Raw genomic sequence first — 72,089 nt, forward strand, 5'->3', positions numbered from 1 at the left:
TCCTTTTTTTTTTTAGTGAGGCAATTGGGGTTAAGTGACTTGCCCAGGGTCACACAGCTAGTAAGTGTTAAGTGTCTGAGGCCGGATTTGAACTCAGGTACTCCTGACTCCAGGGCTGGTGCTCCATCCACTGTGCCATCTAGCTGCCCCAACATTTTCCTTTTTTAATACCTGAAAGTTAAATGAAAATGAATGTGACTCTTGGACTATTCATGGGATTCATTGAATTTCACAATATAGGTGCATCTTTGTAGTGAATTCTTTTTTTTTTTTTTTTTTTTTGGTTCTTGGTTTTTTTTAGTGAGGCATTTGGGGTTAAGTGACTTGCCCAGGGTCACACAGCTAGTAAGTGTCAAGTGTCTGAGGCCGCATTTGAACTCAGGTCCTCCTGAATCCAGGGCCGGTGCTTTATCCTCTATGCCACCTAGCTGCCCCTGTAGTATATTCTTATAAAAATAATTTTCTTCTCTTATGTTTTATTTTATTTTAAAAAGCTGATACGAAAGAAAAAACATATTAATAACCAATAAAGGGAAGGTAGAGATTTTTATAATTCCCTTCCATCCCCTAATTTGTATATGTGATTTTTCAGTTGATTTTCAAATAGTAACAGGAATATCAAGTTTTTAGAAAGTTGCTAATAACAGGATGGAAGGAACAAAAACATGCCACTCTTGTCCTCTTGTCCCTTTTTCAACATCACTATATGACTGTGTCAGTTTCCTGGTCATAGAAGCAATGGAATTGGGGCCAAAAGGCCTTGATTCAAACCCTGTTCTTTTAGTTATGATCTCAGTGAAGCCATTAATAAATTCATTCATCAAATATTTAGCAATTGCTTGCTATGGGCAGGGTGCTGTGCCTCAGTTTCCTTATCTGTAAAATGAGAGGGATGGACTAGAATTGCTGAAATTCCTTCTACCTGTACAGCCTCTATTCCTATAAGATCATACAAAACAATCTCCTCTTTATTTAGACATGGACACCTTGAGGCTCCTGCAGGGAAAATTGGGTCAGCTAAGTGGCACAGTGGATAGAATGCCTGGCCTGGCCTAGAGTCAGGAAGACTCATCTTCCTGAGTTCAAATCTGGTGCCAGACACTTACTACCTGTGTAACCCTGGGCAAGTCACTTAATACTATTTGCCTCAGTTTCCTTATGTATAAAATGAGCTGGCAAAGGAAATGGCAAACCATTCCAGTATCTTTGTTTAAAAAATCACAATTTCATGAAGAGTCAGACACAACTGAAATGACAGAACAGCAACAAAAGAAGGAAAATGACTTATCCAGGATCACACAGTGACACATAGTTGTCGGTGTTTGTGTCTGGCACATCTCACTGGAACCTAGAGGAGTCTTATCTGTTCTATGTGGGCATGGGGAGTAATGTTTTTGTGCTGGTCAGGGGAATTTACTCTGTTCTCTTTGGGATCCTGAGGCACCATTTATAGAAATGATTTTATGCCAAGGGTATTAGTGTCCTGAAAAGTTTATGCCTGCCTCCAAGTGAGCAAGTCATTTCCAGTGGGCAATTTCCTTCCAATGACCACTTATTTATAATGGCTTCATATGGATTTCAGAAGATTTAGGACTAGGAGATGTCTTAGACCATTTAGTTCAACTCCCTATTCCCCATCCCTCACTAGAACGTAAGCTCCTTGAGGGGTGAGGGGGGATGGCTTTGATTTTGTCTTTTGATCCCTAACATAGAACCTTGTACATAACTGATGCTCTAATACATGCAGTGAGGCATGTTCCCTATTTTATGAAATGTGGTCTAAAGTGGTCATCAGACCTAAAGAAGACCCCTTCAGGGGAGCAGGGATGGGAGATCACAGGTCAATTCCTAAATTATTAACTCCTACAATTAAGCAAACACAAAACCAAAGCAGGGATATGAATAAAGCTGAACTTTTCACAATATCAAAAAAATTGACTCAGCAGGGCCATTTATCTATCCATCATTGAGTCCCTAGAACAGGAACCTCCAGATGAAATGTACCTCCTGACATTGTCTCCAATTCAGGCAGATGCTTTCTATTATCATGAGAAAGCAACTTTTCCACAGAATCATTCACAGTCTTCTTTTCAAGTCGTTTTGGGAGGATGTTTTTACATGTTGCTTTTCTGTAGCAGAGTTGGGGAGGGAAGATCAAAACAAACAAAAAACGACAGCACACACACAAACAACAACAGGATGAGACTTAGTTAGTTTGAAAGAGTCAAAAAGAATAACAAATCCCCAGCTACCTCCACCCCTACAGAACAGTCCCCAAGCATAGACTTCTGGTTATTTAGTGGAATTGCTCAGTCCTGCTTTATTGATGTGTCCCTAAAGAGACTTCATTTTCATGAATGTTTTGGTAAACTATAAATCACCCTGAACTGGACACACCAACCCAAGTCAATATGGCAACTTGATACTCGATTAATTGATGGACAAAGAATAAGGAAGTATCAGTCATTTAGATCTAGAATAGAACCCATATGTCTGATATTGTATCCATGAAGATAAATACCAGCCCACAAAACCAAGGCAAATCTGGAAATGCCAAATAAAGATAAAAAAGGCAGCTAGGTGGCACAGCAGATAGAGTACCCGGGCTGGAGACAGGAAGACTCATCTTTTTTATTTCAAATCTGGTCTCAGATACTTGCTAGCAGTGTGACCCTGGGCAAGTCACTTAACCCCCTTTGCCTCATCTGTAAAATGAACTGTAGAAGAAAATGGCAAGCCACTACATTATCTTTGCCAAGAAAAACCCAATAGGGTCATGAAGAGTTGGGAAAATGACCGAATGAGAACAATAACAAATAAGAATCAAACTGTGAGATTAATGAAAACAATGCAGTTTGCATCTTTGGGCATACTTCCTTGTCTTTATGCCTCCTCTCTTTGGGTCTGATTTTCATAACACTCTGTGTCTAGTGGCAGAAGGGGCATGTGTATTTCTTGGGAACTGATGTTTTCTTAAATATGTAATATGTAATGAATAATGTAATGGAGCAGCCACAGAAGGAAGTGGAAATGGCCAGAAAGAGAGGGTGATGCTGAAATTCTAGCCAGCACCACCACCTGTTGTGCAGATCTGATAGAATTCTTTGGCCGAATGCTTCTCAGACTCTGGTTGGGGTGGTCCTAGATCTCACTAAACCTAAAGCCAACCGATCTTAAAAGCATAGGACAGAGATGGAGACAAAGGATACTTTCTACAGGCATCATCTCAGTTTTTATGTCTGCCATCAAGATCTGAAAAGGACATTTCCTGGCCATCAAAAATCAACTGGAAGCCAAACCACACATTTATTTATTGCCCTTTCAGGAGAGCACAAGGTAAATAAAGGGGGCTATGCTCAACCTGCTTTTTCTGTCTCAAAAGAACTTTAAGGGGGTACTCGTGTCCTTGTTCTTCAGGTTGAATGATTTTTTCTGTAAATGAAAACAGAAAAATATTAATGCTATGACTCTTCAGAAGCCCCAGGGAAGAAAATGGAAAAAAAAAACATTAAATGAGGCTTGGGGAGTAGATTTTTCTCCCCCTTGATCTTATGTCATTAAATTTGTAGACTTCTTTTGATGAAGTTCTTCCCTACTCAACAAATGTCTCTAGTGGTGATCACTGCTGGGCTGCCTTTGCTACATACAGCATTGGCACCATATAATTTTTGTTGGTACTTGGATGTTCAAGGGGCACTTGGTATTGGAATAGATGAAATATTGCCCCTCTTCTCCCCCTCAGCTCACACACACTCCCAATTAACTCTTGACAGCTTTTCCTTTCTCTGAAATAGAAAGGGAAGTACAAGAATTACCTCTCAGGGTGAGAGGTCTATTATTATTATTATTATTATTAATAAGAGAACTTCCAGATACAAAAAAACTCTACTCTTAATTCTGCTGACCTAGTCCTTTACTGGTAATTGTGAGGCTGGAAAAATTCTCTTAGTATCCAGATCAATAAGTATCTATTGAATTGGGTGCTCAGAACTACATATGGGAGATAACCCATTTGGGAAAGCCTGGTATGTACCAAGGATCATAGAATATTGCCTAGGTTCATCTTAAAGAGGCCCATATTCTAGGGAATATAATATTTGCATGGTCTTGTTATGAGGAAAGTGCTTTTTTAGATCTCAAAGCTCTTGGGGGGGGCAGGATAATTGCTATTAAACTATTGTATTAATTTTACACTCATTATGAAAGGATTCTGAGCTGGCAAAGTTGACAGATTCCCTGAAAATGAAGCCCTAGACACTAAGCTTTGAACAAATGTTCTCTGTTGATAGACTTGGCAGCATGAGGGGTAGCACACTGGATCAGGATTCAAAGGATCTAGGTTTGAGTACTTGTGTGACCTCGAGTAAGTAATTTTCCTTGTGTAAGCCTTAATTTTCTTATCTATATATATAAAAAAGAATTGGACTAACTGACCAAAGGCAAAGAGCCTTCTAGCTCTAAATATAAGATTCTATCTTTCAAAAATCTGATTTAGTTTCTGAAATTTAAAATAGCAAAATAATTGAAAAGAAAGAAAATTTGGGAAGGAAGGTATTTGTGTGTGTGTGTGTGTGTGTGTGTGTAAAATCATAGATTGAGGATGGAAAGGACCTCTGAGACCATCAATTCTGACTGCCTAATTTTTATTCCAGATGAGAAAACTGAAGGTCAAGGGGGTCAAGTGACCTTTTCAGGGTCTCACAGATAATAAGTGTCTTAGGTAGAATTCGAACCCAGGTACTTCTAAGTCCAGATCTCCTACAGTATGCAAGCCTATCTCTATGAGATACTTCAGCTCACCTAATCATATAAACAGGGGAGAAAAACACATTTTATGTACATTTTGTTCCAACTATAATTTCATATATGTTCAAAAGTTTCAGTTTTACCCTTGTCAGCCGGCGAACCAACAATGATGTTAAGAGGATGACTCCAACGATACCAGCTATTACACTAAAAACTATCACGACCACCACTTGGAAAAAAAGAGAGAACAATTAGTGGCAAAGGAGTGAAATAAACAACTATGGAACAAATATCTAGAAAATGGGTTTAATCCTTGTAACGATACAGGTAAATTGCTTTGTAAACCTGAATTCAAATAGGTGAATGATCTCCATTCCATTAGTTTTGGGGATTTTTTTTTTCATGTGGAAAACTCATTCCATTATCATCTATAGTATCCTAGAGGGATCTTAGGGAGTTTCTAGAGATTCAATGACCTGCCTCTGGTCATGCAGATAGTAAATGACAGAGACAGATCCTTCTGATCCCAAGCCCTACACTTTAACCACTATTTCATGCTGTGTCTCTAAATCTTAAAGCATTGGGCAAATGTAGTTTATTATTATTATCATTGTTATTAATGACCATATGAGGTAGATATTATCACCCCCATTTTACAGATGTGGAAAGTGAGATTCAGAGACATTAAAGGATTTGCTTATAGTCACAGGGCTGGGATTTGAACCCAGGTCTCTTATGATTCCAGTTCCATCAATCCTGTTAGTATACTAAGAGGGGCAGCTAGGTGGCACGGTGGATAGAGCAATGCCCCTGATGATGGGAGAACCTGAGTTAAAATATCACTTCAGACACCAGCTGTGTGACTCTGTGTAAGTCGCTTAAACCCAATTGCCTTAAAGATCTGGGGTCATCTCTTGACCTCCTGATTTATATCTTGACACTGGACCTAGATGTCTCTGGAGGAGGGAGTGATGTTGGTCACTTTGCACAGCCCTCCTTCACTTAAATCCAATTCACTGCAAGTTGTGATATTACCCGGATGTCATGGTCCTCTTCGAGAAGGAAGTACAAAGAAAGAAAGAAAGAAAGAGAATAGTATACCATGCTGCCTCATCATCAAGTATCAGAGAAGGAAGAGATGTCATACAGCATCTCACTTTATAGATGAAAAAACTTAGGTCCCAAGTCAATTACATAACTTCCCCAAGGTCGCATTGCTATTAAGTGGCAGACCTGGAGCTTAAAACCTAGTTCATTGTTCTTTGTTCTGTTCTGTTCTGCCTTTCCATGAGAAGAGTATAAAAGATATGTGAGAAAAGAATGTGGAAAAATCTTCATTTTCCATAAACGAGACAGAAAACTGGAAATCATGAAGCCAATCAGCTAGCATTTTAGTACATACTCTGTGTTAGGCACTGTGCTAAGCACTAGGGATATAAAGAGAGGCAACCCCTAAAAAACAACAAAACAAAAACACCCAGTCCCTGCTTTTAAGGAGCTCACTGTCTAAAAGGGAAGACAGCAGGCAAACAACTATTTATAACTATGCTCAAAGAAGATATATGTATATGTGTATGTGTGTATATATCTATATGTCTATGTATGTGTGTATATATACAGACACAGATATGTACATATGTGTATAACTATATGTCTATGTATGTGTGTGTGTGTGTATATGTATATGTATATATATATATATATATATGAAAAGAAGATATATATAGCATAAGCTAGGTGAAGGCCATCTTAGAGGAAGGACACTAAGATTGAGGAGTGGCAAAAGGTTTCTTGTAGAAGGTGAGACTTGAGCTCAGGAAGTCAGGGAAGCTAGATGTGAGATATGATGATGATGAAGAGCATCCCAAGCATGGGGGATGGCTATTGAAAATGCTCATATGGGAGATGGAATGTGCTTGACAAACATCATGGAGGACAGTATCACTGGATGGCAGAGTACAAGGGGTGGAGTAAAATGTGTGGTACTTCCAGTGAAATAAAATAGAAACAGAGGCAGTCTGTACTTAGTCTGTTCAGTGAGCAATCATCCAATTAAATGAATAGTTGAAACAAGGCAGCATTTTACAATAAAACTTGTTTTATTATCCTGATTGTAGGTTCATGTGAACAAATGTACTAGGTAAGAAAAAAAAGCTTAAGCTCTCTATTTCACCTTCTTAGTAGAGACTTGGGCTATGTCCATATGAGGCAAACCTGTGAAAACATATATACAGGTATAACCTCAAAAGAAATGAATAATTGGCAATTGTCCAGTGAAAGCAGATTGTAAAGACAATGGAACTGGACCATGCAGTAAAGTAAATTAGCAGTGGGACTTTCAAAATTGAGATCCATTATCTGAATAGGACATTATAGGCAGGACTCAACTTTATATTGCTGAGACCTAGGCACTTAAAAGATCTCACTTGTTTCCTAAGTTTATAGAGTCTCTTCCAAAATGGCAGGAGGAGCTATAAGCAGTCCTAGTTCTTATGCCCAACCCAGGAATGCAAAGCAGACTGTCACAAAAGAATGTTTTCTTTGGTCTCCAGATTACTTAATAGATGAGTAAGGCAGGGATTCCCAAAGGGAATCAGGAACATTTTAAATCTATGGATTGTGGAGTGTTAGTTCCATGTCATCAGGGATGGATATATGAATTTAAATAGAATAATCACATTTCTCTGTAACTTTCCTCTAAAATATATTAGGTTTTGATAATTTCTCACTTCCTTTTTTAAAAACCCAGGGTCCATTTTTAGCAATTTTCCTTTTTAAAAAACTACAAAACAATAAAGTTTTAAAAAAATAAACACCATAAATTTACCCAGTTGCACAATGAAAAACACATGAATTCAATAAATACTACTTGCTTGAAAGAATTAATGACCGACATCAGTTATTTCCATAGCTGTAACTCATACCCAGACATTCCCTCCCTCAAAATAACTTACATTTATTTTGTATGGATCTGCACCTGTAATTTCATTATTGTAAGGAAACACTTAGGTAGATCCACTCCTTCCGTCCACACTGCTAGGCAACTCCTCCATAGTCTATAACCCTTAAAGATGCCTGGGGGCTTTGCGTCCTTAAGAGACTTGTTCTTGGTCACATAGTGAGTATTTGTCAAGAGGTCCTCCTAAGTTAAAGCTCACACCTTTATTCACTTTATCCATGCTGCTGCTCACCTTTTTTGTTGTTGAATTTAAAAAAATATTAAATTTATTTTATTCTGAATTTAAGACATAAAATCAGCATTTCCGTAACGGTAGGATAGAAAAAAGATGATTGCACATGAAATTGCAAAATTTGCTATTCTTTTAAAATATATAATAGTTATGTAACTTTCCTTTTATTCTTCCCCCCACCCTAGAGATGGCTCTCATTAGATACAAATATGTGTGTGTGTGTGTGTGTGTGTGTATAAAATAATTCTATACATAATTATCAGGGTTTTTTTTCTGAATGCAGACAGCATCATCCTTCATAGGTTCTTTGTAGTTAATTTGGGTATTTATAAATATAGTCAAAATGACTTAGTTGCTCATTTATGGAAACACAGATATTATCACTATTTTATAAAGGAGGTTATATAAAAGAGCTCAGAGAGGCTAAATGTCTTACTTGAGGTCAAACAATAGAATGAATAGAGCTGGAAATGAAGCTTCAGTTCTCTTCCCTCCAGTGGTGTAAGAATGACCCAACATTTGTTTTTTTTTTTAAAACCAAATTTGGAATTTGCCCCATTCAGTATTTATTGACAGTTTCAAAGATAATGGAGGTAAAGTGATTTAGGGGGGAGTGAGGTTTGGACTTGTGATGGGATTGGTGAGAACTCCAGACTTGCAATCTTGTTCTCCTAATACAGATAAGTGACATATCTTCCTAGGATTTTTTTTTTTTTTTACATTTTAGAATTCTTCAACACATAAAACTTGCTAACGAATTAGGGTAAGAATGTTTATTGATCATGTAACCTATAGCTATTTTCTGATGATTCAGAAAAGAGGCACCTCCCTCATCAGAAGAAAAATAGGGACCTCTGTTGGCAAATAAGGAGAGTCACATGCAATTTTTGTCCATGTATAAGTTTTCAACGTACCTGTTCCAGAGAAAGGATGGGTTATGAAATCTTTTGCTTCTGCTAGAAATAAAACACAGAGAGATCTATATAGGATTTAAAGTTCTAAAAGATGTTCCCAAATGTAGCAACTATTTTCATACCAGATTCTATGTTTTTTCCTTTCACTCATCTGTGATTCTCTCAGCATAGGGGAACTGATATGATTGCAGATTGTCCTCCATCTGTGACTTGGTAGATAGTTCCTAAGGTGTCACTTAAGGTATTAAGAAGTTAAGGAATTTGTCCAAAGTCACACATCTATTAAGTGTCAAAGGTGAGAATGAAACCCGTCTCCCTGCCCCCATGCTTAGCTGTTCTGTCAGTCAAGGCTCTCATATTTCTTGTAATTGTGTTTCCTTGCCCAATTTCATGGTGAATATGGATTGAACAAGTTTCACAAGTTAGTTGAGTTTCTAAGAGAGAAGGCCAAAGCATCAAAGATTTACAGCTGAGAGGGACCTTAGAAGATGTCTAAACCCTCTCTCCTAATCCCTTCATTTTATTGAGAAGGAAACTGAGGCCCAGAGAGTTTAAGTGACCTGCTTGAAGAAGACATACAAGCTGTAAGTAGCAGAGGTGAGATAGAAGTGTCAGTATTTATAGCCTCACCTTCTGCTCTCAAATACCCCTGAGAATATATGGAATTGATATGGGCAGGTAACAATCTTGTTAACTAAGAGCAGGATGGGATTTAATTCAATAAGTTTACTGTGCATGGCAAGGCTATATAGTTGAGCTGAGGAGACCAATTTTTACAGTGGCAGAGTCCCTCTCTTTGGGGAAATGACAGTTAAATAGGAGGGATATGCCACACCCACAGAAAAGTAGGACCTAAGGCAAGTGATGGACAAGGGCAAAGGAAAGATCCAGACAAAGGGTTCTAAGAAAATCTGAGGAGGGAAGGAACATTATCGTCTGGGGTGGGACTGGGCAGGGAATCAGGAACAGCTTCCTGGAGCTGATGGCATCCTAGCTGAGCCTTGTGGGGAAAGAAAGATTTTAACAAGGAGAGTAATGGGACAATGACCAGTGCAAATGCATGGAAGCAGGAGAGCAAAAGACTGGGAACAGCGAGTAAGTCAAGTTCAGTAATAGCAGTCCTTGCTTACATAGCACTTTAAGATTCACAAGTCCCTTTCCCCACAAAATTCCTGTGAGATGTCATGTACATACTATTATTCCATTTTAATTCCAAGATGAGGAAATTGAGATTCACTAATTTGTTTAAAGTCCTTAAACTCAAACATAGGCTTTCTCTGGACAATTCTAGATCTTTTTCTATTATACCATGATCCTTTTCTATTTGGTTAGCATATATATGAAGAAAAGAATCTGAAATTAACCTGGAATGATACATTGTCACCATTTGTGGTGGGCCAGGATAAGGAATTTGCATTTTATCATAGAAGCAGTAGGGAGCCATAGAACGCTTTTGAGCAGAAGAGTTCTTGTTCAGTGTTGATACAGGAGTTACCTTTCCTATAACCATGACCTATGAGTGTCAAACTAGAAAAAGCAGGGGCTGGTTTTGCCTTCCTTAACTCTGTACATTCTCAGCACAGAGTCATTTCTATTCTATTCTACATTTCCATGGTTACAAGGGCACGAGAGTGAGTAATAAAGGGGAAGTCAAACCATCACGTGCTGGTTGTTGTGTTACGATGGCAGGACCATATGATATTGAACTTTCCCCCAGGCTATCATTATGGTTGCTTTGGATCGTTGTTACTAGTTGTTCCTCCTTTGTTGAATTTTCATGGGTTGAAACATAACCTGTAGAAAACAGAAGTTCGGAAGATTATCTGCAAGTGCCTCTCAGGTGGTACACTAACACAGCATATTTCTACACTGTTTCTGAGTCTCACCCTCAAGTCCTTCAGTTCTTGTCTACCCTAGGGGGTTCTGCTAAGTTCAGATCAGCATTTCTCTGGTCTAAACCTCATTTCACAACAAATTTGTGGAATTTCTTGGACTCAGGAATCAGAAAATTAGCTTGGCTTACTGAACTTAGAGGAAGAAAAGATAAGAAACAGTCAGGGATCATTGGACTGCAGATCATTGGAGAAGGAAAAAAAATTGCTTCTTTTCCCTTAGGCCCTCTAGCTGATTTAAAAAAAAAAAGAAGGGGGGCACTGAAGGTTTATAAAATACTTTTCCCACATTCTCTCATTTGATCCTTGTAACAACCCTGTGAGATGGTTATTATTATACTTTATTATCCCCATTTTATGGACATGAAAACTGAGTCTCAAAGGAACTCCTTGATAGAGTGACTTTCCTAGAGTCAAATAATTAATAAGTGATCCTGAAAAAGAAGTCAAGCCTAGTATTTCCTCATTGCAGGTTGAGAGTTCTATCTATTAGGATGTACTGCCTTTTAAGACAAATGATTCCTTAGAGTATTGAAAGGAAACATTTATATAATTATGGAACCACAGGATGTAGAGGTGGATGGGATCTTTGCGATATATAGTCACCCCATCATTTTACAAACAAAGACAAGATCCAGAGTGTTTTCAGTGACTTGCCCATTGTGAGAAAATAATTATTAATAATGAATTCCTTGGGGGCGGGATCCAGAGATCACTTTGACTTTTCTTTGCCCCATTCCACAAAGTTCAGCTCTTGTCAGGGACAAGCCCAAGGGAGTAAGGGAAATGGATATTGATTTAGCTAAGTGAAGAACCACATCCAGGCACTGGAATTTGCCATTTTGCATACTCTCCAGACCACCCTCAAGTCATGTCAATCAATGGAATTGAATGATGCTATAACCAAATGGCTTAGATCAAAGTGTGGTGACCCACCTCTATCTAAGCAGGATAAAACCCTTGGCCACACTAGAATCAGTCTCTTTTTGCCCTCTCCTGCCCCTCTCTCTGGTCTCCCTATCACTTGGTGTCCTCTTTTTCCTAGGACTATGCAGGTATAAAGGCCTGAGACTATGAGAAGTTAGAGAGACATGCAGTCAATTCTTTACCGGTAAATGTGATATTAATTAATAATAAATGCTTACTGCCAAAATGAGTACAATAGCCATTTATATGTAAATAGCAATTAATTTCCAAAGTACAGTAGCCACAATAATTTTTGAAAACACGCCATGTTGAAAAGAGAAAAGTACCCACATGTACAAAAATATTTATAGCTGCTCTTTTTGTGGTGGCAAGGAATTGGAAATTGAGGGGCTGTCCATCAATTGGGGAATGGCTGAACAAGTTGTGGTATATGAATGTAATGGAATTCTATTGTGCTGTAAGAAACAATGAGCAGGTGGATTTCAGAGAAACTTGCAAGGACTTGCACGAACTGATTGATGCTGAGTGAGATGAGCAGAACCTGGAGAACATTGTTGATCAACTGTGATAGACTTGATTCTTCTCAGCAATACAATGGTCCAAGATAGTTCCAAAGGATTCATGATGGAAAATGTTCTCCAAACTGAGAAAAAAAAGAACTCTGGAATCTAGATGCAGATCAAACCATACTATTTCTATTGTTTTTTTGTTGTTGTTTTTCTTTTTTGAGGTTTTTCCTTTTTGCTCTGATTCTTCTCTCATAACATGACTAATGCAGAAATATGTTTAATGTGATTGTACATATATAACCTATATCAGATTACTTGCTGTCTTGGGGAGGGGGGAGAGAGGGGAGGGAGGGAGAAAAATTTGAAACTAGAAATCTTATAAAAACAAATGTTGAAAACTATCTCTAAATGTAACTGGAAAATAATAAAATATTTATATGGAAAAACCAAAACAAACCATGTTCACATAGGTATTAAGTAGCACAGGTAAGATTTGAACCCTTTTCCTTTGATTCTAAATCCAGGCCTCTACCTACTACATCATGGTGTCTTTTACTGTTGGTTTCACTTGAGCAACCATTGATAACAGTGGAGTTTCCAGAGACCTAAAAGTAGGCAACTCTTAACTGATTTTTAAAAAATGTTTAGTTGATATATTTTGTATTGTTTTTATATCACAAACATTTATAGAAATAACTTTCCCTTTCTCTCATATTCCTTTATTTGTGATCTATTCATTTTTCTTATATTCATTTTAACATTACTTCTTTGGTTCTACTTATTTCACTATGAATCAGTTCATCTAAGTCTTCCCATGGGTTTTTGAATTGCTCTTTGATAAACTTTTACTTAGTCAATATTATATCATTATATTTCTTTTTCTTTCTTCCTTCCTTCCTTTCTTTCTTTCTTTTTCAGGGCAATGAGGGTTAAGTGACTTGCCCAGGGCCACACAGCTAGTGTCAAGTATCTGAGGCCGGATTTGAGCTCAGGTCCTCCTGAATCCAAGGCCAGTGCTTTATCCACTGCGCCACCTAGCTGCCCCCTATCATTACATTTCAATACAATTTTTTCTAGCCATTTCCTAAGTGATGGGTACCCACCTCAAAGTGATCTTTCTTTCCTTTTCCCATCCCCTTTCTCAATCCCATTTATCTTATCTTTCAACTTTTCCATGAAGTGGTCTTATTGGAACATATTCTCATAGACTATAGCTCAAGGATCATCTGTCAAGAACTTCAAAGGACCTCAGTCCAGCTCCCTTGTTTTTTTTTTAATTATAAAAGTATTTTATTATTTTCCAGTTACATATAGAGATAGTTTTCAACATTTGTTTTTATAAGATTTCTAGTTTCAAATTTTTCTCCTTCCCTCCCCTCCCTTCCCCCACCCCAAGACAGCAAGTAATCTGATATTGGTTATATATGTATGATAACATTAAACATATTTCTGTATTAGTCATGTTATGAGAGAAGAATCAGAGCAAAAAGGAAAAACCTCAAAAAAGAAAAACAACAGCACCAAAAACAAGAGAAATAGTATGGTTCAATCTGCATCCATATTCCACAGTTGTTTTTTTTCTTTCTGGATTTGGAGAGCATTTTCCATCATGAGTCCTTTGGAACTATCTTGGACCATTGTATTGCTGAGAAGAATCAAGTCTGTCACAGTTGATCAACACATTGATGATACTGTGTACAATGTTCTCCTGGTTCTACTCACTCATCATCAGTTCATGCAAGTCCTTGCAAGTTTCTCTGAAATCCACCTGCTCATCGTTTCTTACAGCACAATAGTATTCCATTACATTCATATACCACAACTTGTTCAGCCTTTCCCCAATTGATAGGCATCCCCTCAATTTCCAATTCCTTGCCACCACAAAAAGAGCAGCTATGGATATTTTTGTACATGTGAGTCCTTTTCTCTTTTTTATGATCTCTTTGGAAAAAAAAGACCCAATAGTAGTATTGCTGGGTTAAAGGGTATGCACAGCTTTAAAGTCCTTTGGGCATAATTCCAAATTCCAGCTGCCTTGTTTACAGATGGGGAGAGCAAGACCCAGAGAAGTTGGGTGACTTTCCAAAGGTTACATTGGTAGTAAGAGTCAGAGACAGGATTTGAATTCATGTACCTTGACCCTAAAAGAAATGTCCATTCCATATCATCTCCAGGACACTTTATTTGACACACTCTAGCATCAATTAACCTACGTAAGGGTGTCATGACCCAGTGGAAAGAGGAGAAGACTGAGGCCCTGGAGACTTAAAGATATCTAGAACTGGGAATGAGGAGGGATTTAAAAAGTCTCCTAGTCCTCAGCTTCTAGTTCTGACTCTATATCTTATCTATCTCTGTGTCCTTGGGGAAACTACTTTACCTTTATAGCCCTCAGTTTCTTCATTTATAAAATATTTCTGTATTCTGGAGATGGCCCACTGTATAGCATTTTACATAGTAAATTCCCAGTTTTTATATTTATAGGTTGTAACCATGTCCAAATCACTTTATCTCACTTCTCATCTGTAAAATGGAAATGATGTTTGTACTGCCTGTCTTATGGGGCCACAGTGAGGAAAATATTTTGTAAATTTCGAAGCACTATATAAATATGGAATGGTCTTTTTCTTCATTGATATTCTTCTCGAAAGTCTCATTAAGGCCTATAGGTGAAACTGTGTTATTTAAAGGTTGTGCCCACAAGGTGCGAAATCTGGTAGTTCTTGCCAAAGTGAAAACGCTTTGAATTTGAGCCTGGGAAAAGACTGTTTGTCATCTAAGGATTAGCCTCCCTAAATTTAGAGAGAAGAGCAGCTAGGTGGCATGGTAGATAGAGCACTGGGCTTGAAACCAAGAAAACTTCATCTTTATCAGTTCAAATCTGGCTTCAACAGTTACTAACTGGGCAAGTAACTTCACCCTGTTTGCCTCCGGTTCTCCTCTGCAAAATGAGCTGGAGAAAGAAATGGCAAACCACTCCAGTATCTTTGCCAAGAAAACCTCATATGGGGTCATAAGGAGTCAGACATGACTGAGAGGAGTCAGATATGACTGAGACGACTCAACAGTATCAACAAGTCTGTAGAGAGAGTCTTATTCCCACAGGCCAGCTTGTCAAGTAATAAAGACTTTTTTTTTTAATTTTTGGCCAAAGCACCTGTTTAGTTTTGTGGGGAAAACCTAAAGAAACCACACACTGACAAACTCTTCCTCCTCAATCATTTAAAGGCAATGAAAGTCCTTTCTTCATAGGGCCTGGAGCTGGAATGGAAGGGCAGGAGCTTAGAAGTTACTAGTCTCACCTCTTCATTTTATAAATAAAGGAATTGAAATTGAGAGAGGGAAATTGACTTTCCTGAGGTCATTTTGGTAATAAACAGAAAAGACAGGATTCAAAACCACATATTCTGATTCCTTGGCCAAGACACTTTCTACTATCGTACATTTCCATCTTTGTTGACACAGGCCTTATATTATAATATAATGTATGGAAGCAGGAGAGCAAGTAAGTCAAATTCAGTAATAACAGTACTTGTTTACATAGCACTTTAAGATTCACAAGTCCCTTTCCCCACAAAATTACTGTGAGATGTCTGTACGTACTATTATTCCATTTGGAAATGATTAAATTAAGTTTTTAAAAGCAGAAGTCCCTTTAACTCTGTACCCACCATTCAGCTGTGACCAATATTCATAAATATCTTATCCCTATTTAAATCGAATTGATTCGATATGGACTGCCTTTTGATTATAAGTCTTAATGACAAAGATTTAGGGAAAGAAAAGACAGTTCAGTTAACATAAATTTACTTTTTATATCATCTCATTCCATTAAAGTAGTAATTGGCCTTCAATAAAACTATAGGGCAAAGTTTAATATTCTAGCAGTAACATTATATCAAACACTCCAGATCAAGTTTGAAGAAAAAATACCCTAAGACTTCACTTACCTAAAAATAGTAACAGAAGCACTACCCCATTATACATCTTCATCTGGTGATTTTGGTCTTCAAAATCCAATACAAGAAATCCCTGAGCCCACAATGTGTGCTCCAAACAGCACTGGCACTGTCAGTCTCCAGTATCAGTTTACCCTTCTATCTGTCTGGTCCAGCCTTCAGAGGTTATAATCAGCTATGAGGCATCAGCAAGAACGTCCCATCATTTTGAATTTCAATTCCACCAATGAGAAATGGCACTTTCTTGTTCAGTGAACCGGGAAAGGACATCTTACCCACATGGGCTGGCCCTGAGCATCAAACCTTATTTATATAAACTTCCCTGGGGAATTGAGTAGTGAAATGAACTCTGTACCTCTGGTTTTCAATTTTCTTCTTATCAGGATGATCTACCCAGCCTATCAATATTTTTCCTAAAAGTAACATCATGGTCTTAGCCTAAGACCACTGATTTCTCTTCAGAAAGAACCAGGAGAAGTCCCCAGGATAGTCTCATAGACTTAGAACTGGAAGGGAGGCTCTTAGTTCAACTTCCCCATTTTACAGATGAGGAAATGGAGGCATCAGAGGTTCAGTGACTTGCTCAAGGTCACCCATTAAGGGTTACTGGGGGCTTTGAACTTAGCCCCCTGACTACAGCAGTGGTGTCCTGCCTCCCTAAAATAAATTAGTCTGTTTTTTTCTTTCTTTCTTTCTTTTTTTTTTAGTGAGGCAATTGGGGTTAAGTGACTTGCCCAGGGTCACACAGCTAGTAAGTGTTAAGTGTCTGAGGGTGGATTTGAACTCAGGTCCTCCTGAATCCAAGGCCAGTGCTCTATCCACTGTGCCACCTAGCTGTCCCAGTCTGTTTTTTTCTAATCATATCTGATTATTAGAACAGATCATCCTCTTTATCCAATCACTTCCTTTTGCAGATGAGAAAAATGAGGGCCATTGAAGAGAAGGGTAACTTGCTAGTTAGTGGAAAAGCAGGGACCTGAATCCAGGTCTGGTAATTCTTAAGCTGGCATACTTGCTTCTTCCTCAAATTGTCATTCCTGCTGCAATGAAACAACAACATAGTTTGGGATTTTCTTGTTTTTGTCTTTCTAGAAGCCCAGAGTGAAAATCAGGTGCACATCTTTTGAGAGAGAGAGAGAGAGAGAGAGAGAGAGAGAGAGAGAGAGAGAGAGAGAGAGAGAGAGAGAGAGAGAGAGAGAGAGGAAACCAATTTGCCTGAAGCTATTAGGCATTTTAACAGCTGGATTTTTATACAGCAGTCTGTGTCTGGTTCCTAATTCTGAGCCTGCCTTCCTGTACTACTTGGCCTTTCTCTCCAGTCTTAGTGGAGCCCAGATGTTAGCCCAGAAGATCAATTGTCTGAGAATAAGTCCGGGTTTGTGAATCATGCCTCTAATTGAGCTACAAGTATTTCATGGGAGTAATAGAGTTTTTTAGGTGTTTCTTAAAATCCTAAGACTGGAGGGGACTTTGAAACTTCTATTTAGGTCCACACCTAGACCACATGTGACCCTATCTTGTTTTTACAGACCTTCTAAGAAATGAGTTATCACCTTGATGCAGAGTTAGGCCAAAGGCTGTCTGGAGGGGTGGGTGAGGGGCAGGAGAAGAAGGGTAAGAGGGATTATGAGACATGGTTTTAAAAATGTTACTTTTAATAAGTGGACATGTTTTTTTTTTGAAATGCAAGTCCATACACATTTACTAAGCACTTTGGCTTTCTGTAGTATATAAGGATTTATTTTTTGGTTAATCAAGTAGCATGTGTAGCTTCCAGTGGACTCAAAGCCTACATTGGATAGCAACAGAGGGTACTTTGAAGCCATCCAGTCCAACCCCTTCCTTTTATAGGTGAAGAAATTGAAATCCAGAGAGCAGAGCCTGTATTTAGGGGGGAGAGCCTTGCAGTTTTCAGACCTAGGTTGTCTGGGCTTTGCTTTGAGGAAAGACCAGTAAACTAGCTTCATTTAAACATATCTTCAAATACCTTGTTTCAAAAAATTTTGAAATAACCATTTATCATGGGAAGTGTTTTTTTTCAACTTGGCTTGAGAGATTTCAGGTTCTCAAGCCTAGAAGTCTGACATCGAATTTCCTAGAACCTGCATTTTTAGAAATCATATAGGACTCTGGTATTGGTGGAAACAGTTTTAGAAAAAGATTCTCACTCAGAGGAAAATGCGGATAAATGAGACACCTTGCTTTGTAATTTATGGAGACTCACGGCTTCATGTACAATCAAATATATATGTGTGTGTGTGTGTAGGTGTGTGCACGTGTGTGTATGTATACAACACACACACATATAGCATATGGAAATGCTCATAGTTGTTGGCAATTGTCAAGTTCAGAATAATAAGAAAAATAGATATAAAAGGAAAAGGCCTGCAGGCAACATCTTGCAATCTCTTCATATTCTAACCATATTGAGAAGTTTGTTCTGGGGGTGAGAGTAGCAAAATGCAATAGAAAAAACTCCCTTTTAGAGTCAAGAAATGGAAGTTAAAATTCTGACTCTGCTACTTACAATTGTGTGACCTGGGGCAAGTCCCTTTCCCTGGAGTTCCTCATCTCTAAAGTGAGGAGATTAGAGCAGATAGTTTCTAAAATCTCATCTAGTTCTACATCCTGTGATCGTTACAGAAGAAAGGAAGTTAATTCCCTCAGGAGGATCATTTGGTATAATCTGCATTTTGTAATCTTTTCTTGGGTACTGAAAGGCTAGAATTTGCCAAGGGTCATTGCCATCTATATGAGTGGGGAGAATTTTCTCAAAAGTCGTTTTGCACACCAATGAAATCATGTTTGCTCACACAACACACATGTGTATGTGTATATATAGGAATGCATCATGTGCATTGTTTGCACACATTTATGCACTAAATATATCATATGTGTACATATGTACCACATATATCATGTATATATTATATTAGATGCTATGCATATATGTGTGTAGTAAAGATATTATATACATATGCACCACACATATTATGTGTCTATATTTTACATACTATGTATATATATGTATGCACCGCATATACGTATATATGACACATATTATGCACATATGTAATATATTATAGGTATATGTGTATTGTATATATTACATGTGTGGTAAAAAGTTTTAACAGTCGGTTAGATAATGGAGAGACGCCAGTTTTTTTTTAGGACCACCCTTTTGGGGAGGAGATCAACAGCATGAGCTACGCACACCAGTCCGCCTGTGACACACGCCAGATTGCCTGCTGAGCACTCGACTTCCGGGGTGCGAGCTTAAAAGGCAAGGAGAGAACGGAAGTGGGGCCTTTTTTCCTGCTCCGCTGGTCTCCTGGCTGCGCTGCACAGACAGACGCGGACTGGAGTTTGACTCGGCCCGGCTCTTGGTTAACAGCACGCGCTTGACTCGGTCTTTCTCCCCAAAGGTAGCCTTCTGCTTTTGGTGAGTTTTATACGGAATATAGACTAAGCCTAGACTTAAGACGATTTGTATTGTATTTCTACTTTCCTATCCTTCTAATCAACATCACCTTGTGACTACCATACAATAAAAGCTCTAACTAGAAAAGCAGAAGCTTCTTCCATTTACTAGTCTGGGAGATAAATTAAGGGAAAGGTTAAGTAGGGGAGATTTATGATCTAATATCCAATTTTAATCTCACACATTTATAATATACATGTTGCATTATATATATGTATGTGTTATATTATATGTATATACATGCATATTTTGTATTCCCAGTGCTTGGACTTGCAATATTGAACATGGGATTATAGACTGAATTAAAATTTCAGCTTTCCCTTTTATTTTCTATTTGATCTTGGACAAATCACTTCATCTTTCTAGGTCTCAGTTTCCTTGTCTCTAAAATGATGGGATTGGAATGAATAAGCTCTAAGATCCTTTTCCAATCTAGCTCTTTGATCCTATCACCTAGGATCCAGGCCTAGAATTTAAGATGGGCCTTGGTAGGACTCTTTCAAGTGTCAGTTCTGCTGCTGAGGGCCAGGGCTATGATCTGATGCATTTACATACATGGAGAGCCTGCTCTCTCTCTCACTGATATCAGAAAAAACCATGGCTGGGGTCAATGCCCATGCCAGAGCCAGTGAGCAGATCACCCTTCTCTAGGTTGACAGAATACTTATCTCCCCATAAGGAGTGCTATGGTCTGGGAAGTCCATTAGATAATCAACAGAGAATGAGAAGCAGCTTTCTCTGCCTGGCTTTGGATCATTGCTCTCTGTTCCAACCAAACACTGAGAAGGGCAGGGATAGAGAGAGAAAGTAATCCATTGCCTGAATCCATCTACATACCTTGACTTGGAGAAAGAGAAATAGAAGGGCTGAAGGTTGTCTCATCTTCTTCCCCTCCTGAAAGTTTTACCAATCCAGTTCATTCTCAACACCACCATCATAATCATAGGGCAAGAAGTAGAGACTTCGAGTCAGCCAAAAGACAGGTTCTAGTCCCAGGTCTCTCCTCATTACCTAGCTATATAATCTTGAGCAAGTGACTTTATTTCTCTGATCCTCTGTTGACTCACTTGTATAATGGGTGGGGATGCATAGCAGAGCCATCAAACATGGAAGTGCTGAGTAACTGAATAAAATGTAATTGGTAAATATTTGACAAAATAAATAACAATACAACAGAACATAGATCATTCTGGTGCAGTGGATAGAGTGGTGGGCCTGGAGTCAGGAAGACTTATCTTCCTGAGTTCAAATCTATCTCCTAACACTTATTGGCTGTTTGACCATGGCAAGTCACTTCAACTCTGTTTGCCTCAGTTTCCTCATCTGTAAAATGAGCTGGAGCAGGAAATGGCAAACCACTCGAGTATATCTACAAAGAAAAACCCAAATGTGGCCATAAAGAATTGGATGACTGAAACAACCAAACCACAACAATAATTATATTAATATCTGGTTTTCTAAGTCAATATGCATCCTGTAGGGATCCTAATGTTTGATTTAGTGTTCTGTGTTTCTATCTGAGTCTGACACCACCGGTCCAGAGGACTCTACAAGCTCAAAACCTACGATCCTATAAATTCAAGGTTATTTCTTACTTTAAAAATTCTATTACATGTACATGTTATATGATGCATAGAAGCAATCAACAAGGTCTATCAAGGTATAACCAAAATTAATTTTGTCCTGTATCAAGTAGGCTCGTAAATGAGGTGGATGAAATGGGGTATGAAAACACACATGTATTCATCCACATGAGCCATCATTTCAGCCTATAGAGTACATCTTATCCAGAGTTTTAGAGTGACCTCTAGTGTCATATTTGTATCATGAACATTTGAAAATGGCAGTTTTAAAGTTCTTCTGATTGTTTGGCAGTTTGGACTCTATATTTCATCCAGGCTGGAAGGGCAGTGGCCACTCACTGGCCTACAACAGTGCTAATTGGCATGGGAGATTTGAACTGCTCCATTTTTGATCCTCGTCACTTTGTTTTTCCTTAGGCAGCCTGGTGGCCTCCTGCTCCTGACGGCATGACATAGTGGGGTTGGACTTGGTATAGACACTGGATTGGTTTTATCCCTAATACAGCTCAAAATGTCCAAGTTCAAACAATACACCAGTTTCGGCCTATCCAGTGGAAGGAATTACGGGCTAATGCTATCATGCTAGGCAGTTTTGAAGTTTAACAACTCATTAAAAAAAAAAAACACATCAAAAGAGTATAACCTTATCTGAATCACTTCTATTTGCTTTTAGTATTTCATTCTTTAGTTTCCCATTTAGGATAACTTCCCCTATAAATTTTTAGCCTTCTGAATGCTTCTTTCTCTTACAAAATTGCTTTTTTTTTGGATGGGGCAATGATGGTTAAGTGATTTGCCCAGGGTCACACAGCTAGTGAGTGTCAAGTGTCTGAGGCTGGATTTGAACTGAGGTCCTCCTGTATCCAGGACCAGTGCTTTATCCACTGTGCCACCTAACTGCCCACTTCTTGATGACTTCTTTTTTTTTTGTTTGTTTTTTAGTGAGGCAATTGGGGTTAAGTGACTTGCCCAGGGTCACACAGCTAGTAAGCGTTAAGTCTGAGGCCAGATTTGAACTCAGGTACTCCTGACTCCAGGGCTGGTGCTCTATCCACTGCGCCACCTAGCTGCCCCCCACTTCTTTCTCTTAACTCTTAGAAATCCATTTTGCTCAATTCCAGGGTGCATGTTCATTTCTGCTCAACATCTCTCTGCTTTCTCTATCAAAGAATCTGTAACAGGACAGTCCCTTGCTTCCCATCAGTTCTACATCAGCTGATAATGCCTTCATGAAAAGAGGATCAGGTCCACAATGATTTGTTCTTATCATGCCAACTCTTAATTAATTTCTCTTATTATTTCCTCTATATTTTAAGGAATGCAATTATAATTGAGATTTCAAGAACTTCTTAGCCACTCTGAATTTGACAAAGAAAGATCCAGTAGAGGTATAGATACCTGAAATTCCCCCATCACTAATGTGTTAAGTGTATGTTCCAGATTTAGGTCTGTTTCCCGATCCCATTGTCTAATTCTTCCTTCTGTCCAGGTGGTTTGTAGAAAGTTGCTTCTATAATATTTGTTCTTTATGTAGCACCTATTTCATTTGTTGGTATCTGGCCTAGAAGATTCACATGGGTAGTTTTTGTTCATCACTCTCCATAGCCTATATGAAATGGAAGTCAGGAAAATAAAAAGCCTGCTGCCATTGTAGATCCACAAACATTTAACAGAATGTTAAAGATGGAGTGGCACAATGTATAAATTGCTGGGCCTGGAGTCAGGAAGATTTATCTTCCTGAGTTCAACTCTGGCTTCAGACACTTACTAGGTGTATCACCCTGGGCAAGTCACTTAACCATGTTTGCCTCAGTTTCCCCATCTGTCAAATGAGCTAGAGAAGGAAATGGCAAAGCACTCCAGTATCTCTGCCAAGAAAACCCCATATCGGATCACAAAAAGTTGGGCATGACGAATCGACCAAGCAGCAACGACCCTAAGAAGAGTAAACATGTATGTACCAGTTTAAGAAGCACTGCTAAGGCTTCCCTTTTAAGTGGTTTTTGTTTTTCTGAGTTTTCTCCAATTCTGTGTTCCTCTCACAAATCTTTCAATTGCTCCAGAAAGCTAACTCCTTGTCATGGACAGATACATACTTAAAACTGTGTCTGCATGTTAACTATGGATAAAAGGTAATATAATGATAACATAAGTCAAACCTTTTCTTGGTTCCAAAGGAGAAATGGGTTCAGTAACAGGCTCTTCCCTTTTTCTGGCAGAAGGGCTGGAGTCCTCTGTTCCCAATGAAGTAAATTGAACTGAGTCATGGTTCGCTGTAGAGGGATCCTCTGCAGAAACATGCCCTGTACAAAATTCAAGAAGGGAGAATCAAGAACAGGGCACTTTGATAAATCTGCCAGACATGCAACTCAATTTCAGAAAACTTTGAAGAAGAGGGTCTATTCTGAAGCCTCGCTTTTTTCTTTCCCTTACATTCCTATCCTTCTTAGAGGATTCTCTTTTGTCAAGCAGGTACTGGGTGTGATATAATTTTTTTTTTGAAAAAACAAATCCATGTTCATGACAAAGATGAAGAGATAAATGGGCTTGGAGAGAAGCATCCTGATCTTGGAGGATGGAACCATCAGAAGGAAGTTGTGGGATATGAATATAATGGAATATTATTGTTCTGTAAGAAATAATGGACTTGATGATTTTAGAAAAAATATGGATAGACTTGCAGGAAATAATGAAGAGTAAAATGAGAAGAACCAAGAAGATGTTTTATACAGTAACAAGAGTATTGTTTTAAGAACAACTTTGAGTGACCAAATAATTCTGACTTTTACAAATACCCAAATTAACAACAAAGGACATATGAAGGAAGATGCTATCTGCCCCCAGAGAAAGAACAGAGAAATAGAAGTATGGATAAAATGATTTTACATATATATGTATATACACACACACACACACACATGCACACATTTGTGTCAAAGGGTAGCCATCTCTAGAGTGGGAATGGGGAGGAGAAAAGAAAAAAAAGAAATTTACATGATAACTTTATTATAGATTTTAAAGGAATAGCAAGTTGTACATAATAGATTTGCAGTTTCATGTGTAATAATCTTTTTGTTATTCTACTATGTTATGGAAATGCTTGTTTTATTTCATAAATTAAAAATAAAATGACACATTTTTAAAAGCACATTTTCATTTGATGATTGTTGTTTACTCATTTCTAGTTGTGACTGACCCTTTTTAATCCCATTTGGGTTTTGTTGGGGTTTTTTTTTGGACAAAGATACTGGAGTGTTTTGACATTTCCTTCTTTAGCTCATTTTATAAATGGAGAAACTGAGGGTTAAGTGATTTGCCCCAGGTCACACAGCTAGTAAGTGTCTGAGGCGAGATTTGAGCTCAGGAAGATGAATCACCTAGCTGCCCTATTCAATGATAGCTCCTTAATAAAAGAACAATAGTGATAGGCTTGCAAAGCACTTAAAACCCCCTATATATTTATATATACACACACACACATATATATATACATATATCAATATTTATGCCTATGTGTATGTCCACGCCCATGTCCATGTCCCTATCGATCTTATCTATCTATCTATCTATCTATCTATCTATCTATCTATCTATCTATCTATCTATCTATCTATCCTATTTGATCTCCATAGAATTCTTCTGATATATTATTTCAGGCATTATTTTTTGGTTTTTGTTTTTTTTTTTTGCTGGGAAATGGGAGTTAAGTGACTTGCCCAGGGTCACACAGCTAGTAAGTGTCAAGTGTCTGAGGCCGGATTTGAACTCAGGTACTACTGAATCCAGGGCCAGTGCTTTATCCACTGAGCCACCTAGCTGCCCCTATTTCAGGCATTATTAACCTCATTTTATGGTTGAGGATGCAGACCTCTGAGAGGTCAAGTGCTATTGTTCTCATGGTCACATAGCTATTAAGCATCAGAGGCCAGATATGAATGCAGGTATCTTCTGTCTACACTACTCCTTCCACCAAATATTCACCAAATAATCCTCCTCAGAGTCCTTTTTCTAGGATCTCTTTCAAGCTAAAGCTTACAAACCTGCATTTCTCCCCCTTTGGAAAATCTACATATTTGTCAAACTCTAGAAAAGACATTGATTCTTACATCATAAATATCCCAAACCAGAATGACTATCCATTGTATATGCTTAAAAAAGAATAAAAACAAAGAAAGAAACTGAGGTTTGCAAGCTTGAGGCAAATAAAATTGCCTGATTCATGACAAAATTCTTGGATAATTTATTAGAGGAACAATTAGTGAAGATCTAGACAAGTAAGCAGTGATTACAAAGGATCTGTAAAGTTTCATTTAGAACTGGTTATACTAGATGTTACAACCTCATTTATGTTTTTAGACAAAGTTACTGAATTAGTAGAGCAGGAGAAAAATTGATATTGATATAGTACTCCTAGGGGCAGTTAGGTGGCAGCTAGGATAGAGCACTGGGTTTGGAGTCAGGAAAACTCATCTTCATAAGTTCAAATCTGGCCTCAGACATTTTTAGCTGTGTGATCCTGGGAAAGTCACTTGACCCTGTTCACCCCAGTTTCTTCATTTGTAAAACAAGTTCTAGAAGGGAATGGCAAGCCACTCCAGTATCTTTACCAAGAAAACCCCAAATGGGGTCACAGAGAGTGGGACCTGACTGAAATGACTCTCCAACAGTTGGAGTTTTCTTGGCAGAGATACTGGAGTGGTTTGCCATTTTCTTTTCCAGTACATTTGACAGTGAGTTGAAGAATTGAGGCAAATAGTATTAAATTACTTGCCTAGTGTCACACATATAGTAAGTGTCTGAGGCCAAATTTGAACTCAGGAATATGAGTCTTCCTGACTAGAGGCCCAACACTGCACTATTTCACTGCTGTCAGATTACAGAGGGTTTAGAAGAGAAGAAGAAGAAGAGAGAAAGTAGAGGACTTTAGTGTAGACAGCTTTCTCAAGGGGTTTAGCTATGATGGATATGAGAAATATAAGACAATAAGCTAGCAGGGATAGTAGCATCAAGTACGTTTTCCTTCCTTCTTTCTTTCCTTCCTTCTTTTCAACATGGAAATATTTTTAGGCAGCAAAGATAGGGCTAATTGAGAGGGAGAGGTTTTAGATGAAAGAGTGAGGAAAATAATGGCGTCAATATGGTGGAGGAGTTTCAAGGTAAAAGATCAAGAAGAGGGATTTGCCTTGATAAAAGCAGGGTCGTTTCTTTACATGAAATGGAGGCTAAGGAGGAGAAAGGGGGCGGGAATTGTCTGAATGATCTGAGAAGTGTGTGTGGGAGAATTGGGAGCGTGCAATAAATGTCCTCTTAAAAAATGTTTGTAAAGTATGAAGTAAGGCCTTCGGATCTTAATGTGAGAGGAGGGGGTATAGGAGGCTTGAGGAGAGATCACAACATTTGGAATGGTAGGTCTTGTGAGTGGTTTAGTGAATTTATTAGGGAAGTATAAAGGATTATCTTGCTGAAGTGATGCCCAGTTGAGATATGTAGCATAAATCTGTAGTGGTCTCAATCTGCACAGTTCTATGATTTTCCATTCACCATATGAATATCAGTGAAGGAAGCTGAGGAGTTGGGATTCAGCGAGATGTGATCCGTAATAGGACAAGGGGATCCAAGAACTGAATTTTTTTTTAAGGGGCAATGAGGGTTAAGTGACTTGCCCAGGGTCACACTGCTAGTAAGTGTCAAGTGTCCGAGGCTGGATTTGAACTCAGATCCTCCTGAATCCAGGGCCAGTGCTTTATCTTCTGCACCACCTAGTTGCCCCCTCAAGAACTGAATTTAGAATTGAACTGATTCACCAAAGGGTCAAGTTGGGGGAAGGCAGGAGAGTGTAGCCAGTGTATAGATGACAGCCTGGAAAGGCACTGAGCGGTGGAGAGGAGGTCTCAGTGAGGACAAAGAACACAGATATGGGTTGTAAGGAAAAGGGGAAGATAGAATGATGAAAGACTATTGTTAGATAAAAGAGGTTAGGAGTTTATAAATAAGGAAGTGGAGGGGGCAGCTAGGTGGCATGGTGGATAAAGCACCAGCCCTGGATTCAAGAGGACCTGAGTTCAAATCCAGTCTCAAACACTTGATACTTACTAGCTATGTGACTCTGGGCAAGTCACTTAACCCTCATTGCCCTGGAAAAAACAAAAACAAAAAAACAAATAAGGAAGTGGAATACTTGGTGATGGTAAGATCAAGGTTATGACTACCTCTGTAAGTAGCTAAGGAGGAGTTATGGAGGAATAGATCATGGTGAATATGTAGACTGAAGAACTGGGAAGTTATTGCATTTGAAGGAACATCAATATGTATGTTGAAATCCTTCACTTGAGGAAACCCAAGGCTATTAGAAAGGGCTTTTAAAAGTTATTTTGGCATGGAAGGGGGAAAGGGACCCACATGTACAAAAATATTTATAGCTGCTCTTTACGTGGTAGCAAGGAATTGGAAGTTGAGGGGGTGCCCATCAATTGGGGAATGGCTGGACAAGTTGTGCTATATGAATACAATGGAATACTATTGTGCTGTAAGAAATGATGAGCAGGAAGAGTTCAGAGAAACCTGGAGGGTCTTACGTGAGCTGATGATGAGTGAGATGAGCAGAACCAGAAGAACATTGTACACAGTATCATCAACATTGAGTGTTGACCTACTGTGACGGACTATATTCTTCTCACCAATGCAATGGTACAGAAGAGTTCCAGGGAACTCATGATAGAAGAGGATCTCCAAATCCAAGAAAAAAAAAGAAAGAAAGAACTGTGGAGTATAGATGCTGATTGAACCATATTATTTCTTTTGTTTTGGGTGCTGTTGTTTGTTTTTTTTTTTCTATTTTGAGGTTTTGCATCACTGCTCTGATTCTTTCTCTTGTAACAGGATTAATGCAGAAATAGGATTAATGTTATTATGTGTATATATATGTGTTTGTATATATATATATATGTATATGTATATGTATAGAGATATATAGATATAACCTATATCAGATTACCGGCTGTCTAGGGGAGGGGGGAGGGAGGGGAGGGAGGGAGAAAAATCTGAAATTGTAAAGCATGTATAAACAAAAGTTGAGAACTATCTTTACATGTAACGGAAAAAATAAAATACCTCATACATTAAAAAAAAAAGTTATTTTGGGGAAAAGAGGGGGATCAATGAAGAATGCTGCTAAAATAATAACTTAAGGCAGAGAAGAGGCAAGATGCTTACTTTTTGTTTTTACTTTTTCTTTTGCTTCTACCAAGAATGAGTTTTCTATTGGAAAGGGCAGGAAAAATGGCTAATAGTGAGTCAATACCCACAAGAATTTGGAAATGAATTGCTAAAGGGAAAAGGATACTGGTCGACTCTCTAATCTTTACATGCCTTCGACAATTCTGTTCTCTGTTGAATGGCTTAAAGAAGGAATGTGAAGCCCTAAGGGAGACATGAGACAAGTTCTGTTTATAGGCTTTAGCCCTTGTTTGGGCATGAGCCAAAGAGACGACTATGAGAAAGAAGCCCCTGAGATGTTGGTCTGGTTTCTTTAAGCCAAGAGCCATGGTTCTGGGCCATTATTCTAGTAAAAGACCTTAGAGTTGTGTAACAACTATCTATAGAATTCAGACCAGGATTGAAGGTGGCCCTGTGCCCCAGGTTAGACATTCACTATCTTCCTGAAATATCATCAAATGCACAGTTGGGCACAAGAAACCCAGAGCCCAGGACTTTGTTCTCACTCATATCAGGGAACAGCATGGATAGGGCAGGTGCCAGCCAGCAGATGGCTCAAATGTCACCCTTCCCTTCCTTGGTTGGCAGAATAGTGCCTTTAATAGGCTATTATGGTCTAGGATTCAAGAGCTTCCATTAGACAGCTCATTGAGAGTGAAGAGGATTCTGTACTGCCTGGCTTTAGGTCTCCCTTACTGTTCCAAACCAACGTGTTGAGAATACTCTTTTTAGCTTGGCCGGAATGAGGAATGGAAAATCATTTTCCTCCATCTTGAGGCATCTTCTTTCCCTTATGAATAGGATCTAGGATCCAGAGAAACAAGGCAACCTAGAAGGCATCTGTTTCAAGTAATTCATATTTACTAGTGGGGAAACTGAGGCCTAGAAAGGTGACACCCAAATTTATTTCAGAAGTGAGTTGAAGAGCCTAGATCTAACTCAGATGATTTGAGTCCAAATCCAGTATTCTTTCCTCCACAGTGTGCTGATTCTTTGACTCAGTTTTCCTCTTTAAGCTCTTGGCAGATGCTGGTTTTTTTTCTATGTCTATTTTTTCCATCTGCCTAATTAGATTATCTAACATATCATTATCCAGGGAACTGGGCCGTCTAATCCCTAAATTTGCCTCTCTCTTGTCTGATTTTGCTTTCTTCAGATTTTCCCCAGTTCCTTCCAAACTCTTTTATTCTCAGGCTGGGCATGCCTATCTTTTCTCTTCCCCTTCTCTGACATCAGAAGGTAGATTCTAGAAGTTTCCTCATTGTTCTCCCCATATCCTCACAGGGAGCAGCCTAGATTTAGGATGGATCCAGCTAAAACCCAGGCAGAATTAGCTTAGGTCTCATAGGGTCTTCTAGAGTTACAAATCTCCATATTAACCAGATTTCTCCTTCAAGGGGAGTATCTATTTCCCATATTCTTCATCAGCAGCCTCCTAGGAACCTCATGCTGATCCAATGGGTCGTCAGAGGAAGCCTCACCTCCTACTGCTCCAAGATAGAGCTTAATCTTTGGTCAGTCATGAGTCATAATTACCACAAACTGGTGATAATAGAACAAAGGGAAGAGAATTTGAGGTTCCTCAAAAAGGAGATTTGTGCTTCAAACACAGCCTTCTGGATAGTAGATACCTTAGCCTTTATAGGAGTTAGGTTTAGTCTTGCTATTTCTACCTTCACAGAGTATCCCTCATCCAAACCCATCTCTTCTACTCACATGGCTACCATCTTAGTGAAGGCACTCATCATCTTTTGCCTACATTACCACAACAGCCTTCTAGTTGGTTTCCCTGCCTCAAGTTTATCACTGCTGAAGTCCACTGTATACACTGCTCCCAAAATAATTTCCCTAAAGTGAAAATCTGACCTTGTGACTCCCCAACCTAACCCTGTTACCTTTAGGATAAAATAGAAATGCTTCTTTTTAGCTTTGAAAGTCCTATGAAACCTGGCCCCAACTTGTCTTTCTAGAATCATTGAACATTCTTCTTCCTCCTCCACACTGTGATCCTACCAAATTAGCCTTCAATTTATTCCTGACATGTGATGCTTCATATTCCATCCCTATACCTTTGCATTGGCTATCAGACATGTCTGGAATGCTGAGGAAAGGAATCTCTCCTTCCCCCTGCCTCAGAATGTCCAACTCTTCCTTTAAGACAATGGATCTCAAATTTTGATCTTAGGACCCTTTTATACTCAAATATTGTTGAGGACCCCAAAGAGCTTTTGTTTATAGAGGTTATCTACTGATATTTAAAAATCAAATATTTCATATTAGAAATTAAAACTGATAAAATTAGCAATATTTTAATTCACTTAAAATAATAAGTCAATGTAAGCCATTACATAACATATTTTTTCAATACAAAAAAATGAGAATAGTGGCCTTGTTTGCCTTTTTTTTCCCCTTTTTTGCAAATCTCTTTAATATCTGGCTTAATAGGAGGCAGCTGGGTTGTCACATCTGCTTTTTCATTCAGTCTTTTGCAATATGTTGTTTTGGTCAAAGGATATGAAGAAAATCTGACCTCACACAGATATGTAATTGAAAAATGGAGGAAATATTTTATTGGCAAATAATGACTTAGCATTATCATGAACATAGTTTTGACTTGGCAGGACCTTTGGGAGGGTTTTCAGTCCCTTGAGGGGTCCTCAGGCTCCATTTTGGGAGCTATTGATTTAAGACTTAGCTCAGATACCATCTTCTGCATGAAACATTTCCAGATCCCCCAAGTGTTCATATGCTCTCACCCAAACTACCTTATATTTAACTCCTTTGTGTATATTTTTATTAATTAACTTTATATTTTTACTGTATATATTTTTTTACATATACATGTTATTTTCTCCTTAAAACATAAGCTCAATCCAATTAGGAATTGTTTCACTCTTTGTACTTGTATTTTCAGTCCCTACGACAGTGAGTGACGCATCATAGGTTCTCAATAAATATTTGTGGATTGATTGTTGGGGTGATCTCTTATGGTATGATGGTGACATAGAAGGAAAAAAAAAGGAAGATTCAGCCACTCAGAGGGAAATAATGAGCTTGCTGGAGACCTCTTTCTCCTTCATTGTCTTTTCTTTATCTGTGCATGTATAAGGGTCCTAGATTCTTCAGAGACATTTCTCTCATGAGAAAGAGAATGTCAGGTTGCCAGGTACTGTTGTAAGCTATCTCTTTTAAGGTGTGGTAGGAAATCACTGGATTTAGCATAGCAGGTCTGGGATTGAATACCTGTTCTGACACTTAATACCTGCGTGACTCAGTGCTTTCGCTTGCTCATCTTTTAAATGAGCAGTTGGATTAGATGTTCTCTAAGGTCCTTCAGGTTTTAAATCCTAGGATTTTAGATCCCATGTAATTGAATCTTTTTTTTTATAGTTTGAAAAACCTTAAGCCCAGAGAATATAATTGAATTATCCCAAATCACATAAATTGTTAGGAGCAGAGCCAGAATGAAAACCCAGATACTCCTAGTGTAGTGTTCTTTGAACTATACTGGGTATATATGCCCAGTAATCTAAATCCCTGCCTTGACATTATTGAGGACTCCAAAGAGCTTTTGTTTATATGGGTTATCTAAACATATTTAGAAATATTAAGAAATGAAACATTTTATATTAGAAATTAAAACTGATATTCTACTTGGAAGGCAAGCTTGCATAGCGGGTAGAGATCTGCTGCAACTCCATTTCCATGTGTGCCCAGGAGTAAAGAGACACACAGCAGAGGTCAAACTTTCTCTTGTCTACACTGGGTTTCCAGAAACACCATATTTGAAGACATTGTAAAATTTGGTGGATTATGAGAAGATTTCCTTTGGTGACTTTGTGAGTGTGGTATATACAAGGAAAGGTACATGTGTGTAGCCTCCTCTGTTCCCACTGTGGAAACATGTACTCTACAAAAGAGAGGGGGAGAAAATTAGAACATGCTTCCCAATTATGTCCAAGAAGAGTTAATAGGATTTTTCAGGATGGAAATGAAAAGAGATCGATCAAAAGAGTATCAACACAATCTTCTCTCTTTTGGAAGTAGGGTGAGTCAATTCTAGGGCTCCCTTCCTCCTCTCCATAATATCTCCTCCATTTCTCCCATGATTCTTCCTCCTGGTCAAAGTCAAATCTTCAGTACATTCATTTCCTGCTCAGCTCATAATTTCAAGACAAGTCTCAAGAAATCCCCAGATTTGGGAAACAGAAAATAAATAAATAACTCAGCATACTCTGAATATGAGGAAAGATATCATGAGAATGAGCAGTGAGACACTTAACCTCTATTTTGGGATCATCTGAGAAAGAAAATAGCTGTCCTTCCTCAGGTAGTCCAAATTCCAAGAAGCTGCCCCCAAAGCCATAGGTGCTTAATTAATAAATGTCTTGTAATGATGTTTAAAGGCCATTAGTTTTATAATTTTTAAAGGGACCTTCTGCTCTCACAATAGATGAACATTCTATAATTAGCACCTATGTAGGCAGCTTGGTGGACAGTGGATAGAGTCCTACACCTGGAGGCAGGAAGTCTTGAGTTCAAATATAGCCTCAGAAACATTTGCAGGATGAATCACCCTCAGCAAGTCATTTAACATCTGTTAGATGTCTCAGTTTCCTCAATCGTAAAGTGGGGCTAATAAGAACACCTATCTTCCAGGGTTGTTATGAGGATCAAATGAGATTAAATTTGTAAAGCAGTTAATGTGCACATGGTAGACTTTACATACATTCTAGTTATTATTAAACTTACTTTCCTCATCTACCAAATGGGGATAATAATAGCACCCAACTCCCCAAATTGTTGTGAAGCTAAGAGGAGATAATATCTGTAAAATGGTTTTCAAACCTTTAAACAGTATATAACTGGTAGCTATTAGTTTTCTGACCTTTGTAAATATAAGTGGGGTGCTCCTTAATTGCAGAGTGCCCAGACTTCTGGATTGAATCAATCCATCAACATTAGGAGCTAGGTCTGAAGAATACCCAGATTATTGAATTGCTCAATAAATCAGTGGCATTAATCTAAGTGTAAACAGGCTGGTTAATTGAATGGGGAAGGAAGAAGAGTGCCTTGGAAGCTTATGAAGCTGCTTAGTAAGTATATTGAGACTGGCTGAGGAGACTCAGTCACACCCTGTGGGGAATTTCAAAAAGTCTGGAAGGTTAGTGATTGGGGGCAGTGTCTGCATTGGAAGCTGAGGACAAGAAATTCAGAGGAAAGACAGATTCAGGACTCTGTTCAACAGAGAACTATGCCTTTATTAGAGAATACTTTGGCATGTCCCATAAAGCGGGGGGGGGGGGGGGGGGGGGGGGGAGACTTTCAATAAATGCACTTTTAGGAGCTGTGAGTTTATTTATTTACATCATGAGCTCTATAAGCTTGAAGCCCCTTTCCTCTGGACTCTATCTGTATTTGTGGGAGTCACAAACATTTAGGAGGGTGCTTTGTACCAACAGTTCTTACTGTATTGCTTTTGTAAAATACCCCTAACTAAAAGCTAATTTCATGTAACTGGCTAATTGATATAAACTGGTAATCATTGGGAAGGGATACCACTGTTTTGGGATTGTGAAGTATAATACTAGAAAAATAATCACCCAACCTCTCAGGGTTTGTCTCCTGGAACCCGGAAGAAAGATATAGCTGCCATATAGGGACACAATTTACAATGCAAATAGAGGTTTTGAAAAATAGTTCTAGAGCTGGTGGTACATTAAATTAAAGAAGGGATAGTTTTATGTTTAGGTATAGTTGGTTTGTAAAAATAGGTCCTGTGACCAACAGGGTTTGGGAAAATAAAGAGATGCTACTTGTTTAGATTCAGAAAGCATTTTATATGAAACTGAAGGAAATGAGATTTATGGAAAAACAACATTAAGAACAATTCTCCTCTGTTTTGAAGGAGGATGAATCAATCCTAAAATCGCTGGAGATTATATTAGATCTTCTCTTAGTCCCTTTAAGGACAGTCAACAAACATTTATGAAGAACTTACTCTGCCCTAGGCACTGTATTAAGGAGTGGTAAGTACAAAGAAAGGTAAAACAATCCCTGCCTTCAATGAGCTTACATTCTGACGTGAGAGAAAAGTCATAAATAATGCACTTTCCTACAATGAAGAATAGATGGGAAGTAATCTGAGCAGAAGAAAACACTAGCAGGTGGTAAATTAGGAAAGGCCTATAATATGGGCACAGTATCAGCCAGTCTTCTATCCTGGTAGGAAAGGGTCAGCCTTGTGCTTCTTTCTGGCTGCATGTAAAAGGAGACATGACATCTAATTGGTGGAGAGAATACAGAGGTGATGTGGACCAGGGTGAGGGATAGAGTTGGTGCCAAATCTCCATGGGAAGAGAGATGTATATGGTCCCAGACACTCTATGGGAGAAGATACCCCAAGGAGGATTTTGGACGATGCAGATGTGTAGCAGAGATTGGCTCTAATTTCCATGTTTCCTACCTTATGAACAAGAGGCACTTACCTTTGAGTGAGATTGGAACTCCTGTTTTGGTTGAGCTGAGAGCTCATCTCACTCCCAGCTAAAGAGCTCATTCATTCACAGTGGCGCACTTTCTAATCTATTCTAATTTCTATGACTTTGAATTCTGTTGGTTATATGCTTGGGAAAATGGGTTACTTGTTATTCATTATTTGTGATGATCTTTTGTGTAGATGCATTCAGTGAGAAGGGGCCAATTTGGTCAGTGTAAACTTGGGGTATGTTTCCCCCTTAAGAATTACTATGAAATCAGCTTTTGTTTCAACTCTTCCAAAATCAAACTCCCAGACCAACAATGTTTAGGGGGTGGGAGGGATCTGATTCTTATATATTACCCCTTTCAAAGACTGGACAAAAGAATATCTGATCTCACAGCACTCCTGGGGCCTCCCTGTCTCATCTCCTTTATGCCCAAAATAGCAAGCCAGTGTCAGTTCAGGTACTCTTCTGGGTTCTCCTTTCTCCAGAAGTAGTCAGATTATATCCATCCATACCCCCCACAAAATAGTCTCTATACAGTTAGGCAACCCATGTGGACATACATATCTTGCACAGATACATACACATCTTATAATAGGATTTTTGCTGAGTCTTGTAGAATCCAGGAAAATGAAAAGGTGGGTGGTGGTGGTAGAGAGACAGAATTCTAGGCCTGGACCAGATGTGAAAGGAAAAAAAATAGAGGTGGAATGTCATGTTCCAAGAATGACAAGTAGAACAATACACCTAAGTTGTAGTGTGTGAATGGGAGCAAGGCATAAGAAGGATAGAAATGTAGGAAGCTGTCAAGTTATGAAGAACTTTAAATGCCAGATTTGGGATTTCTGCTTATTCCTGGAAGTAAAGCACCACCGGAGTTCATTTAGTAGGAGAGAGATGTGTTAAGACCTAGAAAAGATCTTAAGGAAAATCATTGTTGCAGGCTAAGTGGAGGACGGGTTGGAGTAGAGAGAGATTTGAGGCTGGGAGACCAATAGAAGACTATTAAAGTAACTTAAGCAAGAGGTGAGAGAAATTATTACTTTCTATGATATTAATGACCCATTATTAATTAGGATTCAGCCTTTTTATTTTCTCACTAAGGGACCAGTCCCTGTAGGTCAACCAGCCAAACCCTGAAGGGCATGGCCAATAGAGGAGATTGTCCTAATTCAAGGGGTTCATGCTCCTAGATCTTGGGCCTAGACAACTAGGAGACCTTGCTTCTGTTTGGAGTTTAAACAGGATCTAATCTAGGTGGATTCTTGCCATAAGGGAATAAGCCCATGTCCTTGCACCTCTCCATTTGAATTTAGGGTGATCCAGTTCATGAAGGAGAAAAACACCAGAGTGGTCTGGATGGGATTGGATTCCAGATTGTGGGAGGCAGCAGAATCTCCTGATCAAGCCTCATTCTCAGCAGGAGGAGCTGAATACTCCTAACCCACCCTCTCATTAACTATTCATCAATGAGGGTTGATTTTTACCTTTCAGGGGCACCCCTTTTCCAAAGGTGTTTAAAGCATTCAGTGTCTCCATGGTTTTGTCTTTGGTTACCAAGAGAGACCTCTGACCATCAATTTATTGACTATTAACTAACCTAATTAATAAATTGATTATTAATTACACAGAAACTCTGTTTCTTGGGTTTTTAATTCATCACAGAGGTGATAAGTTCCTAAATTAGGATTGCATTTATATGAATGGGGAGAAAGGATATACACAAGAAGGTGGAAAAGTAGATATGACAAGATTTTAAGACAGATTGTATATGTGAAGATGAATTCCGGTGAGGAGTTGAGGATAACACTAAAGTTGTGAGAATAGGAATTACTGAAAGGATGGTGCTTTCAAAAGGAATAGGAAAATTTGAAAGACAGGAAGGTCTAGAGGAAAATATAATGTGTTCTGATTTGGGCATGTTGAGTTTGAGGTGCCTATGGGACATCCATTTTGAGAAGTCCAAGAAGCAAGTGGTCATACATGACTGTAGATCAAGAGAGAGGATATGGTTGGAATCATCTGAATTGATATGATAATTGAAGCTATAGGGACTCACTGAGATTTCACAGAGAAATAGTATGGAAGAAAAAGAGAAGGGGAATCAGGATGGAGTCAAGGACACTAATGGTCATTGTGTGTGACATGGATGAACAAACAACAATGTAGACTGAAAAGCAGCAATTAGACAGAAAGAAGGGGGAACCATGAGAGGGTGGTACCACAAAAACCTGAAGAGGAAAGAACATGTATGGAGAGAGGATGATGGCCTGCAGAGAAGTCAAGAAGACTGAGCATTGAGAAAAGGCTATTAGATTTGGTAGCTAAGAGATCCCTGTTAACTTTGAAGAGGGTCAGTGGAATGATGAGGTTAGATTGGAAGCCAAATTGCAGAGAACTGAAAAGAAAATGAAAAGAGAAGAAATGGAGGAGTTGAAAAAAAAAGAAGGAGATTGCAAATAAAGGCCCATAGCTAACAGGGATGGTAGGAGCAGGGGAGGGTTTTGTAAGAATAGAAAAGGCACAGGCAAGTTTGTAGGCAGCAGAGAAGGACTCAATATATTGTCAGATATTTAAGATAAACAAGAGTGGGGAGTAAAATGGGGATAATCTTCTGGAGAATGGAGGGGATAGGATCAAAGGTGCATGTAGAGGGGTTAGCCTTGTCAAGGAGAAAGACCATTTCTTCATCCAAGATTGAAGTGAAGTTGGAGATGATGGGAGATGCTTGGGATATTATAGGTACCACCCTTATCTAAGAGGATGGTAGGAAGCATGTTGTGGGAGGCTCAAGGGTCAATGAGAATATTTGGAACATTCTCTCACTTTAGAAACTGGGATAGTAAGTTGATTAGGGAGGACTATAATGTCTACCTTGTTACAATGAAGACTCAATTGAGATTAGATAACAGAATTTTATAATTGACTACCAGCATAATTTCATTTTTTTCCAGATCCATTCAATAAGATGTGAATAGAATAGAAGGTCTAAATTCATTGCTTCCATTGTCTCTCTCTATCCTACTGACCCCTTTGTTCTTCCCATAGAGCTTTCAACCATTTAGACCACTCCTTTTAAGTTTGTCTAGGGGGGCAGCTAGATGGAGCAGTGGATAGAGCACCGGCCCTGGAGTCAGGAGTACATGAGTTCAAATCCAGCCTCAGACACTTAACACTTACTAGCTGTGTGACCCTGGGCAAGTCACTTAACCCCAATTGCCTCACTAAAAAAAAAAAAAAAACCACACACACACACACACACACACACAAAGTTTGTCTAGGAAAGGAGTGGTCTAAATTCATTGCTTCCATTGTCTCTCTCTATCCTACTGACCCCCTTTGTTCTTCCCATAGAGCTTTCAACCATTCCATGAAGCTACCTTCATTATTGTAAGGTAAAATTGATGGTAATGATGCCTAAAAGCCAATTATATACACACCTTTTCTTGTTCTCATAGTACTATACCTGAGTCATCTGTAAATGTCAGTTTTTCCCTTTGTTGCTTCATTGTAGGTGTTTGTGAAGTTACTGGAAAGAAAGTGTATGCTGTGTGTGTAGACGGCTTCTGTGCAGAAACATTTTCTGTGGAGTAGAGAAGTTTGGAAAATCAAGGACATGTCACCCACTTGAGTCCACCAAATATTCTATCAAGTATGTAAAGACTAACAGAATAAAAAGAAATTCATCCAAAAGAAAACAATTAGCTTGATTTCCCACTGTTTTAAAGGAGAGTGAATCAATTCTACAAATACCTGCCTCCACTCCCTCATTTCTTGCAGTGTTCTGTTCTGTAAGGAAAAGTCCTGGATACGGTACAATAATTCCTGATAAAACCCAATTTTACAACTGATGTGAAGAAATTCTTTGGTTTGGTAATCAGATAGAAGTTCAATTCACAGTAAACCTGGAGGAATCACTGAATCTTAGAGTTGGAGAGAACAGAAAAGGCATCTAGAGAACAGGAATCCTCACAAGCAAAGAGCAGACATATAAGTAATCAGTCTTTGAGTAAAGTTCTCTGGGAAGGGGAACCCACTATCTATTGAGGCAAGCCTGTTTACCTTTGAATAGCTCTAAAGGTTAGGATGCTATAATAATATCAATCTTAAATTGACCTCTTCAAGGTTCTACCCATTATATCTAGTTTGACCCTAGAGAGAGAAAGAGAACTATGATATTTCAGTGACCAAGATTAAATGTTTTTGGGAAATGGAGTAGAAGACAGGTTTGTGTGAGCATTAGAAGTTGGAAATACTTGTTCCCTTATAGGCCCCATTAGGGTTCTGTTCCTTTAAGCAAAATCCTCGATTCAGTTCAACGTTTACCAAAACCCCCCCACAAATGAACAATACCACAAATCTGAAAAAAATCATGCATTTGGCTCAGGCTAAAGCTGGTAGAAGAAATTATGTTAGGCAATGCAAAACTCTGGGTATTTGAATCATTAGGGGACAAATAGCTGTGCCTATCTCTATCCCACTGAAACTTCCACCATTCCACTGAGAACAGCCCATCATCTTCAACTCATAGATGTTTAATTAATTAAAACACAGTTATTTGATGAAACAGATCAAAATTTCTCATGTTCTTAAAGTACCTGGGTCTTCTGTAATGTGCAGCTTGACCCTTCTTTGTTGCCTCCTGGCTTTTTGTGAAATTACAGGTATGAAAGTGAATGTTTTATGGGAAGATGTTTCACATGTGGAAATATATCCTGTGGAGTAGAGAGTATGGGAAAATCAAGACATGATACCTAACTGAGTCCACAAAATATTTCATCTATTATTAAAGACCCACATGAAAAGAAATTAGTGCAAATGAGAAGAATCAGCTTGAATTCCCATTGTTTTAAAAGAGAGTGCATGGGGCAGCTAGGTGGCACAGTGGATAGAGCACTGGCCCTGGATTCATGAGTACCTGAGTTCAAATCCACCCTCAGACACTTAACTCTTACTAGCTGTGTGACTCTGGGCAAGTCACTTAACCACAATTGCCTCAATAAAAAAAAGAGAGAGAATACATCAATTCTAGGGATCTTTGGTTCTACTCACCCATTTTTTCTTCATTTCTCCCATGATTCTGCTTTGCTATGTAAGGTCCTAGGGGTAGTACAGTGTTTCCTGACAAAAACAGATTTTTAAAACATATGATAATAAATTGGAATTAGGGAGAAGTTGAAATTACTATAAACATGGATGGATCACTGAATCTCAGAGTTGGAAATGACCTCAAAGGCCATTTATTCCAGCTCCTGAATATGACTTCCCTCTACCATAGAGCTGATGTGTAGGCAACCAGGCTTTGAGTAAAGATCTCCAGTGAGGGGAATCCACCACTGACTGAGGCCACCCTTTTCACCTTTAAATGGTTAGCACTAATGGTGGTTAGGAAGCTATGATTCTAAAATGTCCAAATTTATTTCTTCACAACTTCCACCCATTGTATCAAGTCTTACCAGAGAGGGGGAGAGGGAGAGGGGGAGAGAGAGAGAGAGAGAGAGAGAGAGAGAGAGAGAGAGAGAGAGAGAGCGTTCTGATACTTCAGTGACCAGAGTTCAATTTCTTTTTGGGTAGTGAGGTGGGATTCAGGGTGATATGAGCTCAAGAAGGTGGAAACACTGGTTCCCTCAGAGGCCTCAACTGGGGGGCAAGGTCCTAGGTTCAATTCAACATTGAAGTTCAATTCAATGTTTAAAAAAAGCTGTGACAAATCTGAAAAAAATATGGGTTGTGGAATCAGAACCCAGATAAGCTCACTCTAAATTTGGCAGAAGAAATCACACATTCTGGAACCTGGGATTATTGATGAAGGAAAAATAATAGCTATTTTGGTATCCTTAGATAATTTATTGTGCCTCTCTCCAACCTACTGAGTCGTTGACCCTCTCATAGACCTTTTAGCCATTCCATGAGGCTACATGGCTCCTTTCTTCTCTCTTTGGATGTGATTAATTAATGTGGCTAAAAGGGTCACCATTTTATGATATTGTTCAAACCTTCTCTTGTTCTCACAGTATCCAGGTTTTCTGTAACAGGCTGTTCCTTTCTTCTTTGATGCTTGGAAGGTTTTTGTGAAGTTACAGGTAAAAGCATGTGTGTTTTATGGGTAGATGTCTCTTCCATGGAAACATCCCCTGTGTAGTAGAAAATTTGGGAAAATAAAAAAAAAACATGCCATTTGGTTTCACACCCAAACATTCATTCCTATAAGAAAGAGAAACATAAATGTAAATTCACCCAAACAAGAACAATCACCTTAATTTTTCCCTGTTTTCAATAGAGAAGGCCAATTTAAGAGACACAGTTCCCATACTCTCATTTCTCCTTTATTTCTCCAAGGGTTCTGCTCTGCCAAGCAGTCTCCTGTTTACAGGACAGCACTTCTTGATAAAAAAAGGCATTCTTACAATAAAATGAAAAAATCTTGGGTTTGGGAATCAGAGAGAAGTTTGACTCTTTGTGAAATTGGAGGAATCACTGGATCTCAGAGTTGGAGAGGATCTCCAAGAACATCTAGTCAGACTCAAGCCCCCTCTACCATAGAGTGAGCTGTAATAAACCAGCCTCTTTGAGTAAAGTCTCCAGGGAGGGAAATCCACAACCTACTGTGGCAACTCTTTCAACCACTAAGTTGTTCATTCTGATAGATAGGATACTGTAATTATATCATAAGGAAGCTAGGGAGCACAATGGATGCCTAGATTCAGGAATAGCTGAGTTTAAATCCAGTATCAGAACTTACTAGCTGTGTGACCCCGGGTAAGTCACTCACCCCTCTTTGCCTCAGTTTCCTCATCTATAAAATGGAACTAGAGAAGAAAATGGGGAATCACTGTAGTATCTTTACTAAGAAAATGCCAAGGAGTCAGAATGAATCAGACATGACTGAAACAACTGAATAACAGTTATAACAAGCCCAAATAAGCTTCTTCACAGCATTCACTCATTGCATTTTGTTTTGTCTGAGAGAAAGAACTGTGATACTTCATTCCCTGAGGATAGACTTCCTTATGGGAGATGGGATGAGAGCTTGGTTTCTTTGTGTACAAGAAGTTGGAAATATTTGTTCCATTATAGTCCTCACTAGGGTTCTGTTACTCTAAGCAAGGTCTTGGGTTGAGTTCAAAATATACTGAAAAAAAAAAAGAGTACGCTACATCTGAAAAAAAAATTCATGGGTTTGGAAATTAGAACTCAGTTCAGCTTGCTCTAAATGGGACAGAAGAAATCATACTGTTGAGCTATGAGAAATTCTGGCTCTTGGGATCATTGATGAAGGATAAATAGTTTCTATTTTTGTCTCTTTAAATGAGGTTCTGTGCCTTTCTCCATCCCACTCAAACTTTGGCTGTCTTAAAGACCTTTCTGCCATTCCACTGAGAGTAGCCCATTGTCCTTGCCTCATATGCATTGATTTAAAGTGACTTAATACATCAATTATTTTATGAAATAAAATAATTTTCTTGTTCCCACAGTACCTGGGTCTTCTGTAACAGGCAGTTCTGTTCTTCTTTGTTGCCTTGTGGGTTTTTGTGAAGTTACAGGTGTGGAGATATGTCCTGTGGAGTAAATATTTTGGGAAAATCAAGAATATGGAATTTAGTATATTCCAGAAAAAACAGTCTGTCTATTATTAAAGACAAGTGTAAACAAAAATTCCTCCAAACAAAAGCCATCACATTGATTTTCTCCAGTTTTAAAGGAGAGCAAATCAATTCCTGGGATACCCTTCTCCATTCCCTCATTTCTCTCCCACTCTTCTCAGGTTTCTGCTTTGCTAGGTAAGGTTCTAGGTGCAGTACAGTGCTTTCTGATAGAAACCCATTTTTACAACATGGAAAATTAATTGGAATTAGGGAGAAGTGAAAGTTACCATAAACATGGGTGAATCACTGAATCTTAGACTTGAAAATGACCTCAAAGGCCATTTATTCTAGCTCCTGAATATGACTTCCCTCTACCATAGAGCTGATGTGTAGGCAACCAGGCTTTGAGTAAAGATCTCCAGTGAGGGGAATCCACCACTGACTGAGGCCACCCTTTTCACCTTTAAATGGTTAGCACTAATGGTGGTTAGGAAGCTATGATTCTAAAATGTCCAAATTTATTTCTTCACAACTTCCACCCATTGTATCAAGTTTTACCGGAGAGGGGGAGAGGGAGAGGGGGAGAGGGGGAGAGAGAGAGAGAGAGAGCACGTTCTGATACTTCAGTGACCAGAATTCAATTTCTTTTTTGGGCAGTGAGGTGGGATTCAGGTTGCTATGAGCTCAAGAAGGTGGAAACACTGTTTCCCTCATGGACCCCACTAGGGTTCTCTTTCCCTAGGCAAAGTCCTAGGTTCAATTCAACATTTTAAAAAAGCCAAGACAAATCTCAAAAAAATTATGGGTTGTGGAATCAGAACCCAGATCAGCTCCCTCTAAATTTGGCAGAAGAAATCACACTGTTGAGCCATGAGAAATTCTGGATCCTGGAATTATTTTTCCCCATTTATTTAGAATTTTTCCCCAAATTACTTGTAAAAACAAATTTTAACATTGATTTTTAAAACTTTGTGTTTGAAATTCTCTTCCTCCCACCCTTCCCACCTCTCTTAAGAACTCAAGCAATTAAATATTAGTTATATATGCATATTCATGAAAACCATCTCCACATTAGTCAGGTTGTGAAAGAAAACAGACAAAAAAACTTTAGAAAAAGGAACCAAAAATTATGCTTCAATCAGTATTCAGTTTTTTCCTGCAGATGTACAGATTTTTTTATATGTCCTTCAGAGTTGTCTAAGATCATTATATTGATGAAAATAACTAAGTCATTCACAGCATATCATCTTTTTTATTTAATATAGTATTTTATTATTTTCTAGTTACATGTAGAGATAGTTTTCAGCATTTATTTCTTTAAGACTTCTAGTTTCAAATCTTTCTCCCTCCTTCCTCTCCCTCCCTCCTCCCTAAGACAGTAAGCAATCTGATATAGGTTATATATGTACAATCACATTAAACATATTTCTGCATTAGTCATGCTGTGAGAGGAGAATCAGAGCAAAAGGGAAAAACCATAAAAAGAAAACAAAAAAGTAGAAATAATATAGTGCAATTTGCATCTAGATTATACAGCTATTTTTTTCTGGATTTGGAGAGCATTTTCCATCATGAGTCCTTTGGAACTATCTTGGACAATTATGTTGCTGAGAAGAGTCAAGTCTATCAGAGTTGATCAATACACAGTGTTGTTGATAATGTGTACAATGTTCTCATGGTTTTGCTCATGTCACTCAGCATCAATTCATGTAAGTCCTTCCAGGTTTCTCTGAAATCCACCTGCTCATAGTTCTTCACATTGATTTTTTAAAAACTTTTGTGGTCTAAAATTTTTTCCTCCCTCCCTCCTCAACCCTCCCTATGGAATCAAGCAATTCAATATGTCATCCATGTAAATTATGCCAAGCATCTTCACATTACTCAAGTTGTGAAAGAAAATAGAATAACTTTAGCAAGACAAGCCAACAAATAAAATTATACTTCAGTCTGTATTCAAATACCATTAGTGCTTCCTCTTTTGATGGTTTGCATTTTTCATACATCCTTCTGATAGCATCCTGCTCATCATTTCTTTCACATTTACTATTGCTAACTGTATTACCCTTCATCTTATTCTCTCCCCTTGATATTTACTCTATTTTCTATCTTCTTTCACACTATCCCTCCTCAAAAGGGTTTTGCTTTTTACTCCCCCCTACCCCAATCTGCCCTCCCTTCCTTCACCTCTCCCCCCCCTTTTCCCCTTCTCCTCCCACTTTCCCTCAGGGCAAAATAAATTACTATACCCACTTGAGTGTTTATGTTATTCCCTCTTTGAGCCAATTCTGATAAAAATAAGGCTCCCTCACTCCCCTGCTCCTTCCCCATTTTCCCCTCCACTTCATAAGCTTTTTTTGTTTCATTTATTTGAGTTACTTTACATCCATCTACCTCTCCCTTTCCCTTTCTTCCAATGTATTCCTCTTACCCCTTAACTTTATTTTGAAGATGTAATTATGGGTCAGCTAGGTGATACAGTGGATGAAGCACCAGCCCTGCACCTAGGAGGCCCTGAGCCCAAATCCAGTCTCAGACATAAGCCACCCCACCCTGCCTGCTTTACAAAAAACAAGGACAAATGCTTTACATATATCATCTCTTCATACTCAATTCACACCTGTTTCCTCTGTTTAAGTATATTCCTTTCAGTGCTCCTAATACTGAGAAAGTTCTTATGAGTTGGAAGTATTATCTTCTCATGTAAGAATGTAAACAGTTCATCCTTTTAATGTCACTCATGATTTCTTCTTCCTGTTTACCTATTTATGTTTCTCTAGGGTCTTGTATTTGAAAGTCAAATTTTCTATTTAGTTCAGGTCTTTTCATCACAAATCCTGAAAATCCTCTTTTTCATTGAAGTGCCATTTTTCCCCTGAAAGATTATATTCAGTTTTGCTGGGTAAGTGATTTTAGGTTGTTGTCCTAGTTCCTTTTCCCTCCAAAATATCATATTCCATGTCCTCCGGTCCTTTAATGTAGAAGCTGCCAGATCTTGTGTTATCCTGACTGTGGCTCCACAGTATTTGAATTCCTTTTTTATAGCTGCTTGCAATATTTTCTCCTTTACTTGGGATCTCTGGAATTTGGCTATAATATTATTGAAAGTTTTCCTTATGGGATCTCTTTCAGGAGGTGATCTGTGGATTCTTTCAATTTTTATTTTACCTTCTGCTTCTAGAATATCAGGGCAATTTCCCCTGACAATCTCTTAGAAGATGGTGTCTAAGCTCTTATTTTGTTCATGGTTTTCAGGTAGTCTAATGATTTTCAAATTATCTCTCCTGGATCTATTTTCCAGGTCAGCTGTTTTTCCAAGGAGATATTTCATATTTCCTCTATTTTTTTATTCATTTGTATTTGCTTTACTGTCTTGGTTTCTCATAAAGTCACTAGCTTCCAAATTGTTCAATCCTAATTCTTAGGCAGTAATTTTCTTTAGAGAGCTTTTGTATCTCCTTTTCCATTTTGCTTTTCAAGCTGTTGACTTTTTTCTCATGACTTTCCTGTATCACTCTCATTTCTCTTTCCATTCTTTCCTCTACGTCTCTAAATCTTCCTTCTATCTTTCCTACTTTCTCTTCAAAATCCCTTTTGAGCACTTTCATGGCCTGAGAGCAATTCACATTTTTTTGGAAGCTTTGGATTTAGGAGTTTTAACTTTGTTTTTAATTTTTTCTGATGGTGTATTCTTGTCTAGCTTGCCCCCAAACCAGATTTCGATGGTCTACTGTTTTTCTGCTTACACATCTTGATCCCCTAGTTCTTGTCATTTAATTCCTTCTTAAAGTGTAGCGTTGCTTCTAGGGCACACTGTTTGAAGCTACAGCTTGGCCCAGGGGGTGAATGGGCTTTTTCTCAGCCTGCCTGGCCTGTGAGTAACCATGGCTGGCTTTATCTTTTATCCGGAAACAGAAGTCTGATTGAAAGCTGATTCTCTATGGTTGGAAGCTTGGCTTGCCTGTGTTCCCCATCCCAACTGGGTGGCTGTTGCTCAACTTTGCTTGCTGGTTCAGAATGTGGGTGCCCCACCCCAGTTCCAGCAGAGACGACAGCTATTCCCCCCAACTGCTAAACCCCCTCACCAATCTTCTAGATGAGCTTCAGAAGAAGCAGCTGAAGATTCTGAGGCTCAGGAGGCACAGCCTGATCGAGGCTGGTAATGATCCAGGCTCTGCGCTCTTCTCTCAGCCTGAACAGCAGGTGATCCCAGTCACCTAATTAAGCCATCTTTGGCTGCAAAGGAGTCTCACTCTGTTCTTATGTGGGTTATGCTGCTCCAAGAGTTGTCTTATCTCATTGTTTTGGAGGCATGTGGATAGGTTTTCTGGAGCTGGGAGACTCACAATCTTTCTTTGGTCACCTTGGCTCTGCCCCCTCCCCCCCACCAAGCAGATCATCTTACAATATTGTTGTTATTTGTATATGGTACATTTCACTTTGCAACAGTTCATGTAAATCTTACCAGATTTTTCTGGTATCATCCTGCTCATCATTTCCTATAAAACAGTAGTGTTCTATCATAAAGTCATCCAACTATTTGTTCAGCTATTTGCCAATTGATGGGCATTTCCCCAATTTTGAATTCAACTTTTTAAAAAAATATCTTTTTGGATAACAACCTAATAGTGGTATTACTAGGTCAAAGTATATATGGTTTTATAGCCCTTTGGCCATAGTTCCAAATGGGATTATTGATGAAGGATAAATAGTTGCTATTCTGGTATCTTTAGATAATATACTGTGCCTCACTCCATCCCACTGAGTCTTTGACCCTCTTATAGACCTTTCAGCCATTCCATGAGGCTATATGACTCCTTTCTTCTCTCTTTGGATGTGATTAATTAATGTGGCTAAAGGGGTCACCATTTTATGATATTGTTCAAACCTTCACTTGTTCTCACAATATCCAGGTTTTCTGTAACAGGCTGTTCCTTTCTTCTTTGATGCTTGGAGGGTTTTTGTGAAGTTACAGGTAAAAGTATGTGTGTTTTATGGGCAGATGTGTCTTCCATGGAATCATCCCCTGTAGAGTAGAAAATTTGGGAAAATAAAAAACATGCCATTTGGTTTCACACACAAAACATTCATTCCAATAAGAAAGAGAAGGGGGCATCTAGGTGGGGCAGTGGATAAAGCACCAGCCCTGGATTCATGAGGACCTGAGTTCAAATCCAGCCTCAAACACTTGACACTTAACTAGCTGTGTGACCCTGGGAAAGTCACTTAACCCCCATTGCCCCTCACAAAAAACAAAAATCAAAACCAAAAACCAATAAGAAAGAGAAACATACATGGAAATTCACCCAAACAAGAACAATCACCTTAATTTTTCCCTGTTTTCAATAGAGAAGGCCAATTTAAGAGACACAGTTCCCATACTCTCATTTCTCCTTTATTTCTCCAAGGGTTCTGCTCTGCCAAGCAGCCTCCTGTTTACAGGACAGCACTTCTTGATAAAAAGGGCATTCTTACAATAAAATTTAAAAAATCTTGGGTTTGGGAATCAGAGAGAAGTTTGACTCTTTGTGAACTTGGAGAAGTCACTGGATCTCAGAGTTGGAGGGGATCTTCAAGAACATCTAGTCAGACTCAAGCCCCCTCTACCATAGAGTGAGCTGTAATAAACCAGCCTCTTTGAGTAAAGTCTCCAGGGAGGGAAATCCACAACCTACTGTGGCAACTCTTTCAACCACTAAGTTGTTCATTCTAATAGATAGGATGCTGTCATTATATCATAAGGAAGCTAGGGAGCACAATGGATGCCTAGATTCAGGAATAGCTGAGTTTAAATCCAGTATCAGAACTTACTAGCTGTGTGACCCCGGGTAAGTCACTCACCCCTCTTTGCCTCAGTTTCCTCATCTATAAAATGGAACTGGAGAAGAAAATGGGGAATCAGTGCAGTATCTTTACTAAGAAAATGCCAAGGAGTCAGAATGAATCAGATGTGACTGAAACAACTGAACAACAATTATATCAAGCCCAGATAAACTTCTTCACAGCATTCACCAATTCCATATTGTTTTGCCTGAGAGAAAGAACTATGATACATCATTCCCTGAGGATAAACTTCCTTATGGGAGATGGGATGGGAGCTTGGTTTCTGTGTGTACAAGAAGTTGGAAATATTTGTTCCATTATAGTCCTCACTAGGGTTCTGTTACTCTAAGCAAGGTCTTGGGTTGAGTTCAAAATATTCTGAAAAAAAAGGGTACACTACATCTGAAAAAAAATTCATGGGTTTGGAAATTAGAACTCAGTTTAGCTTGCTCTAAATGGGACAGAAGAAATCATACTGTTGAGCTATGAGAAATTCTGGCTCTTGGGATCATTGATGAAGGATAAATAGTTTCTATTTTTGTCTCTTTAAATGAGGTTCTGTGCCTTTCTCCATCCCACTCAAACTTTGGCTGTCTTAAAGACCTTTCTGCCATTCCACTGAGAGTAGCCCATTGTCCTTGCCTCATATGCATTGATTTAAAGTGACTTAATACATCAATTATTTTATGAAATAAAATAATTTTCTTGTTCCCACAGTACCTGGGTCTTCTGTAACAGGCAGTTCTGTTCTTCTTTGTTGCCTTGTGGGTTTTTGTGAAGTTACAGGTGTGGAGATATATCCTGTGGAGTAAATATTTTGGGAAAATCAAGGATATGGAATTTGGTATATTCCAGAAAAAACAGTCTGTCTATTATTAAAGACAAGTGTAACCAAAAATTCCTCCAAACAAAAACCATCACATTGATTTTCTCTAGTTTTAAAGGAGAGCAAATCAATTCCTGGGATACCCTTCTCCATTCCCTCATTTCTCTTCCATTCTTCCTAGGTTTCTGTTCTGCTAAGTAAGGTCCTAGTTACAGTACAATTCCTGTTAAAACCTCAATTTCACAATAAATGTGAAGAAATTCTTGGCAATGGGATTTAGAGTGAAATTCATCTCACCATAAACTTGGAGGGATCACTGCTTAGATTTGGTGAAGACATCCAAGTCCATCTAGTCCAACCAAGGCCTGAACATGATTCCCTTCTTCCATAGAACTGACATGTAGCCATTTAGGCTTTGCATAAAGACATCCAGAGAAGTGTATCAGTACCTAATGAGGTGGCCCCTTCCACCTTTGGATAAATCTAATGGTTAGGAACATTTTCTTATGTCAAGTCCAAATTTGTTTCTTTATAGCTTTGACCCATTTTATCTAGTTTTACCCTGTAGGACTAAGTAAGATAAACCTTCTTTAAAATGGCAACTTTTCAAGCCCTTATTGATAGCTCTTCTATTAAATGAATAATGAAAAATTCTGTCTAGTCAAGTCATTGAGTATTTATTAAGCACCTGTGCCAGATGATGGGCATGTGAAGGAAGGCAAAAGATGGTCAGTGCTCTCAAGGAGCTCATTGTCTCATTGGGGAGAGACCATGCAAACAACTATATATGGACAAGATTCACACAGGATGAATTGTAGATAATATCTGTGGATCAGTGGAGAAAAACTAAAAGTTCTTTCTCTTCCTTTAAACCCTGTAAGTGATTATCCCTCGTGCTCTTCCCTTCCAACACTAATTTCTTTTTCCTGTACATCTTTCAGAACTGTTCCTCAGAGACCCGGGTTTTTTTTGGCAAAATAGATATTTTTAAGCAAATAATAAATTAATTCCATACTCATTTTGGAGTTACTTGAGCTATTTATTGATATCCAAGTCTATGTTCATAATAATACTAACTAGAATTTATATAAGGTTGGCCAAGTACTTTACATGTTAACTCATTTCATCCTCCCAACTACCTTGGGAGGTAAGTACTTTTATTATACCTGCTTTACAGATAAGGAAATTGAGTAACAGAAATGCTAAATGACTCACAGTTAATAAGTGTCTAAGGCAGGATTCAAACTCTGGTTTGCCTAACTCCAAGTCTCTTACTCTACACATGCTACCATATAACTGCATGATTATATTTACTCTGTTAATAAAAACATTAAGCAGTATAGGGTTAATGATGCTTTATGGCATTCCACTGGAGCCCCCTATCTTGTCTGACACTGATCTATTTACCTTTACTCTGGATGTAATTGACAGTTATGAAAATATCCAATTGGATGATCACCCACCAGAGAATTCTTTATCTTTTCACCAGGAATTTTTGAAAAAGTTAATGAAATGCCTTCTTGAAACACATATGCTATATCTGTGTCTTTGACATATCCTACAAGTTAATTAACAGTAATAACAAGAAAATTACCTTGCTTTTGCATGATTTGTTCATATAAGGTAACTAATACCTGCTTCTAGGATTATACCCTTCCCCCCCCATTATTTACAAAATATCTGTTAATTCATTCTAGTTTAAGCCAACATCACCTTTTGCCTGGATTATTACAATCCCCTAACTTGTCTCCCTGCCTAAGTCCCTACTCAAATCCCTCCTTCACTAGCTGCCAAGATCATTTTTCTAAAGCACCACTCTGAGTTCTAATGGCTCCCTATTGCTCGTAGGATCAAATTTCTAGACTCTACTAAAATTTAAAGGTTGCTATAATGTGGCTCCCTTTTACCTTTTCAGTGTGCTTTCATTACTCTCCTTCATGCAATCTATATTTCAGAAACTTTAACCTATTTGCATTTCCTCAGACATGGCAGTCCATCTCTGGTCTCCATGATTTTGCACAAGTCCTCCATTCATGGGATGTTTTCTTTTCTGATTTCTACTTCCAAGTTCTCTTAACTTCCTTCAAGGTATAGCTCAATTTCCTTTTGCTTCATAAGGTCTTTCCCAGTTTCCCTCACTGCTAATGTCTTACTCTCTTAGAGTTCTTTCCATCTACTCTACATATTTTGTATTTACCTACTTGCCTTCATCTTGTTTCTCCTATTATAATGCTAGTTCTTTGAGATAAGGTATTGCCTTCTTAAAAACTTTTTCTTTTTTGTCTTTTATTGTTTCTCTAGCACTTACCACAGTGCTTGCCACAGAGTAAACATTTAATGTATGTTGACTTGTTCTTACTTCCTTCTTTGTAAAAAGGATGGGATAGGAATTGAGAAAAAAGCAGAAGATTATATGATGGAGGATAATACACAATCAGCAATTATAGTAGATTCACCCATATAATGGAAGAGGATAGCAGAATCTGACAATATGTTGTTTATGAGAAACATACTCATAGTACAAAGATTCACACAGTTAAAATAAGTGTCTTAAATAAAATTTATTGTGTTTAAGATAAACCAAAAGAAACCAGGGGTAGCAATTATGATCTTATCCAAGTCAACTGCAAAAACTGACACAGTCTAGAGAGATAAATAGGGAAAGTATGTATTCTGAAATAAGCATTTAGTTGTTATATGTATGAATGTATGTGTGTATATATACATACATAAAAATCTAAAAGGTAATGAAGTCACATAAATTTTTAATACATATGCACCAAACAGCACAAAATCTAAATACTTGAAGGAAAAGTTAATTGAATTGGAGGAATGGAAAAGTTTATAACTAAACAAGTGATAAATAAAACATAACAAGATAAAACATGCAGCTTTTATTACATAAAATCAAAAAAAGTTTTTATACAGGTAAAACCAATGCAGTTAGCTGAAATTAGAAGGGAAACCATTAACTGGGGAGAAGAATCTTTCCAAAATGTTTCTCTGATGATCATCTGATATCTCTAAAGAACTGATTCAAATACTTAAGAACAAGAAAGAGCTATTTTCTAATAGATATGAACAAGCATTTTTCAAAGGAAGAATCACAAACTATCAATAGTCATATGAAAAATTCCCCAAACCTCTAATAATGTAAGAAATGCAAATTAAAACAATATTGAGATTCCACCTCACATCCATCAGACTAGCAAAGATGACAAAAATGGAGAATGACAATCACTAGAGGGGCCCTGGGAAAACATATCCACTAGTGGATGATGAATAATGGTTTGTGGAACTGAACTGTTCCAGCATTCTTAAAAGGAATTTGTAATTATATCCTGAAAGTTACTAAATTGTGTATACTCTGACCCAGGGACACCACTGTTGATCTACATCTCAAAGAGATAAAAGAAAGAGGAAAAGGACTAATTGACACAAAAATACTTATAGGAGCTCTTTTTGTTATAGCAAAGAACTAAGAACGTGCTTATCAGTTGGGGAGCACATAATGAAGTTTGTTATATGAATGTCATGGCATAAGAATGTTGTTGTTTTGTTGTTTAGTTGTGTTTGACTCTTCGTGATCTCATTTGGGGTTTTGTTGCTAAAGATACTGAAGTGGTTTGCCATTTTTTTCTCTAGCTTATTTTACAGGAAACTGAGGCAAACAGGGTTAAGTGACTTGCCCAGGATCACACAGCTGAGGCCATATTTGAAATCAGGTTTTCCTGACTCCAGGCCCAGTATTCTATTCACTTCACCATGTAGCTGCCCCTTTACATAAGAATGTGCAAGAATGTAAGTAATTGTAAGAAATGCTGATTTCAGAGGCTTATATTAACTGATATAGAATGAAGTAAGCAGAAGCAAAAGAATAATTTATGCAATAACAACTTTATAAAGATAAACAACTTCTCCCAATATGTTTTTATTTTCATTAAATTTTTCTCAATTACATGTAATTATTTTAACATTAATTTTTTTTAAATTGAATTTTAATTTCTCTCCCTCCCCTTCTCCTCCTTTGAGAAGACAGGTAATTTGATATAGATTATACATGTGAAGAAAGACAAACAACTTTGAAAGACTTGAGAATTCTGGTCAATGTAATAACTGATAACACTTTCGGAAGACTGGTGATAAAGCAAGCTACTCACCTTCTGACTAAAAATAAGGCACCCCATTCTTAGATACAGCTAATATGAGAACAGATTTTACTTGTCCATGTTTAGCTGTTGTAATAATTACCTTTCTCTTTTTTTCGGGGTTGGGGGAGATGTTATGGGACAGAGGATGGTTAAAATATTTAAAAAAAACAGTGTCATTGAAGCACTTTTGTGTGTGAGTGTGTTTTGTTTTGTTTTGCAGAGCAATGAGGGTTAAGTGACTTGCCCAAGGTCACATTGAAGCACTTTAAATTAAGCCAGAAGAGAACAGAATGAAAGTCACAAGAAGAACATTCAAGCAGGACAGCTTTGAAAGTTTCCTGTTAAATTTATCCTATGTATACTTAAAAGGAAAAGCAAGCTTTATGTAATAGACATTTGCAGGTTCATTTATGAACTTTTTTTGGTGTTCTACTTTGTATATGGAAACATTTGTTTTTTTGTTAAATCCACAATAAAACAATTTTTAAAATGCAAGTACAAAAACTAAACATCCTTTACCCTCAAGGATCTTCCTTTCTCCACGAGTGAAAGCAAGCGTGATAAAGTTATTCAAAAATAATACCTTGGAGGGGGTGGGGCTTGGTACCTAGAATGCTTCATATAGGGAGTGGAATGTGAACTTTCTAGGAAGTGACTTTTTGATTATTTAGGATCTAATTGAGAAATTTTTGCAGATTGATGGTGAACTTCCTGTTGATTAGAGGACAGTGTATTTTGACTTGCATAAGCAAATGACAGTCCAGTAAGCACAGTTTTGCTTTTCTTATTATGTGTTATGTAATTAAACAACATGGAGTAGTTAAAATTTCAGTAATAGTATTACATTTGCTCCCCCTCCAAAAAAACAACAACCACCAAACCCAACACAACAGCAATAAAAAACAAGAGAAACTCTTCACTTACCTGAAAGAAGTAACAAAAGGACCATCTCTTTATACATCCTCAGATGGCACATTTATTTTCACAGTTCAATGAATGAAAAACAAAATCCCCCAATGAGACAAGGAAGTTTGACTGTGGCAGCCTTTGGCAGCAGGCTTCTAACTTCTATCTGTCCTGCCCATGTTATTTATCATCAGCAAGAAATGCCCATCCAGGAAAGATCACAAATAATTCTCACTGACTGGAGACGATTTCAATATTCTCAGGGCTTGCAAGGCAGCACTGGTGGAGATAAACCAGGAATAATATCTATGAAATTCTAGCATGAGGGGGTGGCCCAAAGAATGAGGTCTTCCCAATTCCAGGTCCAGCAGTCTATCCATTGAACCACCTAGCTCAGGCCTACATAGCCAGAAACCAGAAGGCTTCCCCAGGCCTAGAGGGGCTGTGGAGGAAATAATTGTGTGTGTGTGTGTGTGTGTGTGTGTGTGTGTGTGTGTGTGTGTGTGTGTGTGTGTGTGTGAATTCATTCTGTTTAGGGTTAGGATGGTGGTTCAGGGGCAGAGGATAGATAGAGTGTTTGGACTTGGAATCAGTAAGATTTCACTTTGAATTTTGCCTCAGACTTGCTGTGCAAACCCAGTCTTTGGTTTCCCCATCTGTAAAATGGGGTTGATTACAGCACTGATCTCCCAGGGTTGCTGTGTGTCAAATGAGACTCGTACAGTGCTTTGTAAACCTAAAACTGATGTGGAAATGCTTATATTATTACTAAAATTTATTAGTTAATAATAATTATAATATTTATTATTATTATTTAAAGAGGATGCTGTTGCCTTGACAAGAATCAAGAAGTCTGGAACTACACCCAAGTACTGCCAAGAAGACCCATAGCCAGAGTGCATTAATCATACATTGCTAAGCATGTAGTCATTTGGGACTATGCCACGGGGTGGGGGTTGTAGTAAATTTTATTCATCTAAATATGCCTACATTGAACTCTAATTTTATGTGAATTCAAAGTTGAAGGAATACGAACCCAGGACAAAGGGCTCACATCTCTGAGGTTCCAGAACATGAAGAACAATACAGATAAACAGAAGGAACCTGGATCCCAGAGACTTGCCCTCATTCATATCAGAAAACCACATGGGTTGGGCCAGTGCCAACCAGCAGATGGCCCAAATATCATCTTTCCCTTGGTTGGCAGAATTATGCTCAATAAACTTATCTCTCTCAAAGTTCTGCTTATTATGACATAAACAGAATAATGGCCAATAATTTGATGAACACAAATTTGCTTTTCTTTTCATCTATTTCATTATTTAATGAAATGACCCAGAATATTAACTGTGTTCTCTAAGAAAAAGAACTTCTAGTAAACGGCTCCTAGAGAAAGAGGAGGCCTTTGTATTGTCCTTGCTGTTCTAACTCGCCATTGAAAAGGAAGGGAGAGAAGGGAAAACCTACCTCATCCTAAGATCACTATTCAGTGTGGAGAGAATAAAGTGGAAAAATGACTTTCTTCCTGGGATTTCTTCCTTCCCTCTGAAATGAAGCAGTACCATACAGTGCAACAAACAAACAAACAAACAAGCAAACAAAAAAAAAAACAAATAAAAGAAAGAAAGAAAAAAGAAAAGTAAAGAAAAGAAAAAAAGGCAAGTTCCAGGGAGCCAGAAGGCCTGTGTTCAAACCTTCCTTCCACTTGGGATTTGTTTGACCTTGGGGAAGTCACTTCACTTTCTTAGGTTATAACATGAGAGGTTTGGGCTAGATGGCATCTCACGGTCCTTTTCTCTTTTAATCTATGATCCCATGAGTTAGCTCATAGGATTTAGATCTGGGAGGGACGTTGTAGATTAATGAAACCAAATCCTTCATTTCACTGAGGCCCAGAGTAAAGCTGCTTGTTTGTGTTCAGATGGATAGTAAGTCTATTGGAATTTGAAACCCTATCTTCTGACTACAAATATCATACTCTTTCAATAGAACATGTTGATTGTCTCTGTGCCAATCACTCCTGGAAATCCGTTTCACTTTTTCGATGCTTAGCATTTGTCTTTGAGATTCATCTTTTTATGGTAGAAAGGTAGAGCAATTCCATTTAGGAAGATGTAAATTCAGATCCTATCTCTCAAGCTCTCTCAAGCTATGTGAACTTGGTTGATTTACTTCACACCGCTAACCCTAAATTTATGCATCGGTGAAAAGGGTATAATATTGTTTACCTCACAGTGTGGATACCAGGATCAATGAATATAATGTATGTAAAGTGTTTTGTAAAAGTTAAAGCCCTGTATAGGGGGCAGTCAGGTAGTGCAGTGGATAAAGAACTGGCCCTGGATTCAGGAGGACCTGAGTTCAAATCCAGCCTCAGACACTTGACACTTACTAGCTGTGTGACCCTGGGCAAGTCACTTAACCCTCATTGGCCTACCCCCACCCCCAAAAGTTAAAGCATTGTAGAAAAATTGCTTGCTCCTCAACTAAATGCATTTTCCCTTTGATTTCCCCCACCCCCCATATTTAGTGATTTCATATTTTATTTATTTTTATGAATATCATTGTTATTTTCATCTTTTTTCTACTCCTCCTTCTCTTCTCCCTCATACTCTTCCAGGAACGTCAAAGGTAAGCAAGGACAGTGCCTACTGGGGCTTTGTATCTCTAGTACCTAGCAAAGTGTCCCACAAATAGTAGATGCAGGGTTTGCTGGTATATTTGTTTTTTAGTGTTTATGGATGAAAATGAATGACAGGCTTTAGGGCATGTGCCCTAATACCTTCAAGGTTCCTTACAGTGGAAATTTATACTCACTCTAAATACCTTACTTATCTTGTATATATGGTATATTTGTTCAAAGCCATGCAGTGACCTCTAGTGACATGTCTGACCAATGACAGTAAATATGAAAATGTCACCAATCCAAGGTAAGGCAACAAGGAAAAACAATAGGTGATCCAGTTCCCAATGTTTTCTCCTTTGATCTTCTTGAAGGTGCTTATGAAAAAGGGATCTTTATAAAATCCTAAGGAATTTCACCTGTGATAAAGTAAGTCTGCCAAGAAAGTTGAACTCTTTTAAGAAGGATTTTGGGAAAAGTGTTGAATTTGAAGTGAAAGATGTTACATTCAATCCTGCTTTTATGTCCTTGGGAAAATCAATCTCATTCTGGGATCAGCTTCCTCCTTTGAAAAATGAGAGGATTGGACTAGACCGTGCTTTCCTAGCCCTAAATCTGATAATCCAAAGACCTCCAAAATCTCATCCAGGTATAATTTATATTCCCCATGACAGTGAAACTTGAACCTACATGGCTGACTCAGCCTCCTACCCCCCATTTCTCTCTCTCTCTCTCTCTCTCTCTCTCTCTCTCTCTCTTTCTCTCTCTCTCTCTCTCTCTCTCTCTCTCTCTCTCTCTCTCTCTCTCTCTCTCTCTCTCTCTCTCTCTCTCTCTCTCTCCATTCCCCTGCCAAAGCATTACCATGACTGAGTATTCCTCCATCTCCATGAGTCCATGAGTACCAAATGGCATTGTCATTAGGTTCTTCAGGAAATTCCCCTTAGTCAGTTGTGGGAGTTCTGAGAATGACTACATAAGAGATTGAGTACTGAAAAAGTACATAAACACATATCACCTATATTTTCATCAGTTACTCATTGCTACAGAAGTTTCAGTTAACTGTAGGTGTTCAATGTTATTCTGAGGGTGGTAGAAATTATAGAAGGAAGAAATCCCTCATGACACAAATGAGAAACTCATTTGTTCATTAAGCCTTACTTCCTGTGTGTGACTTTCATCTATGCATGTTGGAAACAAGGTAGTGGTTGGGGGAGGGGTGGGGAAAAATTCAATGTAGGGAAGGAGAAAACAAATTGAAAAATAGAACAAGAAAGATATTTTTTAAAATAAATTTTTATAGCTGTCTTTTGGTTTGACATCATTCACATTTCTTTTTAACCCCTCCTCTTACTCATTCCCATTGGGCCACCCCTTATAATAAAGAAGAACAATTCAGTGAGAATGACTAAGAAATTGAAATGATTTTATATATATATATATATATATATATATATCCTTTTACTCCAATGGACCACTACTTCTGCAATGTAGTGGGTGGAGATGTCTTTTCACACCCTTCTTTGGGTCTGAACTTGGTATAATTTTATAATGTTTAGGTTTTGTTTTGTTTTTCGGGGCAATGAGGGTTAAGTGACTTGCCCAGCTAGTAAGTTTCAAGTATCTGAGGTCGGATTTGAACTCAGGTCCTCCTGAATCCAGGGCCAGTGCTTTATCCACTGTGCCACCTAGCTACCCCCAACATTTAGTTTTAATTGTTTTGTTTTTTGTACTTCCTATTTACTTTATTGAAATCATTCTGTATATGTTTCCTGTATCTACTTAAACTTCACTTTAGATTGGGTCATTTACATCTTCCCATGTTTCTCTGTTTTCATCATATTCATTGCTTCTTGTAACCAATACCGGTAAACCTCTCACATTCATGTTCCACAATTTCAGCTTGGAATTGTGGGCAGCTAGGTGGCACAGTAGACAGAGTGCAAGGCCTGAAGTCAGAAAGACTCATCTTTGTGAGTTCAAATCTGTACTCAGACATTTAACTATGTGACCCTGGGCAAGTCGTTTAACCCTATTTGCCTCAGTTTCGTCATCAAAAAACCATTCCATTATCTTTGCTAAGAGAACAGCAAATGGGGTCATGGGAGAGTCAGACATGACTGAAAATAGCTAAACAACAACAACAACAACATAAGTGGAAAGAATGCCAGACCTGGACTCAGAGGAGACCTGAGTTTGAATCCTGGATATTGAGCTGACTAGCTGTGTGACTGTGGGAAAGTCACTTCATCTCCCTCAATTTCCTCATGTACAATGGAGATGATAATATCTGTAGTACTTACTTGCCAGAATTGTGAGACTCAAATGGGATAATTTGAAGAAAGCTCTTTGCACATATTCATAAATTGACCATGTATTAGGACTCAAAAACCTCATAGTCAAATGTAGAAAGGCAGAAATAATAAATGCATCCTTCTCAGATCATGATGCAATAAAAATTACATGTAATAAAGAGCCATGAAAAGGTAGAAAAAAAAGAAAGCTCTTTGCAAACCTTAAAGTATTATATGAGCCATCTGTGATTATTCTTATGCGATATATTCTTATTTTGGGATGTTGACTTTTTTTAAAGTTTTTTTTAAATTTCTGATAACATTCAATTGAAATGAACATAGTTCTTGAGCTATTCAAATGATTAATTTAATCTCACAATGTGCATGCATCTGCGGAATATATTCTTTTTATTTTTTTTTAGTGGGGCAATGAGGGTTAAGTGACTTGCCCAGGGTCACACAGCTAGTAAATGTCAAGTGTCTGAGGCCCCACCTGAAGTCAGGTACTCCTGAATCCAGGGCCAGTGCTCTATCCACTGCGCCACCTAGCTGCCTCTGGAATATATTCTTACAAAAATGGATTGTTCTTTTTCCTCATTTTAAATTTCATTTTAAAAGGTAATCTAGGGGGACAGCTAGGTGATGCAGTGGATAGGGCACTGGCCAAGGATTCGGGAGGATCTGAGTTCAAATCCAACCTAAGACACTGGGCACTTACTAGCTTTGTGATCCTGGGCAAGTCACTTAACCCTCATTGCCTCACAAAACAAACAAACAAACAAAAGGTAATCTTAAAGTTTAAAAAAAATAAAACCTTGTTAATGTCAAGATAGGTGAAAGCAGGTATTTTAAATTGATCTTACATTACTGTTTTCACTTCTTCCCTAGTTCGTTTGGTGATTTTTCATTTGATTGTCACATAGCAACAGAAATATCAAGTTTTATGATGTTGGTAACAACAGAATGCATATAGCAACAAGCTAATGTGCTTGTCCTTCTTCAATATCACTATACACCTGGATCAGTTTCTTGGTCATAGATGCAACAAATCTGGAGTTAATTGACCTCAAGTGAACTGTTCATTATTCAACAAATACTTATTAAGTACTTACCAGGTACCTTGGTTTTCTCAGGGGTAAAATGAGGGGGATGAATTAGGTGACTGCTAAAATCCTTCTCAACTCTAAATTCTCTGATCCTGTGAGATCTTAAATGCTGACCTCCTCTCTATTTAGAGAAGGGCAAACTTTGGCTTTGGGAAGGAAAAGTGACTTGCTCAGGATCAATCACACATTCAACATTTATCATCAGTTCTGAAGATGATCCTATAGGTTTGTTTGAGGGTGTGGAGTGGGGCTTGGACCTATAATGCATTCATGGTGGAGAACTCCCATTGTCCAGTCTTATACTAATGCAAATTAACAGCTTGTCTGGAATAAATACAATCTTTCCTGGTATTTATCTATAGTTTAGAATTCTTCAATTAACAAACCATGGTAAGGAAGCAAGGTAAAAATGTTTAAATAATACATGCCTGTGACACATTTTCCAACATTTCCAACATCAATTTTAAGAAAGGAAGGAAATGTCACAAAAATCTGTGCCATTTGAAGCGATTCTCATCAAGAGGAAAATGGGGACCTCTTTTGGCAAGTAAGGAGAGTTACATGCAATTATTGTCCTGTGATAAAATAATGGGATTTAGCAGATCCTCAAAGACCCACCTGGAGATTAATCTAAACTGATTGAATCAAGTGAGAGTGATTGACTGCTGATTAGCCTACTTCAAATTGACCAGATTATAATCACACCTGGCTAGCCCTTAAGAAGGTATTGTTCTCAGAAGCTAGACTTTGAACTTAACTTGAGAACACCTTTAGTGAACCAATGGATTTGGAGGATGCCAACCAATCAGCTTTAAGCAGTGTGTAAGGACCGCCTCTGTTCCAGACCTATAAAAAGCTTCCACAATCAGTTTCTTAGAGTGTTCGTGGTTGAAGTAGGCTGGTGGCAGAGGACTTGAGGAGGAACCAGACCAGGCTGGAACTCTAGACTAGGTAGGCTTTCTTTTTTCTTAACTTTCTGAACTCCATGTGAATACCTGTATGCTTTTAATAAATGTTTAATGCCCAAAGACTGGTACTGAAGCTTTTTAATTTAAGGTGATCACACAATTTAGATTTTAAACATCACAGTTCTTAAGTAAAAGCTTTCCATGCACCTGGTCCCAAGACACTGTGAGTGACCTTTGGATTCCATGAGAAATGAAACATAGGGGTCTGCATAAAATTTAAAGCTAGAAAAATGTTACTAATGGACATTAAAATGTTATTAGATTTATAGTTTCTCCTAAATATCTGTGATTTCATCAGTGTGGAGGAACTTTCACATTCACAAATAAATTATACTTACATAGTACTTAAAAGTTCATAGACTGTAACACATCTATGACAATAGATAATTCCTAGATTATTACTTAAGATACCTAGAGATTAAGTGAATGACATAGCCAGCAAGTGTTATTTAAAGCCAAGTGATATCAGAAGGCAGCTAGGTGGCTGAGGGGATAGAGCACTGGGCCAAGAGTCAGGAAGACCTGAGTTCAAATCTGGCCTCAAACACTTACTAGCTATGTGATTCTGGGCATAATCCACTGGAGAAAGAAATATCAAACCTCTCTAGATTTGTTTTCCAAAACACCAAAACAAAACATGGAGAGTGTGGTCCACAGGGTCAAGAAGAGTTGGATCTGACTAAACAACTGAGCAACACCAAAAACCAGATATTTGAAACCAGATTTTTCTGATTCCAAGCTTGGCTTTCTTTCTGTTATGCCAGTTGACTTCTATGTGGCTTGTATTTGTTTCCTTGGCTTATTTCTTAGTTTGACGAAGTCTCACAAGTTATTTGACTTTCCAAGAAGACTGTCATAGGATCATACTTTAATAGCTAGAAGGGACCTTAGAGGATATTTGATCTCCTACCTCTAAACCTCTTATTTTATAGAGGAAGAACTTGAGACCCAGTGATCTGGCAAAGGTCACACAAATTGTAAATCACAGAGGTGGGATATCAGTATAAGTATTTGTAAACCTAACTTCTACACTCAAAGGCCCATGCATATATGTGGAATCAATATTGGCTGTATGTAGTATGGTTAACTACAAGAAAGACTGAATTCAGTTCAATCAAACCTTTAATAAGTACCTCATATATGCAGTCATGTAGTTTGAGCTAAGGATAACAATTTTTAAAATGGCAGAGTCCCTTTCCTTGGGGAAATAACAGTTAACTAGGAGGGATCTTCCACAATGACAGAAAAATAGGATCTAAGGCAAGAGTCAGACAAGGGCAAAGGAAAGATCTAGACAAAGTGTTCTAAGAAAATTTGAGGAGGGAAGGAACATTGTTGTCTGGTGGGGGTGGGGGTTGGGGCTGGGCAGGAATCAGGAACAGCTTCATGGAGCTGATGGAATCCTAGCTGAATGTTGTGAGGGAAAAAAGATTTATACAGGACAAGACAAGGAGGGAAAGCATTTTAGTTATGGGAGAATGGCCAATGGAAATACATGGAGGCAGGAGAGTGGGTCCAAGACAAGACTAGGCACATCTAGTAGTCAAGTTCAATAATGATGGTAAATAGTACTTTGAATTGCAAAGCATTTCCCCAAAATATTCTTGTGAGATAAGTAATGTGGTTATTATTATTCTATTTTAATTCTAAGATGATGAAACAGAGTCAGAGAAGCTTAGAGTCTATACTCAAACACCAGCCTTCCCTGGCCCCAATTCAAATTCTTCCATTCTGCCTTACTATTTGGCCAAACCATAGAATACACGAAGAAGAGATTCTGAAATAAGCCTGCAATGGTACGTTGGCACAATTTGTGAAGGCCTAGGTAAAGAAATTTGTATTTTGTCTTAGAAGCAATAGGGAGCCATTGAACAAGAGAATAACTTGATCGGATTTGCACATTAGGAAAATTACTTTAGATATGTGTGTTTGAGGAGTACAGAGTCTCACGGCAGGGATGCCAATGATGATGCTATCAAATATTTCAGGTGAGAAGTGACACAGACCTATGTGGTAAAAAACAGCATACCACTGAAGCAGCTTTTGAAGGACCACCCTTTTGGGGAGGAGACCGTGACGAACAGCCGTGCGCCTGCTGATGCCTGGAGAGCGTGGCCAAGCACGCTGCACTTCCAGGACGGCAATTTAAAATGGAGGGTAGAATGGAAGTTGGGTATCTGGCTCACTCACTCTGGCTTCTGAGCTTAGTGGTGACGGCACATGCTTTTGGTGATCGGCTCTTGTTCTCGGCCTGGCAGGCAGTTTTGGGATTCTGTGAGTTTTATAAAAGAATATTGGCCAGTCTCACCTACATACCATACTTACTTTTCTATGTGTCTCTAATAGTAATTGAAAAACAGCTAGCCTATATTTGTGTGTTAGGCAGCAACCATTAGCTTTTGTAGTTAGAGACTACATTTCCCATGAGACTCCAGGACTCAAGAGTCAGATTTGTTATTGGCGATCAAAACTCAAGGAGATATTGTGGTAAGGAGATGGAGGAAGGAGGAAATAGGAGGCAAATAACAGAAGAAATGGCAGCAGGTCCAGGTCATGGAGCCAACCAGGAGAGGAAAACTGGGATGGGTTAAATGTTTAAAATGCTGGCTGAAGAGAAGGTGAGCCAGCAAATATGGAAAAATGCCCTTCTGTGTCAAGGTTAGTAAGAAATTAATCCAGGTGCAGTGACAACTGTGATCTATGAAAACTGCCTCATGAGAGTCGACTATCAATCAGATCTTGAGTCATAGGGCATACAGTTGGCCTGCCTTAAGAATGCTCTAAGGCCATAGAAACTATTCCTTGTTTCCTTCATTTTGCAGGTGAGAACCTGGAAGGGGAAAAGCCTATAACTTCTTTCCCAGACTCTAATGGTAAAGAAAAGAAAGTAATGGCACTCATTTGAGGAATAGAGTTGAGAATAATTCTTTTGTTTTCCATATCCATTTCCAGTCCAATTAAATATTTCCATTGGTTCTGTACTATTATCTGTCCAAGTTTATGTTGGCATGGTTATGACTGAAAAGCTAGACCTGAATTGAGTTTATTTTTTTTATTTGATTTAAAAAATTTTCCTCAATTACACGTAAAGATATTTTTTGAGTTCCAAAGTTTTTCCCTCCCTCCTTTCCCGCCCCCTTCTAAAGCCAGTAAGCAATTTGATATAGGTTATATATTACAATTATGTTAAACATATTTCTATATTACTTAGAACAAAAGGAAAAATGCAAGAAAAAATAAACAAGAAAAATAACAACAACAACAAAAACAACGACAAAGTGAAAATAGTATCCTTCGGTCTGCATTTAGATTCCATAGTTCTTTTTCTGAATATAGGGAACATTTTCCACCATAAGTCTTTTGGCATTGTCTTGGATCATTGCATTGCTGAGGAGATCAAAGTCCATCAGAGTTGATCATCACACAATGTTGTTGACACTGTGTACAATGTTCTCTTGGTTCTGCTCATTTCACTCGGCATCAATTCATGTAAGTCTTTCCAGGTTTTTCTGAAATACATCTGCTTATCACTTCTTACAGCACAATAGTGTTCCATTACATTTGTATGCCACAACTTGTGCAGTCATTCTCTAATTGATGAGTATCCCCTCAATTTCCAACTGAATTGACTTTAAAAGCTCCCAACCTTTTAGAATTAAGTGGAAGCACAATGAGCTAAAATTGGTCATTTGCCAGAGAAATCTCTCACAAATATGAACTAAATTCTATAAGAAGATCATGCTTTATGACACATTGATTATATATCATATTGTGAACACTTTCCCATTAATGTGTGTGTTCTTTAAGGGAAAAGTGTGTGTGTGTGTAATCTTTGTATTACCAATGTTTAGCATCATACCTTTCATATTCAATTCACATGCAGAATGAATGGTCATTATTGAATTGGATTCCCTTTGTTTCCTGCAAACAGCTGCCCTTACAATTAAAACAGTAAAGGAAGAAGGGAGTAGGAGGAGCCTCTATATTTAAGAGCTCCAACATTGGTGGGAAACAAACCAATCCAACAAATATTTATTGCACCACTATGTGTAAGTTATTGTGCCAGGCACTAGGTAGGGATGCAAAGATAAGAAACAAAATGGCCCATTCCCTCAAAGAGCTCATATTTTACTGGTGGAATACAAAATGCACAGAGACAAGAAAACACAACTCTATACACATTAAACAACTTTAAGTGACTAAGTAATTTTGACTATTATAAATACACAAATTAAAATAAAGAACATATGAAGAGAAATGCTATCTGCATCCAGAGAAAGAACTGATAACTAAAGTATGGATGGAATAATTTTATATCTATATATCTATCTGTGTCTATGGTAGCCATCTCTGTAGCAGGAGGAAGGGAAGGAAAGAAAAAAAGAAGAAATTTACATGGTATCTGTCATATATTTCAAAGGAACAGCAAGTAGTACATGGAACATTTGCAGTTTCATTTGCAATCATTGTCTTTTATTGTACTGTTATGGAAATACTTATTTTATTCTGTGAATTGAAAATAAAATAAACTTAATACAACAATAACACTTGGGGGATAGAGAATACTAATAAATGGAAGTGATCAGAAAAGCTTTATGTAGCAGATTGCCTCATGAAGTAGACTTTAAAAAAGAAACTAGGGGATTCCCTGAGGCAGAGATGAGGAGGAAGAACATTCTAAACATGGTGGAGGTTGAGGAGCAGAACAACCTAGGAAAAGACATGGAGTCAAGAGAGGAAATTCCTTACAGAGGAAGACTCAGTAAGCTGTTTTGGAAGAAAGAATATTTGAAGAGGAGTAATATTAAGTACAGCTAGGTCCTGATTAGTGTGAATAAGGAATCCTCTGAAGTGGCTGAATTATTCAAATTCATACTGCATATTTCCATTGGGTTGGAACCAGTTACTTGTACTTAAAACTAATTATAGCTCTTACAATTTTATTTATTTTATTCTGAACTTAAGAAATAAAACACATTTCCATAAAATAATAGAATAGAAAAAAGATGATTGCTGATGAAACTTCAAATTTATTATGTACAACTTGCTATTCCTTTTAAACATATAATAAAAATTATTGAATAACATGGAACATACTACCTATCAGACTTATACAAAGGTGAACAATTTATGAATAAACAAGAGATAGAAAGAAGTATGAAGTGCAAAATGGATAATTTCAATTACAATAAATCAAAAAGATTTTATATAAATAAAACAAATGTGGTCAAGATCAGAAGGAAAGCAGATAATGGGGGGGGTTATAGACAGTTTTGCAGATTATAACTTTGAATAGGGATAATCTGAATACAGTCAGTCCTGCTATAATCCATGTTTAGAAAACAGTAAATTTGTTCCAACTCAATTAATATTTTAGGAAATTTTTTTTTTTTTTTAGTGAGGCAATTGGGGTTAAGTGACTTGCCCAGGGTCACACAGCTAGTGTCAAGTGTCTGAGGCCGGATTTGAACTCAGGTACTCCTGACTCCAGGGCCGTTGCTCTATCCACTGCGCCATCTAGCTGCCCCTTTAGGAAATATTTTAAGCATAACATGGATTTTCTGTTTTCTCTTCTCATTTTCTCTTTCCTCCATGTTCTCTGAGCTCTGAAATTAACTCATACTATGTTTCACATAAGCTTTCTAGTGCAACAGTTCAGTGGGGGGTTTAGCAATGTAATGATATCAATCTGGTGGGATCTTTAATTATAGTTTTTCTTTTCTTCGAACACCATCACCATAATATTTTCTAGCACCTTTACCCTTCCTGAGCATTGTAATTTATTATCCTCCCTTCTCTCCTACCCTTCCCTCTCCTTAACAACCTTTTCTCTGATGGGGCTTTGTCTAGATCATTTCTAAGGTCCCTTCCAGATCTGAATCTTATGAATCTTTGTGCTTAAGTGAATCCAGGAGGGTAATATTGACATAAGGGGAAAATTAGTAGATTTGAAGGAACTGGTTTTTAAATTTTGCTTTAAGATCTCTTAGAAATATGAGGAATTGGAAAAATACCCAAATTCCCAAGTTGTTTTTCAGTTGACTTGGCCAATTAGGTTGGTAAAACAGGGAGGGACTAGCACACATGTAGCACATATGGCCGAACTGGGGAATGGACTTCATTTCCCAAAATGATTGGTCTAAAGTACAATAAAGTGCAATAGCTCTCTGGAAAAAGTCCCTAGTATGTTTTTTCATGAGATTGTATGCCTGTTTTCATCATAGTGAGACTATGGTATCAAGACTGGAGGGAAGGCAGAAGACAGTGTGTGCAGTCTGAATATGGGAGTCTCATTGTTGGTTTTCAGGATACCAGGTGTTAAGGGTTAAAATTCTAGCTAGTCTGTCTAAAATATCTAATGAGTGGTCGCCAATAAATTATAAGCTTTAGCAAGAGTTAGACTTTTAAGCATTTATTAAGGAGAATAAGAATTTGGTAAAGAGAGAGAGAAAGGCCTAGATTCCTATCTATTAAAGGGAGAGCACATTTTTAGCTCCGCTCTCCACCAGAGTCCAAAGGAAAGAGCGTGAGACCGAGCCACCAGTCTCTTCCTTCTTCCTCCCACTAGCCCGTGTCACTTCCTGACGCCAAAGAAAAGACTCCTGGTCTTGCCCTCAAAGACCTTCACTTCATGGGCAGAACTCTTCTACAGTAAGTCTCCAGCAGGTGGCGTTATTCCAATCATTACACAGGAGTTCAAATGTGCTCCAGAGATCCCAAAGAACAAGGAGAGATGGCTGGTGAGAGCAGAGAGATGGGCTGGAACTGTTTTTCTCCCATACCCTCACCCTTCTCCTAAATTCCATATTACTGTAGAGAGTACCACCATTCTTCCAGTCGATTAGACTTGAAACCTAGAAGGCATCCTTCACTCCTCACTCTCTCTCTCTCATTCCCCACATCCAATTTGTTGCCAAGGCCTATTGATTTCACCTTTTCATCATCTCTTGAAGACATCCTCCTCTCTCCTTTGATACTGCCCCCACCCTGGAGCAGGACCTCATCATCTCAGTCCTGGACTATTTTGCAATATATAGTTTACTGATGGGTCTTCCTGCTTCAAGTCTCTCCCCATTCTCATCCTCAATTCAGTCACCAAAGTGATTTTCCTAAAGCACTGGTCTGACCTTGTCATCCCTTCCTCTGCCTCCCTCCAAGCCAGTGATCTCTGGTGGCTCCCTTAACTCTTGTTTGCTTCAGTTTCATTATCTGTTAAATGGGAATAATAATAGTACCTATTTTCCAGGGTTGTGAAGATCCAAGGAGATAATAACTCTGAAGTACTTAGCACAGTGCCTGGCATGTTGTAAGCACCATATAAATGTTAGCTATTCCATAGCAGAGAGATAGTGAGCCCCAGGGCCCTACCCTTACTCACATCAGAGAACTGCATGGATTGGGCCAGTGCCAGCCAGCAGATGACCCAAATATCATCTTTCCTTTAGTTAACTGAATTATGCCCATCAATTTATCTCTCTCAAAGTGCTGTTTATTATGACTTAGATAAACAAATAACAGTTTAGTGCAAATTTGCCTTTCTTACCATCTGCTATTTATTTAATTGAATAAAACAGTAGTTGAATTATGTTTTGTGAGAAAGAGAGCTTCCATTAGACAGCTCATGGAGCATGTGGAAGGTTTTATGTTATTCTCACTCTTCTAATGTATTACTGAAAGGGAAGTGAAAGAAGGAAGAACCTCCTAATCCAGGTAGCCTCATCAGCATAGAGAGAATATCAATATCATTTAATTTCCTAGTGCTCCAAGCAACTTTATTTCCTACATCAGAGAAGTTATGGGTTCTGGCAACAAAAGGTCCTTTACTTTTCAGGGAACTCATTCTTTTAATCTGTAAAAGGAAATTGACCTCCATGATCGTGTCAGGCAAGTCAACCAAACTGAAGCAGCAAATGGTACCTACCCTGAGGGAGATATAGGGGGCAGCATGTGCCAGGCAAATCAAGCCACCACCACCACCATCAACAACACCAACACCAACACCACCACCACCAACAACAACAACTACAACTTCCTCTTCATCACCAGCAACAACTGCTTAACAACTGCTCCCAACAGGCAAAAGGGCACAGGAGTCTTAGGATTGGTGACATTCCCCCATACCCTCCCCAGACCACCCTTCCGGCTTGCAGCCCAGATTTTACAACTACTATGGATGATACTGGGATACATGTATACATGGATGATACAGGGCACATGCAACTCTTTCAGAGAAGGGACACACACGCTTACCAACTGCCACAAACAGTGCAGACAAGGCTGTCTGGCAGAAGCAATGGGGCACCTTGAGGGAGATGGCCATGCTCAGGATTGTGGGCTGTAATATAGCCAATGTGCAGCCTGTTTGATCCCTCTTCTCTAAACTATTGAAACCATAGATCTACGACCTATTCCTGCTGGTGACATGCCTTTATTGCCTAGTAAAAAGTGGGACATTTAAGCTAGTTGACAGAGAAGGAATTTGCTGTGGTAGACCAATGGGGAAAACTTTTGTGCAGGCAGGGTGTTGTAGCACCTCTCAGATCACACAGCAATGCTTATGCAGTCCTTCAATCTCATAAAAGCTAATTTTAAGTTAAGTGCTGGAGACCTGGTTTCTTCCCCACCCCAATGCTATACGAATGTCCACATTGTTCTGGGGAGTCAGACCAGGAGCTCACAGTGGCTGAGCTGTGTCTATTTCTCTGACGTACAACAGCACAACTAGCAAAGCTGTGCTCTTAGTGAAAACATTTCAAAAGGCCCCTTTACACTTTATTAATTGCAAAACCAGATCTCTATCCCCTGTCTAATGTAGGGATTACTTGGCCAATATTTATCTTGTGGAAAGAGGAAAAGGTAACTTTTATATTTTCCCCATGAAGAGCAGAACTTAAAGAAAAGGTACTTAATGCTATTTGGAAGGATGTGTGATTTCATCAGCATGGCTAATCTGTTCACTGACACTTTTTTTTTTTAAAACAACCCTTGAAATCTCTAATGATTAGAGAGATGCAAATTAAAACAACTCTGAGGTACCACCTGACACCTATCAGATTGGCTAAAATGACAAAAAAGGAAGATAATAAATGTTGGAGAGGCTGTGGGAAAATTGGAACACTAATGCATTGTTGGTGGAGCTGTGAGCTGATCCAACCATTCTGGAGAGCAATTTGGAATTATGCCCAAAGGGCGATAAAGCTGTGCATACCCTTTGACCCAGCAATCCCACTTTTAGGTCTTTTTCCCAAAGAAATCATGGAAGGGGGAAAGGGACCCACATGTACAAAAATATTTATAGCTGCTCTTTACGTGGTAGCAAGGAATTGGAAGTTGAGGGGGTGCCCATCAATTGGGGAATGGCTGGACAAGTTGTGGTATATGAATACAATGGAATACTATTGTGCTGTAAGAAATGATGAGCAGGAAGAGTTCAGAGAAACCTGGAGGGTCTTATGTGAGCTGATGATGAGTGAGATGAGCAGAACCAGAAGAACATTGTACACAGTATCATCAACATTGAGTGTTGACCTACTGTGATGGACTATATTCTTCTCACCAATGCAATGGTACAGAAGAGTTCCAGGGAACTCATGATAGAAGAGGATCTCCAAATCCAAGAAAAAAAAAGAAAGAAAGAACTGTGGAGTATAGATGCTGATTGAACCATATTATTTCTTTTGTTTTGGGTGCTGTTGTTTTTTTTTTCTATTTTGAGGTTTTGCATCACTGCTCTGATTCTTTCTCTTGTAACAGGATTAATGCAGAAATAGGATTAATGTTATTATGTGTATATATATGTGTGTGTATATATATATCTATATGTATATGTATAGATATATATAGATATAACCTATATCAGATTACCTGCTGTCTAGGGGAGGGGGGAGGGAGGGGAGGGAGGGAGGGAGAAAAATCTGAAATTGTAAAGCATGTATAAACAAAAGTTGAGAACTATCTTTACATGTAACGGAAAAAATAAAATATCTCAAAAAAAAAAAAAAAAACAACCCTTGAATGCCTCCCCTTCATGCAAGATTTTTTTCTTCCTGTTTTTCTATAAATCCTATTGTAGCAAGAAACTTCCCCCTTTTTTGACCTGATCTTTCTTTGATGAACTGACTCTACACTAACCATATCCCCTTCTGACTGACACCTCTTTTTTCTTTTCAGCATAGAGCACCCCATTTTCTGGAATCTTCCAGGCCAGAAACTTCCATCTCCTATGAAAACTTGGTGATTGGTGCCTTTCTGGCTGAGACATCAGAAGTGAAAAATCAATAATAAATGTTTGAGTGAGACTTTATTCTTCACTACAAAATGCCTGGTCCTCTTCATTCTCCCAGAGCTGAGATGAGGTAGCTGTAAGGAGTTATGATGGGAGAGGAATGATATTATTGTTACATGCAGCAAGTTTTGGTTGACTTCCTTTCAAAGGACAATCATGGACTCTTTTCTTCTGCCTTGGCTGGAAGACCATTTCTATAATATATTCCAGGTTGTATTCCTTCCTTGGAGGTGTTACTTGAGGCACAGTTTGTGGTAGGTGTGGCTTGCTTTAGTTTTGGAAATGATGGTTGTTGCCCCAGTTTGGGGGAAGCTATAGAAGCTGTTCTAGTGTCCCTTCCTTTTTGTGCCTATCTCCCCCTCATACTACTAAACTCGAGTGTCTTCAAATACATAACCTTCCCTATGAAATGCCTAATAAAAGCATCAATTGCGTTTAGCATTGAATTGCTCATCTAATTCTTCTATGATTTCCTGTTTAAACCCCAGCAATGAACATCCTCAGCCACTACCAAAAGAGCTGGAGGTTTTCATCTTATCCTTACTATGGCCATCTCAAGAAAGATAATAGAAAAAATAGAAACATTTCCCTGAGTTATTTAAAAATAATACTTGGATAAATTTTA

The 72,089-nt window shown here is 38.3% G+C and overlaps 2 protein-coding genes across 5 annotated transcripts; both read right to left on the reverse strand.

The window, feature by feature from the left end:
* Positions 1–2,001: 2,001 nt before the first annotated feature.
* On the reverse strand, positions 2,002–16,326 carry GYPA (glycophorin A (MNS blood group)). 4 transcript variants are annotated; one of them, XM_043969807.1, is made up of 6 exons: positions 16,130–16,326; positions 10,508–10,645; positions 8,852–8,890; positions 4,890–4,975; positions 3,362–3,432; positions 2,002–2,129 (listed from the first exon to the last, which is right to left on the reverse strand). In XM_043969807.1, the coding sequence occupies exons 1-5, from the start codon at positions 16,170–16,172 to the stop codon at positions 3,376–3,378; spliced, it is 363 nt and encodes a 120-aa protein (XP_043825742.1). In that variant the 5' UTR covers positions 16,173–16,326; the 3' UTR covers positions 2,002–2,129; positions 3,362–3,375. The 4 variants fall into 4 exon arrangements, with proteins under 4 accessions (XP_043825742.1, XP_043825740.1, XP_043825744.1 ...); XM_043969805.1 differs by having other exon boundaries at positions 8,852–8,893; positions 16,130–16,324; XM_043969809.1 differs by lacking the exon at positions 3,362–3,432 and having other exon boundaries at positions 16,130–16,324.
* Positions 16,327–18,196: 1,870 nt separating this feature from the next.
* LOC122732127 lies at positions 18,197–54,416 on the reverse strand. Its single transcript, XM_043972278.1, has 11 exons — positions 54,210–54,416; positions 49,029–49,109; positions 47,374–47,511; positions 42,381–42,461; positions 40,899–41,036; positions 39,955–40,023; positions 39,501–39,617; positions 38,369–38,485; positions 23,362–23,505; positions 20,457–20,513; positions 18,197–18,267 (listed from the first exon to the last, which is right to left on the reverse strand). Exons 1-11 carry the CDS (start codon positions 54,259–54,261, stop codon positions 18,197–18,199), a joined length of 1,065 nt encoding a protein of 354 aa, XP_043828213.1. The 5' UTR covers positions 54,262–54,416.
* Between the last annotated feature and the right edge of the window lie 17,673 nt (positions 54,417–72,089).

The sequence above is a fragment of the Dromiciops gliroides genome, chromosome 6 (assembly GCF_019393635.1).
Source record: "Dromiciops gliroides isolate mDroGli1 chromosome 6, mDroGli1.pri, whole genome shotgun sequence".
Classification (NCBI taxonomy): Eukaryota; Metazoa; Chordata; class Mammalia; order Microbiotheria; family Microbiotheriidae; genus Dromiciops; species Dromiciops gliroides.

Coding starts and splice junctions, on each gene's coding strand:
- GYPA (XM_043969805.1), bottom strand. CDS start 16,172: ATGAAGATGTATAATGGGGTAGTGCTTCTGTTACTATTTTTAG. Junction 8,894..10,507: donor ACAACAACCAGCACGTGATG/GTTTGACTTCCC, acceptor TTTTATTTCTAG/CAGAAGCAAAAGATTTCATA. Junction 3,433..4,889: donor TGGTTCGCCGGCTGACAAGG/GTAAAACTGAAA, acceptor TTTCATTTACAG/AAAAAATCATTCAACCTGAA.
- LOC122732127 (XM_043972278.1), bottom strand. CDS start 54,261: ATGTGCCATCTGAGGATGTATAAAGAGATGGTCCTTTTGTTACTTCTT. Junction 40,024..40,898: donor TACTGTGAGAACAAGAGAAG/GTTTGAACAATA, acceptor TGTTTTTGTCAG/GAAACACTGTACTACCCCTA. Junction 23,506..38,368: donor GACATTTACAGATGACTCAG/GTATAGTACTAT, acceptor AATTTTGTACAG/GGCATGTTTCTGCAGAGGAT.